Source organism: Oryx dammah, unplaced genomic scaffold, assembly GCF_014754425.2.
Source record: "Oryx dammah isolate SB20612 unplaced genomic scaffold, SCBI_Odam_1.1 HiC_scaffold_6, whole genome shotgun sequence".
NCBI classification, from domain to species: domain Eukaryota; kingdom Metazoa; phylum Chordata; class Mammalia; order Artiodactyla; family Bovidae; genus Oryx; species Oryx dammah.
In genome coordinates this window covers 40885959-40958047 of record NW_024070190.1, presented here as the reverse complement: position 1 = coordinate 40958047, position 72089 = coordinate 40885959, and positions in this window count along the sequence as shown.

The window sequence follows — 72089 nt, the reverse complement described above, 5'->3', positions numbered from 1 at the left end:
AACTAGTTTATGCATTACATTTGTGGCTGACATATTAAATGAGACTATTGAAGAGTTTGAAAAAAAGTCCTTTTCATAAGTAGGTTGTATATATTTAATTTGAAACCAATTTTCACAGAAAGTGGGAAAAAATACATTTCAGCCCAGTCCACTGTCCAAGTTTTCACAAATTATATACCAGAAAGATCCAAATTATAGAATGAATGATATATAGTAAATTACCCTGAATAGAGTGTTGCGTGGGAATTCAAAAATTCTAAGTTCTTGTCTTAGCTCTTGTCCCTGCTGCTGCTGCTGCTAAGTCACTTCAGTTGTGTCTGACTCTGTGCGACCCCATAGACGGAAGCCCACCAGGCTCCCCCGTCCCCGGGATTCTCTGGGAAAGAACACTGGAGTGGGTTGCCATTTCTTTCTCCAATGCATGAAAGTGAAAAGTGAAAGGGAAGTCGCTCAGTCGTGTCCCAATTCTTAGCGACCCCATGGACTGCAGCCCACCAGGCTCCTCCATCCATGGGATTTTCCAGGCAAGAGTACTGGAGTGGGGTGCCACTGCCTTCTCCACTCTTGTCCCTAAATAACTGCAATTACTCTGAGCCTCAGTTTCTTCATCTATAAAATGATAGGGTTTGACTACATAACAACTGCCATTTATTGAGTTATTACTGTCTGCTAGATATTATACTAGGAGCTTCATGGACATTATTATACCATCATTTATTTCTCCCACTAATTCTTTTAATAGATAATACTTTTTAATCTCTTAACTATATAGATAAGGAAACTAAAGTTCAAAGAGATGAAGAAAGTTTCCCAAGACCACTCAGGCAGTAGGTGGTAAAGATTCAAAGTGGATTAGACAAGGTCCAGAGCCTATGTACAATAACTACCATTTGATACTGTTATTTTTGAAAGATCTCAAAGATTCTTCCATCTTTAAAGCGCTTTTCTTCTATTTTTATGTAATAATCTATTTCAGGATTAACAAGGTTTTCTTAAAACATTTGGACAAGATTGTGGCAGTTAATTTCCAGTTAATTCAAATGTAATCAAAATGTGATGGCAGACCTATTTATTCAATTATAACTGGCTCAGAACTAATTTTCAGCAAAACCAAGGCATGCTAATCAAGAAAGAACTGATGGCCATTGGATTCTATAAAAGTCACCAGCTCATTCTGACCACATTGTGTTTTTTAAGCATGAACCCTGTTTAGAAGATTAATTTTATCCCCAAAGGGGAAATTAAGCACTCTTGGCTCTTTCTCAGTTAGTAAAATCCTAAAACAAACACTAATTTTTTTCCTAGTCTCCAATCCCTTTACTCCACCCCAGTCACCACAAACACTGTCTGACCATGTGGTCTGACCGGTTGGTGGTGGTGGTGGCAATTTTAATTCTACTCCACCTTCCCTAAAGGGGAGTTTTGGCTTCCAAGTGAGTCTATTAACAAGTTTATGTTTAGCTCACAGAGTCTAACTCTGTGTGAGGAACTGAGGGATGGAGATGTAAAGAAATGTATCACACAGCCCAAAGCCTTGCAGGTGTTTCAAACAGTGAGGGCACAAATGAGACAGATAGAAATAGAGAACAGTGTAAAATAAAGGGTAAATTATATTAGGAACTGTCATGGTAGAAATAAAGGGGGGAAAATGATGCTCAAGGGCTTGAGTGGGAAAGAGAAAGACATTGAGCCAAGGCATAGGCAAGACTTGGATCTGTTGGAGAGAAGGGCTTTTCACATAGGACAACTTAGACAAAGGTGACAGACGCTCATGAAACTTACTGTGGTAATCATTTAGCAGTATATACGTATGCCAAGGCATTATGCTGTGTACCTTTAAGTCATACAGTGTTATATGTCAATTATATCTCATTAAAACTAGAAGGAAAAATAAATTAAGAAGAAAACCACAGTGAGGCACAAGGTGGGGAATGGATAGGGGAATGATAGGCTATCACACTGAGAAGAGACATTCTGTGGTGAGCAGACTTCTAATCCAAACCTCTAGTTAAAAACTGGAAAATTCCATCAGAAAGGCTCCCTCCATTCCAGAAGTAAATCAGAGTCATTCACGATATTTCACAGAATTTGAAAATGGGAGAGACGTCAGAAAATGCAATTCTATGGCAATTATCAAAAAGACAACAGAGTACAAGTGTTGGTGAAGATGTGGAGAAAAGGGAACATTTGTGCACTGCTGGTGGGATATAAACTGGTACAGCCACTATGGAAAACTGTGGCAGTTCCTCCAAAAATTACAAATAGAATGACCATACAATCTAGGAATTCCATTTCTAGATATTTTTCCAAAGAAAACAAAAACACTAATTCAAAAAGATCCATGCCCCATTACGTTCATTGCAGCATTACTTATAATAGCCAAGATCTGGAAGCAACCTAAGTTTCCATCAATAGATGAATGGATAAAGAAGATACACATACACTCATACAATGGAATATTACTCAGCCATAAAAAAGAATGAAAACTTGCCGCTTGTGACAACATGGATGGACCTAGAAGAGTTATGCTAAGTGAGGAAAGTCAGACAAAGACAAATGCCATATAACTTCATTTATATATGGAATTGAAAAAATGAAACAGAAACAGACTCACAGATACAGAGAACAAACAGGTGGTTGGCAGAAGGGAGAGGACAGGAAAGCGGGATTAATAGGTACAAACTTCCAGTTACACAATAAATGAGTCATGGGGATGAAACGTACAGCATGGGGAATATAGTCAATAACACTGTAATAAATTTGTATAGTAACCGAAGGTAACTAGACCCACTGTGGTAGTTCAGATCATTTGGAAATGTATAGAAATATTAAATCACCATGCTGTGCACCAAAAACAAATACTGTGAAAGTGAAAGTTGCTCAGTCCTGTCCGACTCTTTGCGACCCAGGCCAGAATACTGGAGTGGGTAGCCTTTCCCTTCTCCAGGGGATCTTCCCAACCCAGGGATCGAACCCAGGTCTCCCACATTGCAGACAGATTCTTTACCAGCTGAGCCACAAGGGAAGCCCCAAAACACTGGAGTGGGTAGCCTATCCCTTCTCCAGTGGATCTTCCAGACCCAGGAATTAAACCAGGGCCTCCTGCATTACAGGCAGATTATTTACTAACTAAGCTATCAGGGAAGCTTTAGTTCAATCATATGTCGAATAAATAAAAACAAACATATAAATAAAAAGCAAATGCAATTCTAAATTCTGCATTGAAACTGAGGTGTAAGAAAGTTAAGAGGTTGCCCCCAGCCACACATGAGTAACTAGCAGACCTACGATAAAAACCACATCTATTTCCCACTATGCTTTCCACCATATCTCACTGCCTAGGTCAGATAATCAGGAGTGTCAAGGCATTCCATGACTAAATCCACATCACCTTTCTAGTCATAGGCATCTCTCTAGCAAGTTCCCAGGTAATTGCTAATGCAAATACTTCTAAGTGTATTAGTCACTCACTCTGTCCAACTCTTTGCAACCCCATGGACTGTAGCCCTCCAGGCTCTTCAGCCCATGGAATTCTCCAGGTAAGAATACTGGAGTGTGTTGCAATGCCCTCTCCACCAGGGAATCTTCCCAACCCAGGGATTGAACCTGGGTATCCCGCAATGCGGGCAGATTCTTTACCATCTGAGCCACCAGTAAAACCACAATTCTACTCTAATAAATTATTTTTAGTTTTTAAACACTTTAAGAAGAGGACACACAGTATCAATATAATAAAAAACTGATCTGTAACCTGAAACAAAAACTAGTTCCCCAAACGTTATACCTTAGATTTAAATACCATTGTTATTTGCACTTCTTCCCAGGTTTGCCTTCCTAATGTTTCAGTGATTCTAGTATTTTTATATTTCATCTGACCAAAGGATAAGGACCAGCCTCAGAACCAGCTCTGTTATGGTATTAGGTGCTCAAAGAATTGATATATATATGGTCTGTTATAATATTTAAAAGGTAGCTCTTGCTCTCTGGCCTTCAGTCAAGTTCCTTTAAAAAAAAAAACAAACGTATTTATTTTGTATTGGGGTATAGTGAAAGTGAAGTGAAGTCACTCAGTCGTGTCCGACTCTTTGCGACCCCATGGATTATAGCCTACTAGGCTCCTCCATCCATAGGATTTTCCAGGCAAGAGTACTGGAGTGGGTTGCATTTCCTTCCCCAGGGTATCCTCCCGACTCAGGGATCGAACCTGGCTCTCCTGCATTATAGGCAGACGCTTTACCGGCTGAGACACCAGGGAAGTATTAACCAACAGTGTTGTGATAGTTTCATGTGAATAGTGCAGGGACTCAGCCATACATATACACAGATCCATTTTCCCCAAACTCCCTTCTCCCATCCAGGCTGCCTCATAACATTGAGCAGAATTCCCTATGCTATACAGTAGGTCCTTGTTGGTTATCCATTTTCAATAAAGCAATGTATGTATACATGTCCATCCCAAACCCCTTACCTGTTCCCTCAACAACCAAAAGTTCTTTCTCCAAGTCTGTGAGTCTGTTTCAGTTTTGTGAGTTCCTTTGTATCATTACTTTTTAGATCCAAGTACCTTTTAATAGCTGGTATTTTATTTGTTATCTCATTGGAGTTTTAATTTTATGTCTTTCATCCAGATTTAAGATTTTTCAAACCTCACGTTTCTCTGAAAACACCGTTTTAATTGGGCACGGCTGGTAGTACCTAACACATTGTCTTGCCATTTTGTATACTGATTCTGTCTATTAGCACTACTGAAAGCTAATATAAACCCTATTGGTATTTTATTTAATATATGCCTTATTGGCATTTTATTATAGTCTGAGGGTCATCTAGAGCAGAACTTTGTAACCAGTACACTGTGCCAATCTCTGTTGCTACACACGAATCACAGAGGTGCTGGGACAGTGATCCCATCACCTGAGTCCCTGGGAGCCTCAGTGTTCAGGAGGGCAGGGAGGGGAGGGCAGAGAGGGGACACCAAACACAGCCTTTGATGTGCCAGGAGTTAATGTGCCATTAGATGAATGCTATCACTCTTGACATGCATCACAGAATGAAAAGTTTGGGAAGCACTGGTCAGGACAGACATCTCCACAGAGGGGAGGGACTGAGTCTGTGTGGTCGACACTCTTTTCTAGCCCAGGAGGCTAATTCATCTTTTTGTAACACGCTGTGACACGCCCCTTCCACTTGGTTATTGTGTGTGTCCCCTGTTGCTGATGAACTGTGGGACTCTGTATTGCCAGTTTTGATTGGTCTTATTTTGCTTAAAAGCACCTACTTTCCTTGGAATTACCCTCAATTTTCATGGTTTATTCTTTCCTGCTAATATAGAAAATAGAGGGGACTTAACTATAGATTTTTTCAGAGAAGAAAACAAAATGTTCACTTGTAATTATATTCCCTTAATTTACAAAATCAATACAAAATGAAATACGACCTATTATATTAATCTTCCTTGCATTACAATTATGTTTTCATACACTTTATACTAACTTTCCCTTTTTTGAATCATTAAGAACAGTACTTTTTCCTAGACAGTTGCAACATTATTATTTATTTTATCTATTTTATGGTGTTCAGCTTGGCTAAGGGAAGCCCATTTAAGTGGTTCTTTTGCCCTTTGAACATTGCCTCTGGTATTTTGTAAAAGTATGCACGCTGTCTGCTGTCTGGCAGCACAGGCTGTCCCAGACCCATCCTTGACTTTTCCCTGACCCCGCAGATGGGGAATCAGCTACCTCTCAGAGGATCTAGGTGTCCTTTAGCGGAGAAAAGTAGGGGAGACCCAAGTTAGCATTAACAACGCAGTGAAAACTAGTGGTGGGAGACTGACTGGCAGAACTGGAAAATACAAGTGCATTTTTAAAAGCTATGAGTTTACACAGAACTTTGTACTTTGGTGTAGTGTGTTTCCATATGCTTCTTTTCCTATGGTATGTGGTTTTATTAGCCACTAATACTTCCTATAAAACTCGCAACAACATTCTATGATGCCATTATTACCCGACCACCACCACCAAAACTTAATATCATATTGTAGGCTGTGTGGGGCTTTTTTTTCCCTTTAACAAGTCATTTAGTATTTTCATCATTAAAATAAGATTCTCCTGTTCTCCTAATAGTTGAAAGTGTTAAACATAATGTTGTCAAAGGTCATGAAAATGAAAACTATTTGTGTTACTTACTCCTACCAAATTATACTCATTCATGATCTTCCCTGGCCTCCTGGAACACACCTATATTTTCTCAATTCTGTATTTTGCTCACATTTTGCCCTCTTGCTAAAATGCCCTTTCTCCATTTCTCTGGACTCAGTTTAAATGGTGCCTCATAATGGACCATCCCAAAGCTACTAGGCAGGATGAATTCTTTCTCTTCTGTGCTTCAGGAGCACCTCAATAGTTCTGTTTCTTTTTTTAATCATTGGATTTTGTGATTTGTGAAACGTTCAGCTCCTCTAAAAAGATGAGTCTGTGGAGGTCAGAGATTATATTTTATATATCCAGAGCCTGTGTAAAGTAAAGAGGTGTTTGGTGAACTGAATTGAATGTTGGTTGGGTTAAATCACTAAATCATTCACGATTTTCTATTCTTGTGCGATTAAACAAACCCAAAGAGTTACTGATGAGCAGAATTAATAATTATCTAAAACACTACTTATTCTGATAATACTACAGTCTCCTAAATTGAAGAGGTGTGGGCCTCTTAAGCTGTGGAACAGAATCATCTAGGAGACTTGCTAAACATGCAAATACTCAGGCTCTATCCAAGGCCTAGTGATGGAATCTGATGATGGAGCCAGGCAATCTGCATTTCTGGCATATGCTCAGTTGGTTGTGATGCACATCAGTATTTGAAAATCACTATCTAGAAGAACTTCAGGCTCTCATCTCATCCAAAGCAAGAATCCTACTCAGGAACTCTTGATAACTCTCTTGGCCTCATTCATGCACTTCTAGTAGCAGTTTTTAAGTGTCTTAAAACGGTGCTTCTGATGCTACAGTAGTTTCATCTCCCAGGAAGGGAATCAAGGTGAGTGTGACGAAGTGAGGAAGAAGTTCCTTTTGCATTTGTAATATTATCTCATACTGACTACTGAGATTTTATAATAAGCCCCCAGGGAAGCAGCAGTTCTCTCCATGTGACTGAGGTGTAAATGGATGGGGGATTTTGCACCAGAATAGGTAGATTAAAATATATATATATTGGAGGATGTCAGTTACTGCTTTACAGCAAAGTGAATCAGTTGTATATATACATATACTCACTCTTTTTTAGATTCTTTTCCCATATAGATCATTACAGAGTATTGGGTAGAGTTCCTGGTGCAAATAGTCCTTATTAGTTATCTATTTTATACAGGATAAGTAGATTTGACTCCCAGCATTATTACTATGTGGGCAACAGCAGGTTAATATGGCTCTCTGAGTTTTTGTTTTGTTTTCTGTAAACTGGAGATGTGATAGCCTCTTTCACTCTAAAGAATGTGATGAGGACTCTGTGAGGTACAATCCTATGACATCTGTAAAAATGTTTTATTAAAGCTCAAACTGGTCTTTGTTTATTGTTATGTTCAATTCATGGGTTGATTTAAAAGGTTTACTTCCAGAGCATTTCTCTGACTTCTCCCAACCTCTCTTGGCTGGTAAGGTGGATCCTGAGGGTAGCCTCACTCTAGATACATATGACTTCCATGGTGCACACGCTGATCTAATCCAATACTCAGTTCAGTTCAGGTCAGTCGCTCAGTCATGTCCAACTCTTTGTGACTCCATGGACTGCAGCATACCAGTCCTCCTTGTTCATCACCAACTCCCAGAATTTACTCAAACTCATGTCCATTGAGTCGGTGATGCCATCCAACCATCTCATCCTCTGTTGTCCCCTTCTCCTCCTGCCTTCAATCTTTCCCAGCATCAGGGTCTTTTCAAAGAGTCAGTTCTTCACATCAGCTGGCCAAAGTATTGGAGTTTCAGCTTCAGCATCAGTCCTTCCAATGAATATTCAGGACTGATTTCCTTTAGGATGAACTGGTTGGATCTCCTTGCAGTCCAAGGGACTCTCAAGAGTCTTCTCCAACACCACAGTTCAAAAGCATCAGTTCTTTGGTGCTCAGCATTCTTTATAGTCCAACTCTCACATCCATACAGGACTTCTGGAAAAACCTTGGCTTTGACAAAGTCAACCTTTGTTGACAAAGTAATTTCTCTGCTTTTTAATATGCTGTCTAGGTTAATCATAACTTTTCTTCCAGGGAGTAAGCGTCTTTTAATTTCATGGCTGTAGTCACCACCTGCAGTGATTTCGGAGCCCCCAAAATACTCTGTCACTGTTTCCACTGTTTCCCCATCTATTTGTCATGAAGTGATGGGACCAGATGCCATGATCTTTGTTTTCTGACTGTTGAGTTTTAAGCCAACTTTTTCACTCTCCTCTTTGACTTTCATCAAGAGCCTCTTTAGTTCTTCTTTGCTTTCTGCCATAAGTGTGGCATCATCTGCATATCTGAGGTTATTGATATTTCTCCCAGCAATCTTGATTCCAGCTTGTGCTTCATCCAGCCCAGCATCTCCAATGATGTACAGCCTTGACTTACTCCTTTCCCAATTTGGAACCAGTCTGTTGTTCCATGTCCAGTTCTAACTGTTGCTTCCTGACCTGCATACAGGTTTCTCAAGAGGCAGGTCAGGTGGTCAAGTATTCCCATCTCTTTCAGAATTTTCCACAGTTTGTCATGATCCACACAGTCAAAGGCTTTGGCATAGTCAATAAAGCAGAAATAGATGTTTTTCTGGAACTCTCTTGCTTTTTCCATGATTCAGTGGATGTTGGCAATTTGATCTCTGGTTCCTCTGCCTTTTCTAAATCCAGTTTGAACATCTGGAAGTTCATGGTTCACATACTGTTAGAGCCTGGCTTGTAGAATTTTGAGCATTACTTTACTAGCATGTGAGATGAGTGCAATTGTGCAGTAGTTTGAACATTCTTTGGCATTGCCTTTCTTTGGGATTGGAATGAAAACTGACCTTTTCCAGTCTTGTGGCCACTGCTGAGTTTTCTAAATTTGCTGGCATATTGAGTGCAGCACTTTCACAGCATCATCTTTTAGGATTTGAAATAACTCAACTGGAATTCCATCACCTCCACTAGCTTTCTTCGTAGTGATGCTTCCTAAGGCCCACTTGACTTCACATTCCAGGATGTCTGGCTGTAGGTGAGTGATCACACCATCGTGATTATCTCAGTTGTGAAGATCTGTTTTGTATAGTTCTTCATGTATTCTTGCCACCTCTTCTTAATATATACTGCTTCTATTAGGTCCATACCATTTCTGTCCTTTATTGTGCCCATCTTTGCATGAAATATTCCCTTGGTATCTCTAATTTTCTTGAAGAGATCGCTAGTCTTTCCCATTCTACTATTTTCCTCTATTCTTTGCACAGATCACTGAGGATATTAGTGATGTCAATGTAAATTAGGAGTAACTACTTGGTCCCTCTGGTTTTCAGCCATATAATGGAAATTAAGTTACCCATTTACACAGATGAAAATGCTTTTCACAACCCTTGCCATGGACTGTGTTCCTACTGTTTGCTAACACTGCCCTGCTTTGAAGAGTGTTGAGCTCTGCTTTTTTCCAAATATCTGGCCTAATGCTCAGTTAGATTTAGAAGTCGACTTGGGGTTGGACCATACAGCTCACAACAAGCACTTTAGAAATTAGAGTAAAGGAGGTCATGTCATCTGTGGAATTAGAACCAGCCCTTTGTGATGGCTTAGCTCCTCTCTCTGCTGCAGGAAGCGATTTTCTTCCCTCATACCTGTCAGTCACCTTAGTTACTGCCTTCTATAAGCCCAGAGCCCCCAAATGCCTTGCACTGTTACTCAGTATTTCTTGATTTAAATATACACCTTTTATTCAGAGATAGATCTTGGTATAAGACATGTTGCATTGATGAATGTGATGGGTATCACTTAATACTTTGTAGAATTCAAACTTCCATATCTAGCTGAGGTAGAATCTCTTGTTTGGAATGGTGATTGACAATCCGACATTTTCCAAAATACGTTCCATGTAGCACTAATCCTGTGGGATACTCTTCAAAGAGGATGGAACAGGATTCCATTGTTAACTAACTTTAAGGCTCACTGCCCACCCCTTCTTGGGAAGTCTGAATGCGTGAGGGCATACTGAACACTGAGAGTCCTGTAGTGGTCCCATCTTTTGTTTTGTTGTTTGATAATATACAACAGGATTTGGTAAATTTTGCTCTCCTATTACCTCAGCGTCCTATGCCCTTAGTGGTGTGACATGGGCTATATGTACACTAAGGGGAAAAATCTCTTTTTAGTCTTTTAACTGCCACTCGCTGCCTGTGAAAATTAGTCTCTAGACTAATCCAACTCCTAACTCAGTAATCTTGTGATGATACTGCAGCCTCTGATTACCTTCAAGGTAAAAGTTAAGAGCATCTGTTTTCTTCAATGTTATTTTTGAGTAGTCAATAAGCTCTCACACTACAAACATCAAAAAGTAAGAAAAGGTGCTCAGTGAGAATTTTCCTTCCTACCCCATTCCCATTAGCTCAGTTACCATTTTCCATCACTAGCACCACCAGAGGTAACTGCTGCTTATAATTTCTTATTTACCCTTCCAGGCAATTAATGTTTAAGCGTATCAATGTCAATTCAAATATATGTATGAACCTCTTTTTTAGAAATAGTAACTTATTTAACACATTTTTTGAAGAGCAAAAATTGTTTATCATCATCCTAAAGGGCATGAAAATCACAAAATTGGATTCTTCTTGACTTGAAGCCTTCATTTGCTCATGTGAAAAAGAGACAAGAAATTTTTTCTGCTTATGGAAAAATCTTGGGGTTGGTAAACCAGAGATTTCTACATGGCAGGAGGCCTCATTCAGTGTGTGTCAAGTTCTCAAGCAAACCAGTCTGCAAAGGGTCCTTCCAACTTTGCCATGCCGAGATCCCTTCTGGATGTTTAATTGCTGATATGAAATATGCGTCATGAAAATATAAACAAAAAGGTAAAACAGAAAAGGAGATTTGTCAAATGAAAATTTTAAGTATCACTGAAGACTAGCAATTAGGCCAGGGGGAGGGAAAAAGTAGCCATAGATGACACACTGAAATATTCAGCAGTAACTGTAAGTTCCTTTTCAGTTTTGAAACACTGAGACAGGGGGTTTGTTCAATTATCCAGGCAGTATAACAGAATGGCTAAGGGGATTTAAAGTCAATCAGGACTGCTTTCATGTCCAGCTCTGCTACTTATTTTCTGTGTGATGGTGGACAGATTATCTAACTTCTCTGTGTCTTCATCTCATCATCTGTAAAATGGGCCAGTAAGAGTATCTACCTCTTAGGACTACTGTGAAGGTTATGGGAGATGGTGCCTATAAAGAACTTAACCAAGAGCTTGACTCAGCTGTATTAGTATTTGCTGAACAGAGGTGATTTGTAAGGGCCTTTATTAGTCAATGAACTATTTAGGCTGTATCCTTCCCCATCCAAGTAATGATCTATTCAATAAAAAGTTTAGACCAAGAGCAAGTTGTCGCTGGGTAGATTGCTTAGTTTCTATCTGAAAACTGATCTGTTATTAGTGATGGTTGTGCTTTCTTTCTGCTACTGCCTTAGAAAGTTCTAATGCATCCAACAGATTTGGAGTTAATTGGGTGTATTAACCAGTGAAAGATTTTAGTTCCAATGGAAAACAAAGCCAGATTCTTATACTTTATCTTAGTCCCTGGAAATGAGTTAGTGGACCAGAGATATTTCACTAATTTACAGGAATGACTGAGAGAAAGATTCATTCCAAATCCTATCCATTAATTCAACTGTACTGAATCCATGTTCTTTACATAAAGTAGAAATGATACTCAGAAAGGATCACAGTCTGAAACCCAGCTGTATAATAAGAACCATGTTGCTGATGTCAGCAACAAGGAAGCTGCAGCTTGTTGAAAGCCTTTGGGACTCTAGCATCCACTCATATCTGTAATATTTTTGCTTTTTTTACCCTTGAAATGACACATCATCTTACAATTTCAAAGAGAGTTTCAAATCAGAGAGGGCTGAGCCTATTTTTGAGCTGATGGGAGAATCATGGCAAGGAAGAAACTGTCACTCAACAAATGAGGAATAGAGTCACTTCAGAAACTACAGATCCACAAATTTCTTTAGAACTAAGATCTCCAGACAGTTCTCAGACACGGGAGGAAGTCTTAGTCTTGGAATCCACCACAATATAAGTGAAGGATTATAATTAACATATAGTAGGGGAAATAATGGCTAGCTGCTCTTGACAAAATATCTACACATTTCCAAGAAATATGTAAGCTATGGATCACCAGCTTATTAAATGTAGGTGTACATGTCTCACTGGGGCCCTCAAGATAAATAGTATGAAAAATAGTACTTAATATCGCTCAGTGATTTTGCTCTAGAATCAGCTAAAAAATTGACAGGAAAATTGTTATCTGTTATGGATGAGAATAATAAACTCACAAAGTAATTTTTATCCTGAATTCAGATACCGTCTGCTTCTCCCTCCCCCCACTTTCCACATGCTGTAATGGGATAAATGATGTTTTCAACCAGGGAGGGATGGGAGAAATTAAGAGGCTTTAGGAAAAGTATATCCTGAATTTCCAAAAAGCTGTCTAGGTCCAGAGTCTAGTCAGAAAGTGTATTCATCCTGCCTGGATATTTCCATTGACAGCGGAAGCAAGGCAGGGACAGCTGAAAAGGATTACACTTGTGACCCTTTCCCAGGGAGATCCCAAAGTTGAAGTTACTTGGAGCCTCACAGCTTGTTGCCATTTTGCCTTAATTTCTCTGGGTAAGCAGTCATGCTGAATGAATTTGTGATTCACTTAATAAACACTTGGGGGAATGATTTCTGGCTTCCTTGAGCCATGTTTTTTAAGCTGGTCTACACCACCCTTCAAAATATGAAAGCAAAAAGAAAAAGAAAAAGAAAGCCTTAGAAAACCAAATGACTGGCTTTTCTCAACATGGATGAAGAATGTCTCCATTCTGTTTGTGTTATTACGGAAAAGAGTGTGCAGGAGTGGGATGGGCAACTAAATTAGGTGTCAGCCCTACCTACCAGTGGGGTGACTGAGAGAATTACTACATTTCAAGTGGCTCAGAAAGCATAATAATGTCTAGAACTATAAAGTCATATTATTCTTTTCTGTTTGGTGAGCCTATCAGACTTCAAAATGCTACTTGACTAGTATCCCCAGAACATCACTGCATAGTTAAGAAAATATTTGACAAGGCTATCTAAAGTGTTCACCTTAGATGTGTGTTTTTTTTCCCTCCTTTGAAAATTGTTACACACAATCATGTGGTCTAACCACTGCAGAGTTTCTTTAAAAAAACAAAACAAACAGAAAATATCTATTCTATTTATAATGAACTGAAAGATTTGCTTGGCCCAGTCAGCTGACTTGTTGTACTTAGATGGACCTCAGCCAATTTGATCTGGCTCCTTTTCAGGTGAAACATCCAGATGGCCCAAATAACCAGCTTTTCCTGCATTTGTTCAGCTGTTCTGCATGGAGAGGCTTAGCTTTAGGTAAATCATATAGCATGTTAGTTTTAACATTTTATTAATGTTCAACAGGAGAATAGAGTTCTCTAACAGGAGCTCCAAAACAGCTCCTCCATTTCTTACTGGAGACCTGACTTCTCTTACGAGAACACGTTTTAGTTTATAAAGAAGGGCCATGTGCTGAGTCTTTCAATGCTCTGTGCAGCATAACTTTATAATAGAGATCATTCTGTTGACAGAGCATATAGTATACAGAATGGAGATAGGTTCAAGTTCAGGGGTGCCGCCTTCACTGTATCATTGTCTGTATGTTTATGTATTGGTACATATCACTAATCCTAGAGTAAACCAGTTGTTCAAGGATACTATAGCATTGCCAAATAGCCAAATAATGTTTCACTCTAAGTTATAGCCCTTGAACTTTATGACAGAAATCCATTATACATTTCTTATACCTATTTCACTTAAAACAGTAGGAAAGAAAAATTAGAATGTTTCTCATGTCATGAGATTCCTATGTGAAAAATTTACCTCTGTATATGCAATAAGGTGTTGTGGACATGGCCTTCCTGTACAAGGAACGTTGTTGGCCTGCTTCATATATATCTGTGTTGGTTCTGAAACTACATACGTATGGTGCTGAGAGCATACAACGTGCGTGCTTTGTATGGCTGCTGAAGCATTATTAAACAACCACGGTGAGGTGGTTTCAGTTTGACAACTACAAAATATATTACACATTATTATTAGATCACTTTGTTTTTGAGAGATGCTTAAACAATCCCCTAGAATTCACCAATTCAGACTCTGCTTTAACTTTGCCTTTCATCTACTGCTAAGAGCTCTTTCATTTTATTTTCTCCTGTGTGGGATCCTTTTTCTCCCATCACAGCTTTTTTATGATTTTCACTTTTCCCTGCCTGTCAACCCAGTTGTTCACTGAACATTCTTCCAAGATTTTTGTACTAATTTTATAGTGTAGTTGTAGTGGGGAAAGAGAAGTACTAGTAGTCAATAATATATATGAAATTGTAATAACAGAACAATAGAAGCTATAGTGCAAACACTTTATTTTTGCCTTCTTGGTATTCATTCTTCCTTCTGAAAACAGCCCCTCCATTTCTTGCTGGAGACCTGACTTCTCTTACGCTCAGCCTACACAGACAGAGGAGCTAGGCCTGGCCAGCTGCAGCAGTACACCCTGTGGCCCCAGTGACTAACTCGCTGCTGGACATGTGATCCAACCAGGCCAAAGAAACACCATTCCAGGGATTTCAGGAGACTCTTGGAATCTCTTCTTCCTGTGGTTGCTGAGCCAGGAGGATGTCTCAGCATCCACCCTGCCATCTCATGGGGGACAGTCTGAGGATGAAATCAATCAAAGGAATAGAGAGCCCAGTGACTCAGAGAAAACCCAGAGTGAGGACCTTGGATAAACTCTGAGATCCAGCTTGGGCTTCTGTCACTTAAACTAGAAGAATCCTGACTGGTACAGGAGATAGTACTTATGGAGCACTGCTTGTGTGTCAGGCACAGAGATAAATGCTTTACCAGCTGTCCTCTCATTTAAGCCACACAATAGGTCTGTATTTGTTCTTACTGTACAGATGAGAAAATAGAGATTTAAAGAGGCTAAGTTACTTGTCTGAGGTCATACAGATGTTTAGGAACACCAAAACCTCTGAACTGATAATATTCATAAGGCTGATTTTTAGCAAGATAGCCCTGTGACATCAACTCAGAGAAATACCCAGATTGGAGGGTATTTCTGCTGTTCCCTAGGCATTGGAAGCACTAAATTGAAAGCATCAATTTACACACATTGGGGCTTAGTCTTTACTGAGCTGGTCTTGTCAGAACGGACCCTAGATGAAATGAAAGCCAGACAAAATTCTACTCACTTGACCGTGGGGCTTGTTAGAATTCTCCACAGTGAACAGGAGTGAGGAAGTGAGGACAGTCAGTTCCAAGGCCTCTGTGAAGAGACAGTATGCATGTCAGGCTGTGTGTGTTAGTTACTTAATGCCTAGAAGAACTAAGGTCCTTCCAGAAAAGGGTCTTGGAATAGCCCCAAATGGGGTTAAATGGCTGGTGAGAGGATGAGGTAGTGGTTGACCCCAGAGTCCATTCCAGCCGGCATTTGTGGCTGCAACTGATTTGTCATGGTCTGGCCCAGGACGAGGTGAAGTCATTGTGGTTGAAGGTAAAAAATGATCCAAGCATGTTCCAGGCTGTGGCCTGTTTGCCCCCTAATCCATCCCTTGCCCTTCCCTGCTTCTCAAGGGGACTGGCCCCTGCATGTTACCTTTCCCAGGTCTGTGTGTTAGTTGGCTGCTGCCTGGCTATAGGCAGTAGTAGGCACTGATGAGGTATTGGTGGGCGGAACAAGGGTTAGTGAGGGCGTTTCTTTCCCTCATTCTCTGTCTCAGACTCATTCTCTGGCAACAGCTGGGTCTCCTTCATGGCTCCAGCCCTAAGACAGACCCAGCACGTTCCACTTGTGTTCATCAACCTCTGGAAAGGCTGAGTTAATCCCTTCAGCCCGAGGCTTCTTGCTAGCACTATCCTCTGCTGCTGTCTTAGCTCCTCCATCACCTGTAACCAGAAACCACAGTTCCCTGCTATAAATGCCTGTAGGGCTTCCTGTTTCCCTGGTGAGCCAAATGTTCAAAATACAACTGTTCCTGAGGGCAGTGACCCTGCATTTGTGTACCCTCATGTTCAGTCAGTTCAGTCACTCAGTCGTGTCTGACTCTTTGCGCCCCCATGGACTGCAACACGCCAGGCTTCCCGGTCCATCACCAACTCCTGAAGCTTGCTCAAACTCATATCCATTGAGTTGGTGATGCCATCCAACCATCTCATCCTCTGTCTAGACTCTCATGCAGTATGTGCTTAAAAATGGTTGCTTAATTAGTTTGCTTGGACTCTCTTGCCAGCCCAACCCATCATTTGTACCTTCTGCTTTCACAAGACTGCTTTGCAGAATCAGAGATCTTGTTTCGAGGCCTCATTGTAATGGGCTGGCTGGTCCCGTCGAGTTCCTACTTACTCCTCTGCAGGCTGCTGGGAGCTAAGGAACAGGCGGCTTTCCTAAAAATCTTTTCCATCTTCTCAGTAATCATATTAAATATCTGATTTTGCGTGGGCTAGTCAGAGAAAACATACTTCCCTTTTCACTAAAGACAGACATCTCAGTGTGACTCGCTGCAATTTTTTTTTTTCCTAATTTAAGAGACAAGTTTGATTTCCCTTGAAAACAGTGGTTAATAGACTTAGAATACTAATTCCCGGTTTAATGCAGCAAACTTCAAGAGCAGGCTTTCATGTGAGCGCAGGCAAATCACAGAATTCTTACATCATGGTACTGAAAAAGTCCCATAATTAAATAAAAAACATTTTCTAAAGCCATTTCTTCAAAGTAAAGTCAACTTGAATTCCTTGTTTGTACCTGAGTCTAGAAATTTATCTTCAGCTGCAACTTATAAAAGTCTACCCTCACCTCCAGAATGCCTTACACATTCTGGAGACAAACCTTTTTGTCTGACACAAACCTTTCTTGACCAACCCTTGCCTCAGAAGAAACCTAGGAGGTCCTGCATGGGCAAGTGTGGTCAACGGCACAGCTGACTAGGGCTGACTGAGCCAATGGTGCTGCTTTGGTAGAGTGTTTTGTTGGCTGTATCATCTGCAGTGGGGTTGGCCAGAGTGGGAGGACTTTGGGAGTATCCACAGGAAGTAGATATTTCCTGACCAGCTCATCCCTTTCTTACTCTACAGCATTTTCTTGTCTACAACTAAAACGTTCTGCCTTGTATTTTCCTGCCTAAGGCCTCTTGAGACAGTGGGCGGTTTTTGTGTTTTCTTTCATTTCTCAACTTGTGCCAATGTGTCAGGAGTGAAGTCCATAATGCATAGATCTTGGCCCCAGATCTTTTAAGGATGCGGCCTCTTTGTTTCTGGCTTCACAGTAACCGAATATATTTGCAACGATAACCCTTTAAGAAATTCTGGCTCAGGGCTTCTGTAGAAATGAGAACCCTATTAACAGGAGATTGAGAAGACAAACCTGACAAACTCTCCCCTTTCAATGAACCAAGGAAGAACAGAAGAGAGTGAAAGCCATCTAGAGTGGCTGTCCAAGGAGAGGACTAAGATGAAGCATCCTCAGTCTCTTCCTTAGTAACCAGACCTGGCTCTCACTTCACCTCAGAACTAGGTTTTCTGGGCAGGGCCACCACATCTGGTCAAGAGATCAACTCCATGAAGCACCATCCTCATAAATTCTAAAATTACATAGCATGCAGTCTGCCTCCAACTGTACATGATACCCTATTGTGGAGTAAGACTTCCTAGGTTTTTCTTGCTACACCTAGACCTAAACCGACAAGGTCTGCTCTCTTTTAGGCCCAGCTCTCTCTCTCTGTATAAACTATTCCTGTTAGGCCTCAGTGTCTTTGCCTTAAAAAAGAAGGGGTGATTCCTACTTCAGAAAGCTTTTATGAAACCGAATGAGCTGGCAAAAACAGGGACTTACATTACTTGGGGACAGTATTTCCTAAAGACAATGTAGCAGTATTTTCAAGTTGGCACTAACAAAATTAATCTTTGGGAACAAAAATTTTACTCATATGAGCTAAAGTAACTTGTTCCATGTGCTGGGACAACCACGGAAATTAGCAAGGTCTAATGTGCTCAGGGTCCCCGAGAAACGAGGTGGACCTTAAATCATCCCTGCCTTAGAAAATTATGAATATTATGGGTCATAATGGCCTTGAATTATTATTACCCCTCTGTACTAACACAATCCTTGAGTTGACTGAAACTTTCTTTATTGTTAGAGTCAGCCTCATTAGGAAATGATGTCAGCTACAAGAGAAGGTTATTTTCAAGTACCAGATGGGTTCAGAGAGAAGGGATAGAGAAATAACACAAAGGAAAAGATGTTCATGGAACCAATGAGTTTCTTGGGAAGGAGCAACTGGATTGGCTCTAAAGGGAAGATTCTGAGAACTTAGAAGCAGACAAGACAGATGTGAGAAGATGCATGGCAGAGAAAAAAGTTTGGTATGTTAGTGGAATAAACAGTTGATTGGAATGGGTATCGTGCATTTGGGGAGTGAAAGATACTGGTTAGTAGGGTGGAGTCATCACAGACCACAGATGGCTAGGAAAGGACCATGGGACCTGCTTGGCGCTCAGACACCACTGAATGTGTACTTTCCATGGTCATCAAACCAAGTATGTGGGGAAAAGCCTGTTCCTTCACCTAGGTCACAACCTGAGAGAATCTTAATTTTTTTTTTTTTCCTGCACGGTCTGGTGCTTCTCTCCTTATATAATTTCTCATGCGGGACCACAAACTGCTTTGTCAAATAAACAGTCCCTTCCTCAAGAGGTGTTCAGAGTGGAACTTATTTTCAAAACTGTGTTTGTCTCCCAGCAAAAAAACACAAGTTGACCATCCTCAAACTGGCATCCTTCAACTTAGAAAAACAAAGCAAGTTGCTGCAAAGTATCTGTCACTGATAATTCACAGACATCAAAGTTTGTTTTTTTTTTTTAAACTTAAGCCCTTAAACCCTCTTTTCAAGTGGCATTGAACATTTAGTCAGAACAGAGACCTCCCTGAAATGAGAGCGCTAATTTTCTGATGCAGCATCTGTCTCAGGAACATACCACTGCAAGCTCTGCAGCATGGACTTCCTAGTGACCTTGGTCCAGTCCTCAAGGGTGAGACCACTGAGTCTTTCCAAAGTTCCCTTCTCAAGATAAGTAATATATGGGGTATGAGTTTCAGCCAAAACTTTGCTGGTTGCAAGAGGAGACTCAACCAAGCATACATAAATGTTATAAAGATGTTGAGATGCCATTAAACAAATTTCAGCCAGTCCTCAATGGAACTGAGCTTGAAACTGGAGCCATCAGGGAGAAGGGCACTTCTCTGTCTCTCTGGAGCTGCACAATCCTTCACCTGCTTTCCTCTGTGTTTGCTTCATTCTTTACCCCTAGACATACTTTGATTCTCATTGCTCACAGTGGTTAGGTTCTCTAAAATTGACACAAACATCAAATTAGCAAACAGGGAGCCATGATTCCCAAGGAAAATACAGGACTAGGTTCCTATGAGCCTCTGATCACAACACTTCTGCCAACCAGTCTATAACCATGCTTTATGTGTATTTCTGGTTTAAGGCAACTTATCACTGGTTTATTAACACTGAACTCACAACCAACAGCACTATAACCTGAACGGAAGCTTATCTAATACATGTATTTTTTCTGGGAGGAGCATCACAACCTTCTTGAGCTTAGGAACACAAGACTGCGCCTCAGGACTACACTACACTTGGGGGTCATTTTAAATAGTGATGTCACCAATAAAAAGCACAAAAATGGGAAAAACGTGGCACTAGCTGGGAATGCGGCATTGGGTGATTCAGATTTTTCACTTTGCTCATGTCTGCAGATGACTGGAAAAGCACTACTGGCACTGATTTGGGGGGTTACAAATAAATTTTAGCAAGTAAGCAAACGCACAAATAGGGAACACGCGGATAGTAAGGATCGCCAGACTGCAGCTTCTTCTCTTGGCTCAAAGCTTCCGCTTCCCCCGTACCTTCTGCTTTTTCTGTGGCTTTCAGGCCCCCAGTTCCAGTTTCAATCCAGACCCACAAGGTCTTTCCACTGTTACTACGGCTAAATGTTTCAGTCACATCAGGTCTTTTTGCCAACGCCCCCTCCTCCCCCCACAAATCTGTGTGGCCTAGCCTTACCTTTGAATTAGTTTCATTTGGATTCATTAGTGTCATCTGTGATCCAATCAACTACGGGCAGGTACAGTGGGTGTGTGCTGTTTAAACTCTTTGCAATCCCATGGCTGCAGCCCCCGCCAGGCTCCTCTATCCACAGGATTCCCGGGCAAGAATACTGGAGTGGGTTACCATTTTCTCCTTCCGGGAATCTTCCCGGCCCAGGGATTGAACCCACATCTCCTGCGTTGGCAGACGGATTATCTACCCCTGAGCCACTAGGGAAGCCCAGTGGGCGTGTATTAGGGAAGTCATAGGGTACATAGACCCCTTCAGGCCCCAGTGTGGGGCTTACTAAACTGTCACTGGCAGAGGCCACTAGGGTTCCCGGAGTGTGGGGTGAGGGAGTGAGGGGGTGGGAGGGTGTGGTGTGGGGGTGGTAAAGGAAATAAGATGGAATCTATGTGATAAGAGAAACTCTAACCCCTTCTTTCGTGCTTCATCTAGTTTGACTTGCCTATATGGTGTCTTGTGCAGAAGCCTTGCTCCTGGTGTTTCAGACCATAGTATGTCCAGAGTTCCTCGTGCTGCGAAAGGGCCACGCTGACACCTCACCTCCGCGGGCAGGTGCATGGAGAAGTGCAGCCATACCTGGCACTCAATTCAAGGTGGCGGCAGCAGAGGGCCTTGCGCAGCCTCACTGCGCCCCGCGCTTGGTCGGCAATGCTGCGGGTAGCAGCGCCTGCGCTGACTGCGGGAACTCCGCCCCCTCCCTGCCGAGGAGATCCCTGGAAAGCAGCTCCGCCCCCGGCCCGTGGGGAGGGCGTGGATTCTAGAGCCCCAGCTTGCAGCTCACCACGCTTAACCAAAGAATGAAGCTTTGTTTCTGCATGGAACTTGGTCTCTTTCTGTTGGCATGAGTGACATGGGGCAGGAGGACCCTTCTTGGGGCCTGATTGACTCAAAAGGGTCAGTAACAAAATCAAAAATAGAAGATGGAGATAAAGTGGCAACTTTTCTGATATATTCTAATCTCAGGAGTACCAGGAAATACCACTTTTCACTTTGATTTCGAATTTTCCCCAGATGCTTAAAATTTCCTTCATAGGGACAAGGACTGCTCTTCGTGGTGGCAGATGGGTCTTAAAATGCAAAAATATATTGAAAGTGTTAAGAAAAATAAGGTTGATTCTCACAAAGGTATAAACGGCTAATAATAAGTCATTTTTCTGAAATCAGGAATTGCAGAAGATAGGAAAGGAAGATGCACTTCGGAACAGAAAGCAGCACATAAAGAGTAACCAGAGAGCTCTCAGGGGAAATGGCATCTGAATCCTAATTTTACACCAGTGGGTTGGGCGTTTGCTTGAGTGTTTCGTTTTTGTCTTCTTGCCCCAACGTCCCCCCCCCCCGCCCACCCCCCCGCCCCAGATTGTCTCAGTGAGGGCGAAAAACTGGCGCAGCATTTAGCGGTCCATTACTGTGCCTGTGGGACGCTTTGCATGAAATCTCAGAGCAGTCAGGTCTCAACTTTTCTAAATAGCACCAACTGTCTCAGCAAAAACTCCAAACTCACATATACAGCAATCATGGAGCTGGACAGAAATTCAGTTAACAGGACTCTGCCTCTTTATTTTTTTTGTGGGGGGTGGGGGGTGGGGGTGGGTATAGTTTATTTATTTATTTATTTATTTTTCTTTTCTTTTTTAAAATTATTATTTTTTTTTTTACTTTACAATATTGTATTGGTTTTGCCACACATCAACATGAATCCACCACAGGTGTGCATGTGTTCCCAATCCCGAACCCACTCTTTAAATGCCATTTAACAATTATCATTCTCCTTTTATTTGAGCTTTCTCTTATAATCTTATTCCAATTCCAGTGTATCACAGTATTTCTTCTAAACAAACACAAATACAAATAAACCTAATGACAGATTGTCAGGAAGCATTTAACAGGAGGCTTCCTGTGTGCTGTTTTGGGTCTGTCATGAATCCTCTGTCCCTTATTAATTCCTGAATATTGAGGAATTAAGTGGAATAGCAAGCTACTCCCAGGGGCTGAGGTATGTATGCATTTCCATACAGTGATAAGCAACTATTTACAACCCTCTTCCTTTTTATGAACCATTCGGTAAAAGTTATTATTTACAACCCTCTCTCTTTCATATGGATGACTTCATGTTTCCTTGATAACTTATAAGTCTTGATTTTATCTCTGCTGAAAATAGCTACCTTGTAAGACAGTATAAATACCCACACAATGTTGAATAAAACACCTTTGCTCCATCAGAGCTTTGGTCCCCGTGTCTTCTCTCTCTCTCTCTCTCTCTCCCTGCCCTCTCTCTTTTTCAGGCTAATTCTCTGGAGCACAGAGGCCCTCTGGGTTCACTTTCCTGCCCAGGCTTCTAAGACCCTCTAGAGAAGGCCTTCACCCCATCAAGAGGGCTCCTGAGGCCTTCGTGAACAGAGCAAGCCCCATGTCAGGGACTTTATTGGTTTTCTGCATAAACCAAGGAATATCAGACTCTTTCTCTCTCATTTACTTTCTTATCATTGACTCCGGACCACCAGGTTCTGGTCCATTAAAGGACCTCAACAACAGATCTCTTCCAAAGATACCAAAATTTTCTGCATCTCATGACCCCAGAAAGGGTGGAAGAGAGAACAGCAAGACAGAGAAATCACCCTCATGGAGGCAAGGAGATAGGAATTTAAAGATACAAAGATGTAAATGGCACATGGATGGTCTGGGGTGGAAAAGAGGGCTGCCCACCAGGAAAGGAGGCGATTGGAGCTCAGGGGAGGTGGGTTTGAGGCAAAAGACTGGAGGCTGGAGAAGCAGGTGAATGATTTCTATTCTATTGGGTAGATAAAACTACTGCAGCTTTTGAAAAGAAGAATGATACAGGAGAACCAGTGTCTAAGAAAATTTATTCCTAGAGAAATGGGGCAGTTAAGGCTATGATCTCAAGAACTGGAGAAATATGGAAGCCACTACAACTGGGAATTAACCAAGGGCTTAAATCCAGTGTCTGACAACAGGCCCGGCTCATAACATTATCCAACAGTCTCATAGATTTTAAAGCTAGAACAACCATAGTGAAAAAAACTGTTTCCTGGTATGTCAGTGTTTGGGATTGCTTTACCCAATGTAAGTGATGGGACATTAATGTCAGAAAAGCATATGCCTTCTTCCTATAACACATCATGCCTCCCCACCAAAAACTTTTCTCCCCTATTTTCCTGATGTCATATCCTGGCACCCTAAAAGGGTGGCAGGAGATTATATAACAGTCTGAAGTATTAAAGAACATAAGACAATAAATAAGCTATGTAAATTGTGAAACATGAGTCATAACTCTCTTTGTTCTACATCTTTGTAATTGCATTTTTAAAAATTACATATTTTCCCTTCATGATAGAAATCTAAAACAAAACAAAATTGAAAAAAACCTCTAAGTGTCCTCACAGAAAATCCTGTTTTATCACATCATATTATGCCTTGACAACTGCTGTGAAAATAATAGCCAACATTTTTGAGAGTCTATTGTGTGTCAGGCACTCAAAACCATCTACTTCTACACCTATTTAGAGATGCATGCGTGGGTGCTTAGCCGTGTCTGACTCTGCTGCCCCATGGACTGTAGCCTGCCAGGCTTCTCTGTCCATGGGATTTCCAGGCAAGAATACTGGACTGGGTTATCATTTCATTCTCCAGGAGATCTTCCCGACCCAGGGATTAAACCTGCTTGTCCAGCATCACCTGCACGGCAGGCAGATACTTTACTGCTGAGCCACGGGGAAAACCCATTTTAGAGATGAGGAAACTGAAAGAGTTAAATGACTTATCCATGGTCACCCAGTTACCAAGTGTCAGAGCCAAGACTTGAATTTAAGGGCTACTTCTGTCCAAAGTCCATGCTCTTACCCATTATACCATACATCTCCCGCCTCCCCTGAGAGCAGGATCCTTAAGAGACCAACAAAAGCCAGCCTAGGGTTGGCCATCTGCCTTGCAACAGGCTGCTGTCCTGGATGCCACTTTTATGTTGCAAATGGAAACTTCCTGCTACAAATCTCCAGGCGTTACCAGTATCTTTTTTCTGCTCACATCCTGATCTTTGAAGAACAGACTTTGAAGCTCCTAGGCGAAAGCCACAATCTACTCTTGATAAGGAAAGAGAGATATTAAAATATAAAATAGCAGCAGGTCTTGCGGGAGAGTATTTGTCCTCAAATTAACTCTATAAAAAACATCTATCTCTAAGAACAGGTTTGGAGCAAAATGAATGAAGCCAAAACTTTATAGAGATATAGATGACCAAAGGAGCTGAAGCTAATCTTGAAACTAAGGATTTAAAAGTCTTACCAGAGAAAAGATCTTCTGAGGTTCCAGATAAGAGTTAAGTTTTAGGGACAAATATTCTGTTTAAATCAGACTGGGCTAAGTGATGAGATACAGCGACAAAAAGATGAAGTCTCTGCCTTTTAGGAGGTTACAGATCAATTATAGAAGGAACGCAAAAATATAAAAGGTCAGTTCTGAAGGTTGATTGAAAATAAATATTTTTGGTTAAAAGATAAAATAATATAATGATTTCAATAGATTTAGAAAAAAACATTTAAAAATCTATTATTCATTATTAGAAACAAAAGAAATAACTCTTGGGAAACAAGAATAAAAGGAAACTTCATTTGAAAAAGGATATCTACTAAACCCATCCAAAATCATATTTAATTCTGAAATTTCCTTATTTAGTTTAGTAATAAAGCAAGTAGTCATGTATGGATGTGTGAGCTGGACTATAAAGAAAGCTGAGCAGCAAAGAATTGATGCTTTTGAACTGTGGTGCTGGAAAAGACTCTTGAGAGTCCCTTGGACTGCAAGGATATCCAACCAGTCCATCCTAAAGGAAATCAGTCCTGAATATTCATTGGAAGGACTGATGTTGAGCTGAAACTCCAATACTTTGGCCACCCGATGCAAAGAACTGACTCATTTGAAAAGACTCTGATGCTGGGAAAGATTCAAGGTGGGAGGAGAAGGGGATGACAGAGGATGAAATGGTTGGATGGCATCACCAACTCAGTGGACATGAGTTTGAGTAAACTCCGGGAGTTGGTGATGAACAGGGAGGCCTGGTGTGCTGCAGTCCAGGGGGTCATAAAGAGTCTAACACGACTGAGTGACTGAACTGAACTGAATAAAATAAGAATGTCTTCTACCACAACTACTATTCTACATTGATTTAGCAGTCTTAACCAACTGACTGTAGCATACCAGGCTCCTTGGTCCATGGCATTTTCCAGGCAAGAGTACTGGAGTGGGTTGCCATTTCCTTCTCCAGGGAATCTTCCCAACCTGGGGATTGAACCCAGGTCTCCCACATTGCAGGCAGATGCTTTACTCTTTGAGCCACTAAGGAAGTCTTACTTAGTTTAGTAATAAAACAAGAATGTCTTCTATCACAACTATTATTCTACATTAACTTGGCAGTCTTAACCAATAAAAGAATATAAGAAAAGAAGCTATGAAATGAGAAATAAGACTGCAAAGGAAGAGATTGGCTGTCTATATTGATAATTTATTTCAAAAAGCCAAAAGAATCAATGTACAAACTTTCATAAATAGCAAAAGAGTTTAGCAGGGTAGCTGTAACAAAAGCAAAACAGAAAAATTTAGTAATAATATTTGACAATTCTTTAGCACTTCATGCATTACAAAACACTCAGAAATGTTCTCATTTACAAAAGCTTCCCTAAACCCTGTGTATGATGTATCATCATCACATTATCAACAGAAACAGCTGCATTGTTCCCATTTGACAAATGTTTAACTGAGGCAGAGAAATTGCATTTTCCCTTTCTTTAAAACTGACAAGTAATTTACATATGATGATAGTCACACACTTTGATGTTACCGTTCTACGAGTTTTGATGAACATATAGTCACATAAGACCCACCAAAATCAAATTATAAAATAGATCCATCACCCCAAAATGTTCTCTGATGTTCATTTGTAGTCTAGCCCTTTCCTCATGCCCTGATACTCACTGATCTCTTTTCAATCCTGTAGTCCTTCCTTCCTCCCTTTCTTCCCTCCCTCCTTTCCTTCCTTCCTTGCTTTCCTTCTTTCTTTTCCTTCCGTTTTAGCTTTAACATTTATGTAAAAGAAATTATATAATATGTAGCCTTTTACATCTGAATTCTTTCACTTAACATAGTACATTAGATACTTATTGTTGTGGTTGCAGGTAATAATACTTCCCTTTTATTAGTGAGTAGTAAGTATTCCATTGAGTAGATGCCCCAGAGCTTGTTTATTCATTCACTCACTGAAGGATATTTGATTGTTTTCCAGTTTCTGGTGATTACGAACAAAGCCACTTAAACATTTGTATCCAGGTTTTTACGTGAATTTTAACTTTTCATTTCTCTTAAGTAAGTGCTCAGGAGTTGGATAACTAGGTCAAATGCTAATAGTGCATTTATCTTGATGAAAAGCTGCCAAACCATTCTCCAGATTGACTGTATCATTCCGTATTCCCTCCAACAATGTGTGAGGATTCCAGTTGCTCTGCATCTTTGTCAACACTTGGTATCGTTCAGCTTTTTTTAACGTTAGCCATTCTAATAGCTGTGTAGTAGTATCTCATTATGGTTTTAATTTCCACTTTCCTAAAATCCCATGGGCGGAGGAGCCTGGTCAACTGCAGTCCATGGCATCGCGAAGAGTCGGACATGACTGAGCGACTTCACTTTCAATTTTCACTTTCATGCATTGGAGAAGGAAATGGCCACCCACTCCAGTGTTCTTGCCTGGAGAATCCCAGGGACGGCGGAGCCTGGTGGGGTCACACAGAGTTGGACACAACTGAAGCGACTTAGCAAATGACTAAAGATATTGAGCACCTTTTCATGTGCTTACTTTCCATATGTATATCTTGTTTGGTAAAGAAAGAAAGAGATGATGGGGAAATATCTGTTCAATCTGTTCAATTTTTTTGCCCATTTTTAAAAAGTGGAGTTCTTTTTTAAAATGAGTTGTAAAAGTTCTTTATATATTCTAGATACAAAGCCTTTATCAGATACGTGCTTTACAAATATTTCTCCTAGTCTGGGGCTTGTGTTTTCATTTTGTTAACAACATCTTTTGTAGAGAAGCTTTTGATTTTGATGAAGTTCAATTTGTGATTTTTCTTTTATGAACTGTACTTTTGATGCTGCTTTCAAAGACTTAGTGCCTAATGTCATGAAGGTTTTCCTCTAAGAATTTATAGCTAGTTCCTGATGAAACTAGTCCTAAAAATCAGATTCTCTGTACCTTTATTCATTATTCTATTTCAGCACACCATAATCATAAAAAGACAGTTTTGTAAATTAAGGAATAAAAGGATAATTACACTGTGGCTTTTGAATATATAGCCAGGGCTATGTCATTTAGCAATTAACTTTTCTCTGACTTTCTCATATATGTTGTTTTGCCTCAACTACTCAAGTAAATTTCTCAAGATTAAGGACCAGGCTCTATAATGACTACCATGCCCAGCACTTTTGGCCCAAGGAGAAACATACAGACATATTGTGAAGTGAAAAGTCACTCAGTTGTGTCTGACTCTTTGTGACCCCATGGACTGTAACCCACCAGGCTCCTCTGTTCACAGAACTCTTCAGGCAAGAATACTGGAATGGGTGACCATTCCCTTCTCCAGGGATTAATCCCTCCCGATCCAGGGATCAAACCTGGGTCTCCTGCATTTCAGGCAGATTCTTTACCATCTGAGGCACCAAGAAGCCCCACAGACATATTGTGTACCCGGTAATGGAGCAGACTTCATTCACTGACTAAAGGAAACATTCTGGACTCATTTCATTCTGCTAACCTAGAGATCAAATCAGTCCTTCAGCTGGCTGAGGCACTAGACCAGGAGGTCATTCTACTCTCTGGATGGGACCACCATCTGAGTGATGGCATAGAGGAGTCAGCACCTCCTGGATGACACTAAGCACCCAGTACCCACAGGCTCTCAAATCAATCTATTCTTTGTAGCAGAAGACACACAGGTTTGTTAATAACTTGAAGAATTTTAGATGCTGGGGAAAAAAAAAAAACCATAAATTGTGAGGAATCTGATGAATAGGCCAAGACTGGTAGAAAAAAAAGAAGGTAAATAAGAGTTTCAGTATAAGTATTATGGAAATAAATGGCGAAATTTATTTTAGTCGTGTCCAACTCTTTGCAACCCCTTGGACTGTACAGTCCCGGGAATCCTCCAGGCCAGAATACTGGAGTGGGTACCCGTTCCCTTCTCCAGGGTATCTTCCTAAACCAGGGATTGAATCCAGGTCTCCCACATTGCAGGCATATTCTTTACCAGCTGAACCACCAAGGAAGCCCAAGAATACTGGAATGGGTAGCCTGTATCTCTTCTCCAAGGGATCTTCCTGACACAGGACTTAAAGCAGGGGTCTCCCGCATTGCAGGCGCGTTCTTTACCGCTGAACCACCAGGGAAGCCCCACAAGGATTATGGGAATAAGTGACCAAATTGAAAGTTCAATGAATTATCCTAAAAGCATTCCAAGAGTCACTGTCATAACTTGGATTAGAACTCAAAACTCCTCGTTCTCAGCCTGATGACAAATCGCCAGAGCCGGGAACATCAGCTCTGGGGCTGACAAATCCTTCCATGATGCAATCACTGAGGAAATGAGCTCCAGCATTACACTCCTTTCATGCCTTGGATTGCTATCTCACTCAGAAAAGAAAAGGTAGGTTAACATTATCTTCATTTTCAGCTAGAGAATGATAGCAAAAGGCAAATAGAGCAATAGTGGTATGTGTGGCTGGGGAGAGGCAGTGGGTAGAATGAAGGCCCACATTCCTCTAGAGAAACATAATGTATCACAAAAATTAGCTAGATAAAACCGAAAAGAGCAAACACTTCCATTAAAAAATTAAACCCTGGGAGAAGGCAGAATTGGGAAGCTTATTAAAAAATGGCTTTTCCAATTTCAAATGGCCTTATATTTCATCAATGAGAAAGTATGAGTTCAAAAATGTTTGGAAGAGTAGGGTTTACCGAGAGAGGATTTCTGAGTAGACATACACTTGGAAGAGTGCAGATTTTCTAAAGTGATATACACCTTGTCAGGTACTTCATAGCTGACATTCTATTATTACTAAAAGTGGTATGGTTTGCTATGTGAAAATAAATTTTCAGATGAAGAGGAATTAGAACCATCATGTTGACACATCCAGGAAAGGAAATGAGAGCTATGCAGTCGACTTTCTGGGTGTTACTGTTAGGATGATTCATATGGAAATTGTTTTGTAGTTTAAAAATGACTAAAAATCAGTAATTTTATATCAATTCAGTTCAGTTGCTCAGTCATGTCCGACTCTTTGTGACTCCATGGACTGCAGTAGGCCAGGCTTCCCTGTTCATCACCAACTCCCAGAGCTTGCTCAAATTCATGTCCATCGAGTCAGTGATGTCATCCAACCATCTCATCATCTGTCATCCCCTTCTCCTCCTGCCTTCAATCTTTTCCAGCATCAGGGTCCTTTCCAATGAGTCAGTTCTACACATTAGGTGGCCAAAGTATGGAAATTCAGCTTCAGCAATCAGTCCTTCCAATGAATATTCAGGACTGATTTCCTTTAGGATAGACTGGTTGGATCTCCTTGCAGTCCAAGGGACTCTCAAGAGTCTTCTCTAGCACCACAGTTCGAAAGCATCAATTCTTCGGCGCTCAGCTTTCTTTATAGTCCAACTCTCACATCCATACCTGACTATTGGAAAAACCATAGTTTTGACTATATGCTCCTTTATTGGCAAAGCAATATCTCTGCTTTTTAATAGGCTGTCTAGGTTCATCATAGCTTTTCTTCCAAGGAGTAAGCATCTTTTAATGTCATGGCTTCAGTCACCATCTGCCGTGATTTTGCAGCCCCAAAATAAAGTCTCTCACTGTTTCCATTGTTTCTCCGTCTATTTGCCATGAAGTGATGGGGCTGGATGCCATGATGTTAGTTTTCTCAATGTTGAGTTTTAAGCCAACTTTTTCACTCTCCTCTTTCATTTTCATCAAGAGACTCTTTACTTCTTTGCTTTCTGCCATTAGGGTGGTGTCATCTGCATATATGAGATTATTGATATTTCTCCCGACAATCTTGATTCCGGTTTGTGCTTCATCCAGCCCAGCATTTCGCATGACGTACTCTGCATATAAGTTAAATAAGCAGGATGACAATATACAGCCTTGACATACTCCTTTCCCTATTTGGAACTAGTCTGTTGTTCCACGTCTAGTTCTAACTGTTGCTTCTTGACCTATATACAGATTTCTCAGGAGGCAGGTCAGGTGATCTGGTATTCCCATCTCTTGAAGAATTTTCCACAGTTTGTTGTGATCCACACAGTCAAAGGCTTTGGCATAGTCAATAAAGCAGAAGTAGATGCTTTTCTGAAACTCTCCTGCTTTTTCTATGATCCAACGGATGTTCACAATTGGATCTCTGGTTTCTGTGCCTTTTCTAAATCCAGTTTGAACATCTGGAAGTTCACAGTTCACATACTATTGAAGCCTGGCTTGGAGAATTTTGAGCATTACTTTACTAGCGTGTGAGATGAGTGCAATTGTGTGGTAGTTTGAACATTCTTTGGCATTGCCTTTCTTTGGGATTGGAATGAAAACTGACTTTTTCCAGTGCTGTGGCCACTGCTGAGTTTTCCAAATTTGCTGACACAGTGAGTGCAGCACTTTCACAGCATCATTTTTTAGGATTTGAAATAGCTCAACTAGAATTCCATCACCTCCACTAGCTTCATTTGTAGTGATGCTTCCTAAGGCCCACTTGACTTCACATTTCAGGATGTCTGGCTCTATGTGAATGATCACACCATCGTGGATATCTGGGTCATGGAACTTTTTTTATACAATTCTCTTGTATAATTCTTCTGTGAACTGACCCTTAGTCAGTTTCTCCATCCAGGAAGCTTCCATAAGCCTCTTATTCTTATCCATCAGAGGGCAGACAGAATGAAAACCACAATCACAGAAAACTAAACAAACTGATTGCATGGACCACAGCTTTGTCTAACTCAATGAAACTATGAGCCATGCTGTATAGGACCACCCAAGATGGATGGGTTATGGTGGAGAGTTGTGACAAAACGTGGTCCACTGAAGAAAGCAATGACAAACCACCTCAGTATTCTTGCCTTGGGAACCCCATGAGCAGTATGAAAAGGCAAAATGTTATGACTCTGAAAGATGAATTCCCCTTGAACACCTAGGTCTATAGGTGCCCAATATGCTACTGGAGAAGAAAGGAGAAATAACACAAGAAAGAATGAAGAGATGGAGCCAAAGCAAAAACAATGCCCAGTTGTGGATGGGGTTGGTGATGGAAGTAAAGTCAATGCTGTAAAGAACAATACTGCATACAAACCTGGAATTTTAGGTCCATGAATCAAGGCAAGATAGAAGTGGACAAGCAGGAGATGACAAGAGTGAACATCGATATTTTAGGAATCATAGAATTAAAATGGACCGGAATGGGTGAATTTAACTCAGATGACCATCATATCTACTACTGTGGCCAAGAATCCCTTAGAAGAAATAGCCATCATAGTCAATAAAAGAGTCCAAAATGCAGTACTTGGGTGCAATCTCAAAACTGACCGAATGATCTTGATTCGTTTTTAAGGCAATCCATTCAATATCACAGTAATCCAAGTCTCTGCGCCAAAGTACTGCTGAAGAAGCTGAAGTTGCACGGTTCTATGAAGACCTACAAGACCTTCTAGAACTAACACTCAAAAGAGATGTCCTTTTCATTATTGGGGACTGGAATGCAAAAGTAGGAAGTTAAGAGATACCTGTAGTAATTGGCAAATTTGGCCTTGGAGTACAAAACGAAGCAGGGCAAAGGCTAACAGAGTTTTGCCAAGAGAATGCACTGGTCATAGCAATTTTATATGGCTCAACTTAATTCTAAACCACCATTCAATTCCAATGATCCATTTTCTAGCTATAGTATATTTTTAGTTGCTATTCATTTCCCTGACTGAAGCATTTCCTGGGCCCAATCACAGACCATGATCCATGGACAACTTGAGGCTCCCTTCCTGCCAGCCCAGTTGAGGGACTACACTGGCACCTTCCCCTCTCAACCACCATCACCATCTACATCAAATCCTGACTGCAAAAATCTAACCATGGTGGCATGTGGAATTAGCACCTTGTTTAAGCTGAGATTTTTGGAAATATTCAATTGTATTACTTCTTCTATTCTAAAAAGAACAAGATGTCATGATGGAGCTGCCAAATGTTTTCAGTTTATTAAATAAGACATTTCCTATGGGGCCTCCAAAGAATAGAGACCTCAAAATGCATATGTGTCCTTTTATATAAGCAGAGCCCTCTCTGTTGCCTTTGACTCATTTAATAGAGAATTGAGCAACTGTCACATGCCCAGCACCATCAGGTACACTGTGCAATTCCAAAGCTGCTGAATTCCCCTGTGGGAGAACAGACAAGATATATATCTAACGGGTTAAATCACATGAGTTGAAACTTGTTGTGGTGGATTTTTTTTTTTTTTTTTTGGCCATGCTATGCAGCTTGCATAGGGTTGACCAGGGATCAAACCTGGGCCCTTGACAGTGAAAGTGCAGAATCTTAATCACTAGATGGACAGGAAATTCCCTTTTTATCCCCCCATGGGTTTAAATTTCAGTAGCAAAGCAATGCATTTGGGAATTCGTGGTGTAATAAAGGCACACATGCCAAGAGAGTCCTAAGTTCAAAACAAGCAGATAGTGTTTTGAACTTAGGAGAAGAAGGATAATTCTGTGATTAGGGAAGTCTAGAGGTAGAATTTTAGCAGTGTTTGAAGAAACAATAGCATTTATATGGGAGGAGACAATAGAGAAAAGACAATCTAGATAGAAGCTACAAGATTTTTAAAAAAGCATGGTTCCAGGATAGCTTATGGGGAGGATGAATGACAGTATCCATTATTTATTAAGTGGGCAGCCCGGTGTCATCTACTGCAGAGCAGTCCAGTACAAATGATGAGTACCCTTATCATTTATTAGTGGGAAATCCACAATTTGAGAAAAAGAGCAAAAAGTTTCCTTTGTTCTTTTCCCACCACCCCTGCTCTCGTCTGACTCTCCCTTGGAGCTGAGTCTGGGTGATTAGCATTGAATGGCATTGGGAACTCCTCAATATTTTTGGCAGTGATTCCAGAAGAGAAAGCAGAAGCCACAGCTAATTTTCTTGCTTTTATTGTCTTTTTAAAGCACTAGATTTTAAGCATTAAAAATGTTGCATTCATGACTGATAACTTCTCTGGTGAATTAAACTTATTTGGTCAGTATAAGTGCAAACTACTAAATAGTTTCAGAGAAAATTACAAAAGTCTAAGTTGGTCATTGCTTTCCTGTTTAACTCAGAAGCCATACCCGTAGGTGGTTAGTGACTTCATGGGGAATGCTCCCTAGGGTATTTTTTAAAATATTTATTTATTGGCTGTGCTGCATCTTAGCTCTGGCATACAGGATATTTTAGCTGTGTGGGATCCAATTCTCTAACCAGGGATGGAACCCGGGCCCCCTGCATTGGGAGTAGCCACTTGGCTACTGGGGAAATCCCTCCTCTAGGGTATTTTTACTTTAAGAGAAGTCAAAGAGAAGCGGACAATGCTTACCAAAAAGAATGAATTTCTCATGACAGAATTTTAGGTCCTGGAGCACCTAAGTGGAAAGATAGTTTAGAACAGGAAGTCTTTCAAATACCACTATACTCCAAAAAAACTACTTGAAGGGAGGTTAGCCCTGTTATGCCTTCTCACATGTAAAGGACTAGTCCCAGAACCTCCATTTGATCCTGGACAAGTCTGGGGGCCCTAATGAGAGAGAATTCTGAGACCCAGATCCTCCAAGAGAAAATAATAATTTTGGCAGGTGAGCAAGTTATAGTCACAGTGTAAGCACTGCTTCACAACAGCCAGCATCTGTGAGAAGAGGCTGCTGGGTTGGACTTGGAGAGGCAAGGTGGCCCAAGCCTAACTTTAGTGAGCTGCTGTCCCAGCCTCCCTCACACTGACATGGATTCACCTGGGCATGGAGCATGCTTGCTTGTGCCAGGCCAGGAGTGGCTAGACTGCCATCAGACAATAGGATATTGAGTGGGACTTTTCATGTTGTCCCAGAATTGTCCCAAATAGCAGGCACTCAGTATCCTTCCTTCTAGTGGACAAAATTGGAGTTACACATCCCCCACCAACTTACTAAACGTCTGTAGAACCAGCCCTGTCATCATCAGTGATAGATATTCCCCTCTATAACACCCATCCCGCAGTCCACTCCTCGTAGGCAGACTCCCCCCGCACAACACCCCACCCTGCAGCCCACTACTCATAGGCAGATGCCTTGCAGAGGAGAGGGTGTCAACAAGGGTCTCTGTCGGCCCTGGGAGAACCCAAGGAGCCTGCTACACAGCCTTGTAGGAAGAGTGTGTGAAGCTATTTCCGTGACCCCTTGGGATTCACCTAAGATGTCATTAAAGGTCAGGAAATGGAACTGAAGGAAGTGCAGTTAATTGCAGTGACGGGGGAAATACTGTTGTTCCATGTTAATACGTGATAGTATTTAGATGGTTCAATAAACTGGTTATAGTCATAAATCTACCACTGCACACTTTATTACATCCATATCACATACCACCTAAATAATACGTCTGAAACAACTCAAATGCAATTTCTCCTCAGGGCAGAATGCAGTAATCTCTTTAACAATAATCATTTAGGGCCCTCCTGATCTCTTTCCCCTTAACAAAACCACCTTTGCTCCTTCATTTATACTACAGTATAAAGGACTTTAAAAGTTAATATTAATGCTTTGAGCAATCGGGAGGGTGGGGAGGTAATTACTAGAGCCTTCTAGTTGTCTCTGAATTCTTAATTATAGTCTCTCACTGACATCCTGGTGGTCATTCTCAACCTGAGGGCAGTCAGCAAGTCTAAGTAATGCCTGTCAGAGCCACTGGGTGGCACTGGCAGGCCTGATATGTGGGCAAGAGAAAGGAGGAAAGAAAGGAAAAGAGGCAAGGAGAGAGTCAAGATGGAAGTGTTGGGGTAGAGTGGGGAACAAGAGAGGCACAGGGATGAGAGAGAGAAAAGAGAAAGATAGCAAGAAAAGAAAGACTAGGCCACAAGGCAGCAACTGCCTCGGGGGCTTCTGTAAGCACGCCTGACACACAGAGCAGAGTTGAGCCTGTTTTTAGTCATCTTTACCTTCCCAGGACCTAGCTTGATCCCGGGCCCTCAGCTGATGTGCTGGGTGCATCGACTGGTGGAATGAATACTGCTGCACCCAGGAAAAGGTCCTCAGATGGAGAGGTTGAGGCAGTGCGTGTCTGAAGGCTCCGCTTATTGTTCTGGGATACCTCAGTTGAAAATTTAAGGAGTGGTGCCTCATTTGGGTTCTCAATCAATGGTAAATCTTTGCTTGCAAAGAGACAAAACAAGGATATGGACACACAAGTACCGAGGTAAGATGATCAGGGGTTGAAATTCTGTAAAGGGCTGGAAATAAATATTTCAGCCTTTACAAGCTGTGCAGTGTCTGTCATAGCTACTCAGCTATGCCACTGTAGCAAAAAACAAAACAAAACAAAACAAAAAACAGCCATTGACCAAACATAAATGAATGGGAGTGGCTGTGTGCCAATAAAACTTTATTCATAAAAACAGGCAGTGGGTCAGATTTGGCCCCTGTTTTGCCAACACTTCAGTGCTCTGGGTTCTAAGATAATCTTTCCGATTTCTCCAACCTTGCTCTTGCATCCTATTTGATCCAATACCACTTTCGGTACACAACTGTTCATTGGTTTCTCTTTGAATCTGTGTTGGCTTGTATGATTTTAGATGGTATACACCCTGGGGAAACCTAAGACCCCATAAATATGGCTTTGAGGCACCATTAAATATTCCTGTCTTCTTATGTGATCACATTCAAGGGCTATCTCAGGAAATATTCATACAAAAGACTCAGCTTTGAAATTCTCATGACATGCAGCTTTTGAATATTCTTCAGAGGCATAGATGAAGCAATGTGATTAAAAGTTGCAGAATAGAAGTCTTGGGGAATTATATTGCTTTGGCTACAGTGAATCAGATTCAAACTAGCTTGAGAAAGGTCATTCCCAGCTCAAACTGTGAAGTAAATAGAGTTTGTCTTTGGAAATTTCTAGCCACATATTCTCTACTCCTCCTTTTCCAGTATTCAGTGCCCTAATTTATTTCCTTCCCCACTCTCACTTCCATTGAGAAATTGATCCTTCACTTTACTAAAAGAAAGATAACTAGTTACAGATTAACTTCCTTCCCATTGAGAGATGTTCATGTTTTCAAATGGTTGAGAGTACTACAACTGAGGAACAAAGTACTAATGTACATGCTGATTAAGTTCCGATATCCTTAGAATAACTGCTCCCCAATAGCCTCTCTTCTTTTTTAAGTTGGTCTAAGCCTGTCGTAGCTTTCTTACAAGCAGAAAAACCTAGAGGACCTGGTGCCCCAAACCCTTACCTTCTCCCCTCAAGATCCTGTTTCTTCCCAAGCCAGTAATAATAGGTATCATCCCTCCACACACAGGCACACTCTGTGGGTAGGGCCTTACCCCAGAGGGCTGACACTAAGGCATTAGGGACAGGCAGGCCAGCAAGGGAAAGATTTCAGGGGTGCGAGGACAGTTGCAGTGCCCCTGGGATGACCCTACAGAAGCAGCTGCTCAGATTGTATATGTGTAGCTCCAGGTCTATGATAAGAATTCGGTCCTGGAGAAAATGACAGGGATCTCTTCACATCTGGCAGTTCCTCCACCCTGGAATGTACATTCCACAAACGGCTGAGCTTGTGGCTGCTCAGCAGTCCCGCCAGTGACTAACACCCATGGTACATGGAGTCTACATCCTGAACTTTCTGGGATTGTCCAGATTCAAGCATGCTGTCCTAGGGTTGCTGTAAATCATTGATCTATCCCAGAAGCTCCAGTGTTTGGTAAATAGTTTCAAAATAATTCAAACCAGTGGGCATTCCAATAAGCACGCATATGGATTCAAAAGATGGGATTCATATTATCTGAAGAAATGTTAATTATTCATGGAAACACAGACATATCGTGTCTAAAGCTATCTAATGCAAAGTCTCACTTCAATATCATTTGAGATATATTCAAAGTCACTGAAAACATTAGAGAATTTTATTTTACTGTCAAACTGTATACAAAGAAAAAGAGGAAAAATATACTTTTAAAGAGCTCCTGCTATAGGAATATCCCTTTTGGAAGAAATGTGACAATTCAAATGTAACATTTTGTCCCAATACACTATATTTCATCAATTTTAAGATGCATATTTATTTAGAATTTTACATCTCTGCAATGATTGTACATTTTTTAATTGGTGTTACTGTATATTTTAAATGAAAGCATTTTTTCTTTCTTATTATATGTAAAACAATGGTGCATTTTCTAATTAATGGCATCTTAGATTCAATAATATACAGTGTTGGTGATGTAAATGTCATTCAAAGTGGAAAATTTGATATATTAGATAAACACAAGCTGTCAGTCCTATAGCTTCCAGTGCTATATTGAAGAAATTTATTACAAACATATTTTTGAAAATGCAGTTTACTGCAAATCACATGTCATTCTGTAAGACACACTCATGACTCTGGATATTTAGACTGTATCTCTAATTTTTGCTTTGCTAAGACCAAATTTTTTAATCAATATGAATGATAAAAATGACACTATGTTTCCACGAGTTCAGGGTATTGAGCAAAACACTGTGTCTCACAATTGTGATATATATAGCGTACCATTGGTATTAAAAAGTTGTCCCTATCATAGTAAGTTATGTCTTGAAAGTTAATACTAGAATACTGGCAGAACGATAGGCATATATATCAATGGAAAAGAACTAAGAATTCAGAAACACTTCCTTACATTTTTGTTGAAATGATTTTAAACAAAATTACCAAGGCAATTAAATGAGGAAAGAACAATCTTTTCAATAAATGGTGCTGAGGCAACCAGATATACACATCAATAAAGATGAATTTGAGCTCTAATTTAATACCATATAAAAAAATCAACTCAAAATGGATCATATTACCTAAATGATACAAACTTTATGAGAAAATATAGGAGAAAATCTTTGTGATCTTGATTTAGGCAGAGGGTTTTTAGATACGAACCAAAAGCATAATCCATAAAAGAAAAAGCTAGTAAACTGGGACTTCATCAAAATTAAAATTCTTTGTGCTTCAAAAGGCACCATTAAGAAAATGGAAAAGACAATCCACAGACTGAGGGGGAAAATACTCTGCAAATTATATGTCTGATAAGGAACTTGTACCCAGAATATATAAATATTTCTTACAACTCAATAATAAGACAAACTACCCAAATAAAAAATAGACAAAAGATTTGAATGACATTTCTCCAAAGAAAAGACACATATAATAAAGAAGCAAATGAAAAGATGCTCACATATTCAGTCATTTGGGAAATGAAATTTAAAACCACAATGAGATACTGCTGCTGCTGCTGCTGCTAAGTCACTTCAGTCGTGTCCGACTCTGTGCGACCCCATAGACGGCAGCCCACCAGGCTCCCCCGTCCCTGGGATACTCCAGGCAAGAACACTGGAGTGGGTTGCCATTTCCTTCTCCAATGCATGAAAGTAAAAAGTGAAAGTGAAGTCGCTCAGTCGTGTCCAACTCTTCGTGACCCCATGGACTGCAGCCTACCAGGCTCCTCCATCCATGGGATTTTCCAGGCAAGAGTACTGGAGTGGGGTGCCATTGCCTTCTCCGGAGATACTACTACATACCTAATAAACTAGTTTTTTAAAAGGCCCTGAAAATATGAAGTGCTTCTAAGGATGTCAAACAACTGGAACTCTTATCATTTATAGTACAGCCTATTTGGAAGACAATTTGGCCATTTTTTGTATGAAGTTAAACATATACTTACCATTCAGCACAACAAACCTACTTTAATGTGTTTACCCCAAAGAAATGAACACTTATGTTCACACAAAAATCTGTACACAAAGATTTACAGTGGCTCTGTTCATAATAAACAAAACCAGAAAAAAATCCAAATGCTCGTCAGCTGATGAGTGAATAAGCAAATTCTGATGCATCATACAATGAAATACTACTCAGCAACAAAAAGGAAATACTATTACATACTACAGCATGGATGAATCGCCAAAACTTTATACTAACAAATTTATAAATACAGAAAGTAGATTGGTGGTTGCCTGAGGCTGGGGGTAAGAATGGAGGCTGATGGCAAACAAAAATGAAGGATAATTTTGGGGTGATAGAAATGTTCTAAAATTGGATAATGGAGATGGTTGAACAACTCTGCAAATTTACTAAAGATCACTTACACTTTAATACTGTACACTTATGATGGATGAATTTGTGGATATTTCATATAAATGGAATTATACAATTATACTTTAATGAAGCTTTTTAAAAAAGCTACCACTGGAGTTAATATGGAAATTTTTGACCTTGACATTCTGCCAAATTAAGCAAATAACTAATGCTTTGCTTTTGTCTTCTATTGTTATTCATACGACACTTTAAGATAAGATTATTGGTATAGTCATGTACCAGTGTAATACTAATTTTGGAGGTGCAAAACATGTAACTCTTATCTAAGGATTTTTTTTGGAAACTATCAAACAACTGTAGCATAACATTGGTGAGAACAGATGCCAATAGCATAAGCTTGAAAGAATTACATGAATAACACATCTGAAGTTCTTCCAGTTGATGCGGAAGTTGATATGATAAAATATTAAAATGTTTTTTTATACACTATAACTAGATACACTGAACCATTTTGTGATTTTATGCAACTACCTTGCAAATAAACTCAATTATTTTTTACTATAAGATTTTCAAGACTAATGCTTATCCTTGAAGGATTTGTTGTTCAGTCACTGAGTTGTGTCCGGCTCTTTGCAACCGCATGGACTACAGCATGCTAAGCTTCCCTGTCCTTCACCATCTCCCAGAGTTTGCTCAAACTCATGTCCATTGAGTCAGTGATGCCATCCAACCATCTCATCCTCTGTCATCCCCTTCTGCTCTTGCCTTCACTCTTTCCCAGCATCAGAGTCTTTTCTAATGAGTCGGCTCTTTGCACTAGGTGGCCAAATATTGGAGCTTCAGCTTCAGCATCAGTCCCTGTAGTGAATATTCAGGATTGATTTCCTTTAGGATTGACTGGTTTGATCTCCTTGCAGTCCAAGGGACTGTCAAGAGTCTTCTCCAACACCACAGCTCAAAAGCATCAATTCTTTGGCATTCAGCCTTCTCTATGGTCCAACTCTCACAACCCATCCATGACTACTGGAAAAACCATAGCTTTGACTATATGGACCTTTGTCCTTGAAGGACAGCAGTATTTCAACTTCCTTAAGGTTAACTTTATCAGTTAAAAATAATGAATGGGTTGTAAGAAATTTTTCAGAGATCCTGAGTCATAACTTTTGGATTTGTTGCATTGATTAGATCAAGCTAAGTGTTGTAACGATCTCCAAATCTCAATGGCTAAAGACAACAAAGGGGCTTCCTAGGTGGCACAGTGGTAAAGAATCCACCGGTCATTACAGGAGATGAAAGAGACATGGGTTTGATCCCTGGGTGGGGAAGATCCCTGGAGTAGGAAATGGCAACCCACTCTAGTATTCTTGCCTGGAAAATCGCATGGATGGAAGATCAGGCTACAGTCCAGGGGGTTGCTAAGAGATGGACATGACTGAGCACACACACAAAGACAATAAAAGTTTCTCACTCGTGTCATGGTTCAGGGGAGGTCACTTCTTTGAGAAAAAATTAACATTCCATGAAATTTATCCTTTTAGAGTGTACAGTTCAGTGTTTTTTGTTTTTAGTATATCCACAAAGTTATACAATCATCATCACTATCTAGTTTCAAAGCCCCCAAGAAATCCCATATCCATTACCCCTCAGCCCCTGGCAACCACTAATATATTCTCTGTTTCTACAGATCTGACTATTTTGGATGTTTCATATAAATGGAATTATACAATGTATAGCTTTTTATAACTGACTTCTTTCACTTATTACCATGTTTTTTAAGTTCATCCATGTTGTAGCTGTAATATGTGTACTTGGATATTTCTTTATTATTTTTGTTGCAAAATAATATTCTATTATATGGATATACCACATTTTGTTTATCCGGTCCTCAGTTTATGGACATTTGGATTGTTTTTACTTTTCAACCATTATTAATTACATTGCTATGGATGTTCTTGTACAAGCTTTTGAGTGGACATTTGTTTTCAAGTCTGTTGGATATATATCAAAGAATGGAATTGCTGGGTCATATGGTAACTCTATTTTCCCAGTTTGAGAAGAAACTGCAAATTGTTTTCCAAAGTGGTTGCACCATTTTACAATCACACCTGCAATGTATGAAGATTCTAAAACTTCCATATCCATACCAACATTTATTATCCTTTTTAAATTTCAGCCACTCTAGTGGATGTAAGTGGTATCTTGTTGTGGTATTGATTTACATTTCACTGATGCTAATGATGTTGAGAGTCACTTCATGTACTAATTGTTCATTTGTTTATCTTCTTTGGAAAAAATGGCTATTCAAATCTTTTGCCTACTTTTGAATTGGGTTATTTTTCTTTGTATTGTTGACTTGTAAGATCTTACATATTCTGAAAATAAGTTACGTATCAACTTCTCTGACTTGTAGATATTTTCTTCCATTCTGTAACAGTCTTTTCACTTTCTTGACGGTGTCTTTTTTAAAAGTTTATTTTATTTATTTATTTTAATTGGACTATAATTGCTTTACAATGTTATGTTAGTTTCTGCTCTACAACAATGTGAATCAGCTATATGTTACACATACATCACCTCCCTCTTGAGCCTCCCCCCCATTTCCCCTCATCCCACTCCTCTAGGCCATCATAGAGCACTGAGCTGAGCTCCCTGTGCTGTACAGCAGCTTCCCACTAGCTATTTTATACATGGTAGTGTGTATATATATAGCAATGCCACTCTCTCAATTTGTCCCACCCTCTGCATCCCCCTACCTTGTCCACAAGTCCATTCTCTACATCTGTATCTCTATTCCTGTCCTAATTGGCTCATCAGTACCAATCTCTTAGATTCCATCAGTTCAGTTCAGTTCAGTTTAGTCGCTCAGTCGTGTCCGACTCTTTGCGACCCCACGAATGGCAGCACGCCAGGCCTCCCTGTCCATCACCAACTCGCGGAGTTCACTCAGACTCACGTCCATCGAGTCAGTGATTCCATACATATGTGTTAATATATGATATTTGTTTTTCTCTTTTTGACATACTTCATTCTGTATGACAGACTCTGGGTTCATCCACATCACTACAAATGACCCAATTTTATTCCTTCTTATGGCTGAGTAATATTCCATTATATATATATATATATATATATATATCCATTGTCTATCTTCTTTATCTATTCACCTGTTGGTGATGGACATTTAGGTTGTTTCTGTGTCCTCGCTATTATAAATAGTGCTGCAATGAACATTGGGGTACATGTGTCTTTTTGAATTATGGTTTTCTCAGAGTATATGTCCAGTAGTGGTATTGCTGAGTCATATGCTAGTTTTATTTTTAGTGTTTTAAGGAACCTCCATACTATTCTCCATTGTGATTGTATCAATTTACATTCCCCCAACAGTACAAAAGGTTTCCTCTTTCTCCACATTCTCTCCAGCACTTATAGTTTGTAGATGGTGTCTTTTGAAGGACAAAAATTCTAATTTTATTAAAGTGCAATTTATTTATTTTTGTCCTTTGTGCTTTTAAAAACCAGTGCCTAAATCCAAGGTCACAAATATTAACTATTATGTTTTCTTCTAGGAATTTTATAGTTTTAGCTTTTACATTTAGGTGTATGATCCACTTTGATTTAATTTTCATATAAGCATGAGTTAGGAGTCCAACTTAATTATTTTGCAGGTAGTTATCCCAGCATGATTTACTGAAAAGGTTATTCTTTCTCCATTAAATGTTCACGGTATTCTTGTCAAAAATTATGTGGCCATAAATGTAAGGGTTTATTTGTAGACCCTCAGTCCCATTCTCTTGATCTCTGTGTCTGTATCTATCTCAGTAGCACACTGTCTTGATGATTACAGTTTTACTGTAGGTTTTGAGACTGGGAAGTGGGAGTCCTCCCAATTTGTACTTTTTCAACATCGTTTTGTGAGTCTGCATCTTTGCTGTTCATCTTGACAGTCCAGCTCACAAAATTAAGGAGGGTAAAGGGCAGTAAGACAATGTTCAGACGGAAACCAGAAAATGTTGACACTGGAAGCTCAATATGAGTATGTATGCTGGTACAAGAAGTTTGAAGAGAGAAGCTTGTTTTTGTTTTACAAAGTAAAAATTCTCTAAGAAAAAATTTTTTTTAATTTTGAAAAGCATTTTTGTTAGTACATAGTATGAACTGCGATCTATAGGAGGCGATAGAAATACAGAGATGAATTGTGAAAAGGTAATTAATACACAGCTCCTTAAATACGTCACTCTGTCTCTTTGATGTCTTTGCTTCGAATGTTCTCCCCCATAACAATCCATACTCATTTCAAGTGCTTCCTCCTCTGAGAGGCTTTCTTTAACAGCAGGACCTAGTTGGATGGAGTTTATTTTTTAATTATATAAATATATATATGTGTGTGTGTGTGTGTATTTAATTGGAGGATAATTACTTTACAATGTTGTATTGGTTTCTGTAAATATCCTTGAAAAGAGCTGTAAAATTCCAGATTTCATGGTGATTACTCTCAATAACAATCTCCTCAAGAAAGAGGGGATATATGTATACTTAAGAAAATTGTTACTGATAATAACCACCATGATCTGGAATTTTACAGCTCTTTTCAAAGATATTTTATATTAATAGTTTTAATTATGAAGACCTTGAGGCCATAAAACTTACTAATCTTCATCAATTATCCTTGTTTTATTTGGATGCAAAAATCCTTGAATGGAATAATCTAAAGGAAAAAAAAATTTTTTTTCTTGCAAATCTTAAACTGCTTTATTGTAAAAATCCTACTGTTAAAAGACTTTGTGTCCTTAATATAAGGCAACATGGTAGCCAATTCGCACAAGATAACATTATCAACAGATCAGAAGATTTTAGCACCTAAAATACTGGCATTCCAATATTCCTGAATGCTAAATCAGGTAATGTACACACTTGTTGTTTCAGTTCTGAACAGAGAGTTAGATAACTCCCTGGTGACCTTTGAAGTGATAAAATATCACGTTGGTTTTCCTAATGATTACTCAGAGATGTGCCCAAAGGTGATTGCAAAGAACTATGAGCAAATAATATTGGGCAAGTGGAGAGGTTGCACCAAGTGGTAGGGAAAATACAAATGGGCTTTAGGATTAGACAGCTGTGGATCTCAAATGTGAACTTCTTACTGGCTCTATGAACTTTGGAAAGATATTAAGCTTTGATTTTGCTATCTTTAAAAGTTGATAAATAGCTCTTGCAGGATTGCTCCGAAGAGTAAGTGATTAAGTGAAGCAAGAGATGAAAATGAATGTGCCCAGAAAAATCCCTGTCACAGAACAGGCCCTCAATCTTAGTCTCTTTGTTTCAAATACAAACAAGTGGATGAAAGATGAAAAAGACCATACAAATAATATGTTAACTGAATGATTACAATAAATTTTTAATTTCTTCCTGTGAAATATTATTCTTTTAAATTAAAAAAAATCTGTCAAGTAAGATTCACAAAACATGATACTATTTTTATATATTTCAGAAGAATTTTCCTATAAATAAACAAGCCATTTTTACAAAGCTTCTTTTGTCAGCTCAATTTCCCTAATTCCTGATTAGGAAAATTACATTCCTTTAACACTTTGGGAGTCTTTGGACACCATATATTTAACAATTAGGCTTCAAGTTCTTACAAGGAAATGAGACTACCAGAAAACAGGAAGTTAAATATGTATGAAAGTATACATCGCAGTTGCCCATCTGAAGATGAAGATATGGTCTCTGTGTCCACAGCCAAGTCTATGGTGGAAGGTTGAATGCCCCTGATATTAAATTATAGCTTATACAACAAAGAAATCTGTTTTGTTTGTTACTTGTTAATTTTTGGCCATCCCACATGGCTTGTGGGATCTTAGTTCCTCAATCAAGGATGGAACTCAGGGCCCAGCAGTGAGAGCACCAGGTCCTAACCACTGGACCTCCAGGGAATTCCCAGGAAATGTTTTTCCTTTTCTGCACTACTGTTTTCTTGACAATACCTGGCACATAGCAAATGGTCAGCAAATATTGTAGATGATATAGCCAGTATCATCTGGCCCAGTAGTTTTTAAACATGTTTTTAGCTGTGGGCTCTTTGTTCAGACAAAATATTCAGTGGACACCCAATATGATACACATATGTAAGAGAAGCCTTGCTGGTCCATGAGACAGACTGAGAGGATCTCATCCCAAGATCCTCTAGATTCTGCAGGGCATTCCTAAGAAGCCCTAATCTTGCAAATTTCTCATTTCAGAAATGGAAAGAGTGAGACTACGGAGGAGCAGGATTTTCCCAGTGCTACACAGCGGAGCCCCAGAGTTTACCCTCAACTTCAGGAATCCCTATGCTGTGGGGAAAAGGGCACATTCCACTGAGATTCAGACTTACGGGAAGCACATGTGGACACCCTTAGGCCATCCAGGTAGCCTCAAGGTAGGAGCTAGTACTGACTGCATATTCAATATTTGGAAGTATGACTCATTATATGGTGCAATCAAGGGCTTCAAGCTCTATCACTTGAGGGACCTCTGACAGTAAAACTCTGCTTTTTGGCTATAACTGTATAACCTCCCACCTCTCCACATAGGAAGGAAAGTGGTCCCCAACACATACATACTAAAGTTATCCCTACAACAAACAGAATATGAATTATTGGGAGACTGCTTGGTCTCAGATGAGTGGATGAAAATTTAGGAGCTGAACTAGGAACTGGATTTGGTAACTCATAAGAGATTTCATGCACATTCAGCCAGTGATATTAATTAAAGTGTGAATGGGATATCTCAACTTGTGCTTTTCCCCTTGGGTCTCATATTTGCTCAGGTCATGCCATATTGCTCCTCCACCCTCTCACCCCTCCCCTTCCAGTCCTGTTCCTTATATGCAGCAGAGGGTCTGCCCTACAGAGAGCCCACACCCAACCACTTCTCTTCTTTCTCTGTTTGGTCAGCAGTGGGCCAACCTGCCCCAGTCTGCTCCTTCCCTTTAGTCTGACACTGACTCCCTCCCTCTACAATCATCTCCTGCTCCTCCTTCTTATTCTCCATTACCTTGGAGAAAGAGAAAAAGAGATGCAATCTTATTCCCTCACGTGTGGGCATTACAATGTCACTGAGCTGATATTAACGTGTGACTTAATCCTAGCCAGCAAAGTCAGTTTTCGATTGCACAGTCCTAAGTAATATATGACCTTTTAATGGACACACAACAACACCCTAAGTCAGGCTGTTTGAAGATATCCACAAGGTACCTGGGAGAGTTTTACCATACCTGCTGTAGTTGGAGCTTGGGGGTCTGTGAGTCCCTGCTGTTCCTCCTGTTGGCCTAAAGGAGGAGCTGTTTCCTTAGAATGCCTGAGGCAGAGGCTTGGCCAGCCAGCCTGAGGGTTTACAGGACCAAAGCAGCTGGGGCCATTCCTAAACTTTCTATGTCACCAAACAAACTCCATCTGAGGTTTTCTTATCTTTTTCTTAAAAAAAAAAAAAAATTGTGTCCACTAAACTGACAGCAGTTCTAGTAAATCTAGTAGATTGCTAAGAGTCAGGAGACACAGATCAGGAGATCTGGAGTCCTGTCCCAAGTTCTGATACCACTCAGGCTCAGTGTCCTCCTTTGTGAAGTAGGAACATGGGAACAAGCCCAGCCTATTTTACTGAGTAATTAAGAGGACTGATTGTGCTTAGAAAGAGTGTCATGTTTTAATTAAGAGGGTGAGCACTAGAGGCTGAAAGATCAATCTTGAAGCAATTACTAGCCGCATGGCTTTGGTCTGTTTTCTAGCATTTTCACCTCAGGTTTTGCATTTGTAAATCTGCTGCTAAGTCACTTTAGTCGTGTCCGACTCTGCGACCCCACAGATGGCAGCCCACCCGGCTCCCCCGTCCATGGGATTTTCCAGGCAAGAGTACTGGAGTGGGTTGCCATTGCCTTCTCCGCTAACTTGCACTAAACTCTTAGGATTGCTTCATAAGGAATAGACAAAAAAAATGCACGTGACAGGTTAATAGAGCTGGTACTTAGTAACCGTTTGATAAATGGTAACTTTTTTTTTTCAAAAGGAAAAAATTCTCCATACATCAGTGACAAAAACAGGTGAATTATACCTCTGCTTGCTTTAGCTCTTATGTTTTTAAAAAACTTTTATTTTTAATTGGAAGATAATTGCTTTACAATATTGTGTTGGTTTCTGCCATATATACACATGAATCAGCCATAGGTGGAAGGGAGTTTCAAGAGGGAGAGGACATATATGAGCCAATAAATGGTAACTTTAAAAGTACACAACTATTGGAGCAAAAATGTTTTCTAATCCTGTTAACTAATGCACAGATGAGGTACATTTTCTACTCCCTGATTTGGTTCTCCCACAAAATCTCTGAAGGAAAGAGCTGTTTGCTATCCAAATGGAAACATACCACTTGGACATATTACTTCAGGGCGTTTCACTGAAGGAACGTCACCTGGGCCACATGTGTTTGAAAGGGGGAAACTGAGATTCCAGTCACTACATCTTGAAGAGAGTCACTATCAATGTGTTTTCTCTACCAGCACTGATCTTTTCTCTAATTTATAACGAAGTATTAATTTATTCATTCAGTAAACATCCATAGAGCAATGACCAAACGTACACTATTAGAGTCTGTAGAAATAGAAAGTTGAATAAGGCTCAGTCTTTGCCCTCAGAAATTTGGTCTACCTGAGGAAGATGAAAAAGCAAATAAAAATAGTCATAATACAGAGAGATAACAAACATGGGGTGCTATGAGGACACAAAGAAGGGGTCCCTGGGCCTTATAGAAGGGGTGTCCCAACCCTTGCTAGAAGAGATGATGGGCTGAATTTTAACAGGGAAAACCTACATTTGCTATTTGAAGTGGAAAGGGAAGGTGTTTAAGATACAAGTCCTCCAATTCCCTCATCTATAAAATGGAGTTCATCCAGATGGTTTCTAAGATGGTTTCCTGGAGAAGGGGTAGTGGGAAATAGTGAACAAGGAGTCTCCCTGCAACGAATCCTGCTTATGGAATCCTCATGGCTCACGAGGACATGAAGGAACATTAACACTTCAGGGAGCTGCTGGGTTATAAGAACAGGCCTAAAAACAAAGATGAAACTGGACTGTGATGTGGTCGTAAGTACTTCTGGGCTTCCCAGGTGGCTCAGTGGTAAAGAATCCGCCTGCCAAGCAGGAGACACAGAAGATACCGTTTTGATCCCTGGGTTGGGAAGGTCCCCTGGAGAAGGGAAGGGCAACCCACTTTAGTATTCTTCCCTGGGAAATCCCATGGACAGAGGAGCCTGGCAGGCTACAGTCCCTGGAGTCACAAAGACTCGGACCTGACTTAGCAACTGAACAATGACGACAACATAGGTATTTAGAAACATCAGTCTGGGGTGGCGTGGAGAATGGGTTGAGGGATAGAAGAAAAGAAATGGGTGGCAAAGCAGTCAGTCGAGGGAAATGATGAAGACACAACAAAGACAGGGTCAGAAGCAGATGAAAAGGTGATTTAGAAGAGGAGGCTGACTGCAAAGGTGTTTAGAAGGTCAGGCACATTTGCAGTCAAACACGTTGACAGGATTCGGTAACCTGATGGAGAACAGAGAGATGTCAAGAATAACCCCCAGGATCATAGCTAGGTTCACAGAACCATCTCAGAGTTCCCTCATCAAGCATTTAATGAATGCTTCCTTTATGCCCACAGAATCTGCGTTTCCTATTCTTTGCAGAGTGAAACTTAAAATTAAGTAGGGGAACCAAGACACATTCGCATCAGATGGCCTCTATCTTTGTTTTCAGTTGGGAGTTGTTCTGCTGTTGTTCTGGAAAGGAGGACAGGCTAGGCCCTTGGAATGACTGGCTCACAACTGAAACCTTCAGAAGGAGAGAGCACACACCACTGGAAAGATAGTAGGCTTTTTTGTTTGCGACTGATGGAGGCATAGAGCAACATGCCTTTCTGACAGTTAGACAACACTCAGGAAACCTTAAGGATGAGCAGAGCCTTACAGCTAGCACTTCTACTTTTTGGAATTTAGACTAAGGGAATAATAATTAGGATGCAAAGGATGAACCCAAAGATGCATTTCAATGAGGTTCATTGCAAAGTTGCTCATAATTATGGAAAGCTTGATAGCATGAGCATGACATTCAGGAATAGTATGTGTGTGCTATGTCACTTCAGTAGTGTCTGACTCTTTGCGAGGCTTTGCCAGGCTCCTCTGTCCATGGGATTCTCCAGGCAAGAATACTGGAGTAGGTTGCCAATGAGCTCCTCCAGGGTAGCTTCCCAACCCAGGGATCGAACACACATGTCTTACTTCTACCTGCATTGGTAGGCAGTTCTTTACTACTAGCACCACCTGGGAAGCCCACAGAAATAGTACCTGGCCTTAAAGGAAGCAAGACTGAGTCTAGCCTTGTGCCTGAGGATTCTCAGTTGGAAAAGCAGATAGAGATGTCCCAGGAACCTGGTGATACTTTTGAAGTGTAGTGACCAATGTGCTCTTTTTGAGTTGGGAAGGGGTCCCAAGGACAACGTACACGCCAAGAAGGACCCTATTATCCCTTCTTCTTAGCTCCGAGGCATTGCTATGCTGAGAGTTGCCGGTTGGACAGTAAGCATCTGTCTGAGATCCCTCCGGTCACTTCTCCCTCTGTCATTCCTTCGCACACCCAGGAAGCCTTGCTTCATGTCTGAAACGTCAAAGATGTGCCAAGTCATACTGGGAAAACATCATTGGTTAAGGGGTCAGAAAATTTCCTTTCTTTCTTAGACTTTTATTTACTGAGTATCTACTATGAGCCATTCCCTATGCTAAGCCCCAGAAAGAATGCTAAGTGAAACATAATCTCTGTGTATGGTTAAACAATGATACTTGTCTACTTAATATTAATTCTCCCCCTTCTGCCTAACTAACCAAGCCCCAATTATATTGTGAGTTTCAATATGTCCAATTAAACAAATGTCTCCCATTCTTTTTTGCCACTATGGGTTATCCTTAAAATATCATTCTGACCAAGGAGATAAACGAGTCACTAAGTGTGGCTTCTAGAAATGCTCTGTAAAACGAGCAGACTTGATTAGTGAATACATCACTATCCTTTACCTCTACTTTTTTTTCAGCCTGGAATATAGACACAGTGAAACAGCAGCCATTTTGTGACCACTGGGTGACAAGCATGAGGGAAAAAGCCACAGTAAAGATAGGAAAACCGGGTCCCTAGTGGTATCATGGAGTTCTCATGGCAAAAATAATAATAATAATAATAATAATTCTCTAATTTGTCTAAGCTATGAATTAACTGTGCTTTTTGTTACTTGCGACTGAACATAGCCCTTACTGATGCTTGACTCCATGGCCTATGAAAGCAAATAACAGACTTCTAACAAATGATGTAATCCCAGTCACTGGGAGTGATGGGAGTCCAGCGCAAGCAGCGCAGAGAACAAAGTGAACAGCTCTGCTCTGATGAGGCAGGGGGCATGCTGAGGTGTAACAACTGGTTGGGAAGGCTTTGTGAACGGACAGGACGCTTGAGCTGGACCTTGTAGAGTGACCTGTCAACTACCCTGGAGGAGCAGAAACAGCATTTCATGGCGAGGGGACACATGTGCAAAGGCAAGAGAAGTGAAGTAACATCGTGCACTCAAGGAGCTATTGTGACTTGATTTGACTGGGAAAGAGGATACATGTGGGACGAGGTGGGGGATAAGTTAGGAGAAGGCAGGAGCCAGGAACTTCATGAAAAGCTCGTGAGACCATGTGCAAGTCACTGTACCAGCTCACCCTCCATTCCCTCAGCTATAAAGAGAGGGATTTACCTAGGAGATGGTGTAACTGTGAACAGGGAGCTGTCTGCAACCATCCTTTGCCGACCCCTGGCTGAGACTCTGGCTCCCTTGGAGGACATGGATGTTTCCATGGGAAGTGCATCCCACCCAGTCCCAGCTCCTCTGGTTTCACACTGCATGGTGTATTCCAAGGACCTGCACTGGCATTTCAGCTTGAACACTAAGTGGTGACTCAGAATGAACAGAAGTGTGGACAACTGTTTACTAAGAAGGCAGCCTCTGGTGTGACAAATCAGAGTGGGCTGCTGGATTGTGCAGTACTCATGAGCTAGGCAGCTTAGAAATAGCACATACCATTTCACTGGGCAATTGATTCATTTCTTGTCCTGTCTTGCCAGGCAGGGTGTCACATGCCAAGCCAGTCAGAGCCGCAGTCCATCCAAGCCAAGGAAAATGTCTGTCCTTCCGGACAGTACCCCCAAATACCCCGGAATGTCCCCCCAGCATCCCTTGAAGCTTATAATTCTATCATGCAGGAATACACTTCCTTGAGATTATTCATCCTTTGAGTTTACTTAACCTCTCGGAGCCAAGAGACTGCAGTCTGTAGAGAATACCATAACGTTTTACAGTCAGAAAATGAGCTTCCAGATCAAAAGCCCCCAGTACTGTTTTTTTTAATAGGATGTTAAAAAACCAACAAATGTCTTGATGTCTGTTGAGGACAAAGAAGCAAGGGACTAGATTCTGTTAAAGACACAGATAAGTAAAATGTCCTTCCTGTCTAAAATATTAGAATTCATAGAAACAGAGAGTAGAATGGTGGTTGCCAGGGGCTGAGGGCAGGAGGAAATGTGGAAATTTTGGTCAAGGGTACATACAGTTTCAGTTATGCAAGATGAGTAAGTTCTGGAGATCTAATGGCATGGTGACTACAGATAACAGTGCTGTATTGTTACTTGAAATTTGGTTAGAGGGTAGATCTTAAATGTTCTTACCACAAAAAAAGAGAAAGAAAAAAAGAAAGTTGTAACTATGTTAAGTGATGGATCTGTTAACTAGTTTGATTGTGCTGATCATTTCCCCATCCATACATGTAGAAAACCATCAAGTTGCATACTATATATATATGTATGTATGTATGTATGTATGCAGAGAAGGCAATGGCACCCCACTCCAGTACTCTTGCCTGGAAAATCCCATGGACGGAGGAGTCTGGTAGGCTGCAGTCCATGGGGTCGCTAAGAGTTGGACACGACTGAGAGACTTCACTTTCACTGTTCACTTTCATACATTGGAGAAGGAAATGGCAACCCACTCCAGTGTTCTTGCCTAGAGAATCCCAGGGACGGGGGAGCCTGGTGGGCTGCCGTCTATGGGGTCGCACAGAGTCGGACACGACTGAAGCGACTTAGCAGCAGTAGCAGCAGCAGCATATATATATGATTGCTAGTTGTCAATACACCCCAAGAAAGCTGAAAATAAAACAAGAGAAATAAAACATAGCAAAACCTTAAAAAAGTGTGATTCCTGGCCTTGGGTTGAGCATAATCTTAACAGCATAGCCTAAACTTTGCTGGAGGCTAGGAGGCCAGCAAAGCCGCGTGGCAGACAAATCAGGATTCAATTTGTGTTTTTGACAAAAGAAGCATCCCAAATGGTAGTGCAAGATACTTGCTGAATTCATGGTTTAAAGTGTCAGGGACTTCCATGCCTATATACTTTTCCTGTGGTCCTCAGTACAAACCTGGAAGGAATATTTCCATTTGCAGACAAGAAAACTGAGAGTGGAAAGAGACTGAGTGACTTGGAAACGTGATAAAAGGCAGAGCCAAGATTTCATTCTGTGTGCTTTCCATAGTGCGAAAGCCTCCTGCCAGGTCACTAAGGGCTTCAGTTCAGAGGAGAAATCACAAAGCTGAGCTGGGCTGGAAGGCTTCAGAGGGCAAGCCCATCATTGGGTCTACCCATAATTATTAAGCACCCACTCTTTGCAAAGTACTATTCTGAGCAAGACAGCGAAGATCCCTGTCCAGGTGGGGCTTGTGGAGGAAGATTTAAAGAAACAGGGGGAGAGGAAGAAGGGAGAGGATGCTGCAGGAGTGTAACTTGTTCTCTTAAGTGACCTTGTCTCATCCTCATGAACCTGCCTGAAATGCCCTCACCTCTCTGTCTCCTGTCCCACCTGGGACAGCTTTCCATTTGCTGTCCCGCCACTCCTTGCTCTGCTGCCCCACCTTCCACCCTACCCTACGGCACTTTCCTCTCCTCAGCCTCTCAGACGGTTGCCTCACTTGGCTCTGCTGTGCGCCTTCTGACCACATTCCATTACTGCGCCTGCAAGTAAGAGGCCTTGGGGCAGTGCACTCCCTAAGAGCCTCGTGGGAATCACACCTCACCCCCGCACCGCCACCAGCTAAGCTGGCTCCACTCACTCGCCATCTCACAGGGGAAGAGCAGTTAGATGAAGAAAATGCCAGAAGGATTTGTTGAGAATGACTGAACTTACATGCTGGAGTGAGAATGACAGAGTGACCTGTTAATTTACACACACACATGCACACAAAAGTGAAAGTGAAAGTGAAGTCGCTCAGTTGTGTCCGACTCTTTGTGACCCCGTGGACTGTAGCCCACCAGGCTCCTTCATCCATGGGATTCTCCAGGCAAGAATACTGGAGTGGGTTGCCACTTCCTTCTCCAGGGGATCTTCCAGACCCAGGGATCGAACCGAGGTCTCCTGCACTGCAGGCAGACGCTTTACCCTCTGAGCCATCAGGGAAGCCATGCACACAAATCAGTCACCAAATACGTGTGTGCACATGTGTGTATCACATAAAACTTTATTTTCCCTTATTAGAATGGAAGCCCTAAGAGCAGAGATTTTTATCTGTTTTGTTTTCCAGAAGAGGGTCCTAGCACACGGAAGGCCCTCAACAAGCATGCTCTGAATGATGGAATCTGTGTAGCCTGAGAAAGCCTTTCACAGGGAGAGCTGCCTGCAGAGACCTGCTTTGATGAACTTATTTTGGAGCAGAAGAGAGCCTCCTGGGCTGGGCACCAGGCTGGTACCCCAACTCATGAAGTAGTGGGGAGCTGCTCTTCAAAATAAGGGGAGGGGAGGATTTGGATGTTACAGGGAAAAAAAAAATTATCCAGGAGAGAAGGGAGGAAGTATAAGTTGCGCTGAGAACTGCTTTAGGGAAGAATCACAGGAAAAGAAGGGCTCATAGAGGGCCCTGAAGGAAAGGGGTTAAGAGGAGAAGACATTTGTCTAACACATTTTATGAAGCAGATTTCTAGTTTTGTGTGGTGTAAACCCCTTCTTGTGACTCCCTTGGACCACGAGGCATGCCTCCCTCTGCTTCCTGCTCTTGTGCAGGTGGAGTTGTCATCACTGGAGAGTGGAGACAAGCTCAGAGCAGAAGGCAGTGACAGCTGACAGTGCGGTCCCATCATAGCTCTGGGCTCTGCTATAAACTCACAGGTGCTCCCCTCAGGGCCTGGCAGGGACCACGAGTCAACGTTTACAGAGCAGACTCCGTCAGGGCCCAGCTTGACCCTCTTCTTCCACACTCTTCTCTAGGTTCCATACTGTTCTTGTTCAGTGCTGTTAGACTGAGGTGGATACTGGTCTCGTGTCAGGACCCTTGCTGCTGCTGCTGCTGCTGCTGCTGCTAAGTCGTTTCAGTCATGTCCGACTCTGTGCGACCCCAGAGAAGGCAGCCCACCAGGCTCCCCCATCCCTGGGATTCTCCAGGTAAGAACCCTGGAGTGGGTTGCCATTTCCTTCTCCAGTGTATGAAAGTGAAAGGTGAAAGTGAAGTCGCTCAGTCCTGACTCTTAGTGACCCCATGGACTGCAGCCCACTAGGCTTCTCCGTCCATGGGAGTTTCCAGGCAAGAGTAGTGGACCCTTATGAATATTAAAATTCATTAATGCAGTCTCTGTTAATGTGGTTGGGGCTTCCCTGGTGGCTCAGTGGTAAAGAATCTGCCTGCTGATGCAGGATACAAGGGTTCAATCCCTGGGTTGGCAAGATCCCCTGGAAAAGGAAGTGGCAACCCTCTCCAGTACTCTTGCCTGGGAAATCCCATGGACAGGGGAACCTGGCAGGATACAATCCACAGGGTCGCAAAAGAGTCAGACATGACTTAGCAACTAAACAACAATAACAAGGTGGTTACTCTCAGGAACCAAGTGTTTATCGACTGGATTTGAGGTTTAGATGGTTCTTCAAATCTATTCTGAAAGACACTGGCTGGTGGTCTGTTATATAACCCAGGAATGGTTTCTCTCTCTAAGAGGACTTCCCTGTGTCTTTTCATTGCCTGCTGTCTTGCAGTGGTTAGAGAGAAGATACTGTCTTCTTTTGGTGGAAAGAGTCCTTTCCAGATCAGAGTCCAGTGGAAATGTGGACCTCCACGAAACAGCTCTCTAACTCTTCCTGCTTAAGCTCGGAAATGTATTGGGTTGGCCAAAAGATTCATTGAAAAGTTTGGAAAAATCCGAACGAATCTTTTGACTAACCCAGGATGTCCCCAGAGCACAAGCCAAGGGGAGTTATCCTAACCATTGCAGGCTCAATAAGGAGTGGGGCCTTCAGAACCTGCTTCAAGAAATACCTGAAGATTCACCAATTTACTTTGGCGCACTTCTGTGACTGAACACCAAATGATAACTGAGTAGGCCAACTCAAGTTATAAACTTAAGTTTTAAAAAGGAGTAAATGTTGATTTAATAGGTAACTTGGATTAGAAGTTCTACTGTTCTTGCACTGGCCTTCATTTTCCCTGTGAGCGTGGGGTGTCATGGTCTGAAAGGTTACTGAATAGGTGTCCCACACCACTAGTCTCTGGATCTAGACCCGAGCCAGCATGCCTAACCCGCCAAGCAGAGCCTTCTCAGAATGCATACTCCAGTCTCTTCAACATGATAAAACCCTGCAGTAAGAAGAATGGAACCCCAGAGGAAGCCACTTGACTTTCCAAGTGTGGCTAAGGCAAGTTCCAGGCCAGAAAAAATGGGGTCTCTTCCACAGAAAGATAATGGATGAGGTCTCTGCATTTATGCTTCCTATGTTCTAACTTGTAGAAATTCCTCTTTTTTTCTTCCTTCTGGGAGTTACTTAAATGAACTTCATTTTCCAAGTAGGCAGAGTCTGGCTGCCTCTTTTATTAGGCCAGATTATTTCATTGCCAGGACTCTGAATAGCCAGGGCAAAAGGTCAGCTTTCGCCTTCAGAGTCTTAGTAATATGTTGGCAGCTGGCAGAGATGCTTCACATACATGGGGATCTCAAAGCGTCATCTTGCGATGAATTCAGACAGTGGGTTAGTCTTCATTCCGAAGTGGCTGGAGACTCCTTGCCTTACAAAGCTTCAGGTACATTGTCCATTATAGCTAGTGGCCTTCAGTTGAAGTCTGTCTAACCCCCAGGGAGTCTGTGTGTGTGAGGAGCATTTAAGAAGCTCCCAGTAAGCTCCCTTAACTACTATGGAAACCAGGACTCTCATTAGACTGGCTTCTGACTATTCTGTCTGAAGAAACCAATCAGACCAACTCTTCTCTGCTGTTGAGAAACAGCTCTTGGTTTTGGGTCCTTTAGGTCCATCCTTTCTCCTCCCTTGTCTTAGGTTAGGTAACATTTTCATTCATGAGGACTTGAGAACCACAGTTTAGGATGACAATACTGAATCATTACAAGACAACCACTGTCATGGGTAGACAGCCCTTCCAAAGAACCCAGGAAATGCTTTCACGATAGTAATAACTAACATGCATTCAGCACTTACTGTATGTCAGGTATAAATGCTCTATTGGAGTTATCTCATTTAATTCTCACAAGTCATACAAGTTGAGCTGTTGCCTGAGACCAAGAAAGATTGAGTAGCATTCCCACAGTCACAATGCTAGTCACTGGAACTCCAACACCCAATTTCTTTTATTCTAGATTCTGCATTCCTTTTTTTAAAAAAACTTTTTATTTTGTATTGGGGTAAAGCCAATTGACAAGCAAGTTCATTGTGATACAACTAAGAGCTGTGATAGTTTCAGGTGAACAAGGAAGAGATTCAGGCATACATATGCATGTATCTATTCTTCCCCCAAACTCCCCTCTCATACAGGCTTCCACATAACATTGAGCAGAGTCCCATGTGCTATACAGTAGGTTCTTGTTGGTTATCCATTTTAAACATAGCAGTGTGTATATGTCAAGCTGGGCAACCATAAGTTGGTTCTCTACGTTTGTGAGCCTCTTTTTGTTTTGTAAGTAAGTTCATTTGCATCATTTATTTTCAGATTCCACATATAAGGGGTGTCATGATATTTCTCCTTCTCTGTCTGACTTACTTCACCCAGTGTGACAATCTCTAGGTCCATCCACGTTGTTGCAAATGGCATTATTTCATTCTTTTTAATGGCTGAGCAATATTCCATTGTACATATGTACCATGTCTTCTTTATCTATTCCTCTGTCGATGGATATTTAGGTTGCTTCCATGTCTTAGCTATTGTAAACAGTGCTTCAGTGAGCATTGGGGGTGTATGTATCCCTTTGGATCATGTTTTTCTTTAGCTGTATGCCCAGGAGTGAGATTGTACGGTCATATGGTAGCTCTAATTTTAGTTTTGGTGTTCTTTTTTTTTTTTTTAAGGAACTTCTACACTGTTCTCTGCTTCCCTGATAGCTCAGTTGGTAAAGAATCTGCCTGCAATGCAGGAGACCCTGGTTCAATTCCTGGGTCAGGAAGATCCGCTGGAGAAGGGATGGGCTACCTGCTCATATTCTTGGGCTTCCCTTGTGGCTCAGCTGGTAAAGAATCTGCCTGCAATGCGGGAGACCTAGATTTGATCCCTGGGGTGGGAAGATCCCCTGGAGAAGGGAAAGGTTACCCACTCCAGTATTCTGGCCTGGTTAATTCCATGGACTGTATAGTCCTGCTGCTGCTAAGTCACTTCAGTCGTGTCTGACTCTGTGTGACCCCATAGATGGCAGCCTACCAGGCTCCCCCGTCCCTGGGATTCTCCAGGCAAGAACACTGGAGTGGGTTGCCATTTCCTTCTCCAATACATGAAAGTGAAAAGTGAAAGTGAAGTCGCTCAGTCGTGTCTGACTCTTCACAACCCCATGGACCGCACCCTACCAGGCTCCTCTGTCCATGGGATTTTCCAGGCAAGAGTACTAGAGTGGGGTGCCATTTCCCTCTCCAACTGTATAGTCCATGGGGTCACAAAGAGTTGGACACAAGTGAGCGATTTTCACTTTCACTTTCATACCGTTCTCCATAGTGGCTGTACCAATGAACATTCCCATCAACAGTGTAGGAGGGTTCCCTTCTCTCCACATCTCACCAGCATTTATTTTTTGTGGATTTTTAAAATTATTATTATGGCCATTCTGGGTGATGTGAGGTGATAGCTCATTGTGGTTTGCATTTATCTAATAATTAACAATGTTAAACATCTTTTCCTGTGCCTCTTGGCCATCTGTATGTCTTTTTTTGAGAAACAAATTGGAACTACTTAAACTCAAAAGTTTTTTGTACAGCAAAGTAAACAATAAACAAAATGAAGAGACAACCCACATGTCGGGAGAAAATATTTACAAACAATATGATTGACAAGGGATTAGTATCCAAAACTTACAAAGAACTCATGATGCTTAACAGCATCAAAACAAACAATACCGTTAAAAAATGGGCAGAACCTCTATAGATCCTGTATTCTTGCTCTCATTTCTGGGAGATGGGCTGCTGCCACCATGAAATCTCTTTTATAGATAAGGGAACTCGGGGTAAATGACCAGACTGACAGATAAGATCAATCTTGGTTGCTCATTAGAATCAACTGGAGAGTTAAAAACACAGCAACAAAAAAAATGTCCAGGCTGCATTCTTAACAAATCTGATTTGCATCTGGGAAGGGGCCTCAATATTTGTATTTTTAGAACGTTTCCCATGGCAGTATAAATAATGCAGTCAGATTTGAGAATCTCTGACAGATCCACCAACTCTCAGTGCAGAGTTTAACCAACCAAGAAGCTTCACTGATCTCACACCCCCACCAGTCCAGCTGGAATGTGCCTAGGGGGTGCAGTTAGGTCACCTGACATACCTCTGAGAGAGCTGAGAACATTTACTGCTCAGTGAATGACAGTGGGGTGAAGACAGTTGTAACTGTCTTAGGGTCAGTGGTTTCTCAGCCTAGTCCAGATCTCACAGCCCAGGCACAGAAAGAACCTCATCAGCCATAGGCACTTGGAACAAATGCTATCACTTCTGTCAAACACTAACTGCTTCAAGTCAGTCCTGGAAACACACACACTCTCACATCCCAGCATCTTCACACCTACGTATGTGTCCAGGAAGTGGCCCCCTCAGCAACGTTCTGTGTGGATAAGCCATGATGACAGATAAGTGAGGCATCCTGGGGTTATCAGTGCAATTATCGCAATTTGCACTGTAGGTCTGAGTGTGCAGAGGTCCATGGCAGAACCTCCCAATACAGAGGAAACACAGAGAGGAATCTCTTACTACCCGCTTGCCTAATCATTTCCACTTAACACACAGTGAAAGCAGAACTTTGTGACACACTTGCTCTGTCTGGGTGAAGGTTCTGCTTTTTCTGGAAGATCTTGGAAAAATAAAAAGCCCCAAAAACTTGGCCATGAGGGAGGGAGAGAGTCTCAACCTTTCATCCACTCAATGAGCACCCATGGGCAGTTTCCTCTCCTGTGTGCCAGTCGTCCGTGTGCCTGGCACTGTCCTTGGGAGCAAGACCCAAGCACAAGTTAGAGATGTCTCTGCCCTGGAGTTACCAATGGTCCTGGGGAGAAAACAGGTGAAGAGGCAACCCCAAGGCTAGCAATTAGGGTCCCTTTTTCTGGATAACAAAAAATTTTCCATTTTGTCAATGAGCACCCTGTTTCAGGAAGCTTGTGGCAATGTTGATATTCAGCCAGTATGCCAGAATGCTTACTGAACTATATTTGACATTTAACTATTGTCCTGACCACTTCCATAGCCCACCTGCCGCCATCCCCTTGAGAGTGCAACACTGAAAGAGTTAACTCCTGACACAAGCGCTCTCCAGGACATTGCTCCAGCTCCGCCCCGACCAAGGCTCCTTATTCCTTATTGGTTACTGTCTGTGACGCAGGTGTTGTTCTATAGTCAGAGCCTGACCCCTGGCTCTTGGGATGGGGCAGCTCTAGAGTTCTTATAGAGAGAATTTTAAGGGCTGTAATTTACTTGCAGGTTAGAGATTAGGGACCTGTCTTGAAGCTGCACATGCACAGCAAGTTCAAGGATTTGATTGTATGTTTATTTGGGATAGCTTAGGGTTGCTGATGGCTATTTTAAGGGACTAAAGTCCTTATCTCTATAAACCACTTCTGGGGAATGCTTTCATTCTAAATTAAAAATTGTAGGATGCCGATATAGTTCCAGGAAGAGCCTCTCCCCCCGCCCCCAACCAGCCTCCAAAGACAAAGAAAACTAACTTAATATATGGAAATCCAAACAAATATACTAAGAAAATGTTTGCCATTTAGAAAGATTGACAATGGGTTTCTATTAAGTATGAACTATTCTCTGACTGGAAAACTGATCAGGAATTAGCAAACTATGACACAGCCCCAATAGCTTGCACATGAGAGGCAGCTCCGATGGCTGCCTCCAAAGAGTACTATGTCCTACCAGGACAGTGCCGTTGCCCAGGGGAGTGCCCAGGAGATGACTGTTTGATGACGGGTGGTGTGGTCCTCCTGTGTGAACTCTCAGGCCCACTCCTTACTCTTTCTCTGCTCTGCTCTGTGTCACATCCCCTCTGCCTAGAGTGTCTCCCGGCTTGCTACTGGGCCTAACCCATGGGAAGTCAGCTGAAGGTACTTAAGAGAGCAGAGTAAGGGATACGCCATGGTATTTCTCTCCTTCCTCTCTGCCTCAGGCAATACCATAGGCTACAATCTATAACAGGGGAGGTACCAGCTCCCACAGGACAAGGCTGCCACTTTCTACCAGGAGAAGGGTGGCAAGGTTCTTGCAGTTCTACGTCCCCCGCCTTGTCCTTTTTGGCTTTCTGCTGTTGGTAATCTTGGGGTGCCTCACTGGCTCGTTCCTGCTGACTTTTCTGCATATCCATCATATGTCCAGTCAATTCCCTGAATAAAATTCCCTCTATTCCCTTCTGTGTGGTTTCTCTTTCCAGTTGGACTCTCACTGATACATCGACTAGCTGGGCTCTTGAGTGTTCCTTCCCCTCCCTAGTCCTCAGTTTCCTTGTTTCTAAATGAGACTGGAGGAAATACTTAGCAAGCTTTGTTTCAGCCCCCTGGTTTCAATGTGGGGCCTTAGCAATGTCGGGCCCTGAAACCCTGGGGGACCTCCAAGACTGAAATGCCCTTCGAAGTTTAGAATGGCCTAGAAACAGGTACCTCATTTCCTTTTGCCTTAAATAGTTTTCATTTTGAACTGCAGCTTTAAATCTTTTCTCTGGAAAAAGGCTGAGAATACTAAAGAATATATTTTGAATTACACCATTTTAAAAGCAATAGATTCATTGTCCCTTTCTTATGCATTTGTCATTTGGTATTTCCTTATCTTTTCTTTAAGTGCTGGAGGTTTAAGTGGTTTTCCTCTAGTCTTCATACTCTGTCATTTGGTGATGTGACATGCTGTGGTTATGTTTCCAAATTTTCTTTTTGCTTAAAAATGTTTTTTTTTACAATTTTAGGTTTTGGCCATATAAGATATCATCTTTCTGGATTAAGAGATTCTCATCATTTAGTTTTGCCTCAAGTCCTCCTTTGTGTCCTGGATCATTTTAACTGCCTTTCTCTACATCCTGGAAAATTCTTAGAAGTCCTCTGAGGCTGCTGTACAGGTGAACACTCAGAAGATATGCAAGGCCATGTGGTCTAGGTGGAAAGCACTTCTGCTGGTTTCCCATTTTCCTTCTCTAAACACCACGTTGTATGCAGCCCCTCACCTCTACAAGGACCCCATTCCCCAGGTGAGGTCCCACTAAGCCTGGAGTGGAACAGCCCCTGTGGTCCTTGTTGGACCCTCTTGAGCAATCTTGGTGGCAAGGCCTGTGGACTTCCTCAGCTGCCTTCCAAGTTTCTGGAGAGGCAAGACTGAAGCAACCAGACAGCAAGAAGCACATGTTGTTCACAGCAGATCCCTATAGGGAGTGATTCAGCAGGCAGTGACGCATCGGCTTCTTAGAACTGTATTCTAAGAGGAAGGTTGGAGGGCTGCACATGTGGCCTCATAGAAGCATCCCCAAGGGCTTTGGAATCAAATATGGTTCCAATGAATATCCTATGGGAAAACTTCTGCAGTGATAATGGTTCATAGTATTTATTAAGCTCTGACTATGTGACATGAACTGTACAAAGTTTTCCTGCATACGTTATCTTATTTAATTTGAATGGTCATTGGCATTAATTTTATAGATGTGCAAATAGGCTGAGAACAATTAAGCAACTTGACCAATATCATATAACTAGAAAGTGATGAGGCAGGAAATCCCCCAAGTCTATCTGCTTTGGCTGTCTCTCGGCCACACTGCAAGTGAATTACATTTTCCAAGTATCACCTTGTTATCTTATCTTTCATATTAGAATATTAATATGACTATCTTACAGTATTATTTCCCATTCCCACCCACTTCCTCTCCCCTTTCACATTTATTGAGTTTCTATTTTACCTATGCATCAAGTTACATCTGGGTAACAAGAAGATTCACTAGCCAAAAAACTGAGAAACAAACAAAATCAGTATAGCTTCAAATAATTCAATAAGTGTGCAAAATTTCCCAGCTGGGTGAAAACTGTTTTGGAAGTCTGTCTTAGGTGGTATGTGGGCCTGGACTCAAACAGGTCCTCAAAATACACATAAAGAATTAAAAACAGGTTCATATGGTAGGTCTATTGTTAGTTTTTTAAGGAACCTCCATATTGTTCTCCATAGTGGCTATACTAATTTACATTCCCACCAACAGTGCAGGAGGGTTCCCTTTTCTCCTCACCTTCTCCAGTGTATTTTTTGCAATCTTCTTGAGGATGGCCATTCTGACCAGTGTAAGATGATACCTCAGTGTAGTTTTGATTTGCATTTCTCTAATAATTAATGATGTTGAGCATCTTTTCATGTGCTTTTTGGCCATCATGTGCTATTTCTTCTTTGGAGAAATGTCTATTTAGATCTTCCACCCATTTTTTGGATTGGGTTGTTTTTCTTTCATTTTGAGTTGTATGAGCTATTTGTATATTTCTGAGACTAATTTCTTGTCCGTCACTTCATTTGCAAATATTTTCCCCCATTCTGTAGGCTGTCTTTTTGTTTAGGTGATGGTTTCCTGTGCTGTGCAAAAGCATTGAAGTTTACATAGGTCCCATTTGCTTACATTTGTTTTTCTTTTCATTACTCTAGGAGGAAGATCAAAAAAGATCTTGCTGCAATTTATGTCAGAGAGTTATGCCTATGTTTTCCTCTTCACTTGTGCCTCTTGTATATATGTACTTCTAAGTGGTACATACATACAATGGAATATTACTTAGCCATAAAAAACACAAAATAATGTCATTTGCAGCAACATGGATGGCCCTAGCAATTGTCATATTGAATGAGGTAAGTCAGACAGAGAAAGACAAATATCATATGGCAACACTTATATGTGGAATCTAAAAAAATGGTACTAACGAACCTATTTACAAAACAGAAATAGAGTCACAGATGTAGAAAGCAAACTTATGATTACCAGTGGGGGAAGCCGGGGTGGGTGGGAGGGATAAACTGGGAGACAGGAATTGATATATACATACTACTATATATAAAATAAACTAGTAAAGACCTACTATACACAGGGAACACTTCTTAATACTCTGTAATGACCTGTATGGGCAAAGAATCTAAAAGAGTTGATATATGGATATGTATGACTGATATACTTTGCTGTACAGGAGAAACTAATGCATTGTAAATCAGCTGTATTCTAATAAAAAAAAATTAAAGAATTCAAAACACTGTAAAACAATGGAGGTGGAAACAATGTCCCCTTCTCAGACACACATTGTTTGCACCAGTGGAATAGGAGAGTAGCTTCAGGAAGGGGTCCTGGTCAGCAACTCACAAGTGAAGGCATCTTGTCTATGTCTTATTCAATCCAAAGCTTGATGGCGAAATAAGTTAGGAGCAGGTCCTGAGGAAGCAGGCTGGCACCAGTAAGTTATCTGGAGGTGGTTGGGACCAGGCCAACTGTAGAAAGACAATCCTCCCTTTCCAGTTGAGGATTTATCACTCAAGATCTTGAGAGTTCAGGGGCATGCTGAGGGGTCTCGAGGGAGAGACGGATGGGAGGCTGGGCAGAGTTTGCTAGCAGTATTTTCAAGGCCATCATTTGACTCACTCTCACTTGAACATAAGTGCATCTCCTGGTTGTCTATGCAGAGGAAACCTTTAAATATGTAAAACCAAACTTGCTTGGTGGGGAAAACCCATTGAGGAAAGAGATATAACCTGAATGAGGGAACTTGAAACAGAAGTTGACAAGGGGGGGTTAATGGATCCAATGGGACATGAGCCTGACAGTGACTGGGGCTACAGCAGAGGCCAATGAAACATTTCTGTACTCAACTCTCTAGGCTTGGCTGCCTTATCTAATTATCTGGGTGAAGTTCCACTACTCTGCAGGAGAATGAGGGACATCTAGTTGCTTTCAGGATAGATGTGTCCCAGTGGGAGGTCACAGCTCTAGAACACAGACTGTAAATCCCTCTAAGCCCAAACCAAAGAAAAAGCATATTCAGTTTCTCTTTTCTGATCTTTGGAGATGGAGGTCTTCAAAGGGAAAGGGCAATCAATTCACAGCTTTGGGAGCACAGTCAATGATATACTAACATGTGATGGTTTGACATTCACCTTATGGTGAACAGCATCACCACTTGGATTTCTTAAGCATTTTGTCTTATTTGCTTTGCATCCAGCTCATAGAAGACAGAAATTGGAAGGAGAAGGCTTTTAAAAACAACCACGGCCACCACCACAGCAAAAACTGAATAGGCTCTAGAAAGAATAGAAGCTAGGAAAAACAACATTTTAGGCAGGCTTTAACAATGTTTAGGCTATTGTCCACCAGTCTTCAAAGTAAACCCACCTTTCCACAACAGAAAATAGGAGTCTTTGGGAGAGCAGTGGGGCTGAGAAAAGTGGGGACTCACTGAAGCAGAAGATAAGAAGCATTATTTAGGGAAATATTCCTAGATTAGCAAACACATTCCTATTCATACTAGGTCCCCTAAATGCCTCCTTCTCTGAGGAAACTTCCTGGTGTCTCTGGGGTCACTACTGCTTTCTTTAAAGGCCCTTAGCCCTCTCTCCAGTCCTCTATTCTATACTGAATTAAAGCAGCTGATTCCAACTTCTGTCCACATCTTTAGAGTCTGAACTTTCCAAGAACAGAGAAACACACTCTCCGTGTGCCTGCACCCATCACTGTGCCTGACACTAGGAAGGGCTCCCAGGTTGCCTGTTGGGTGTGCTCTTGCCGTGTGCGAATGACAAGACTGTAATGTGTCAGTATGGAACAGGAAGGGCCACTGTCCTAGCTAAGTGAATACTCTCACCCAGTGAGATCTTTTATTTTTCTCTGGAGTTCTTATCTTTGCAGTTTTAACTTCTTCATTAACACCAGCTACAGGTGTCCAACATCATTTTTACATTTTAAGGATCAATACAAAGGTATTAGAAAGTGTGCTTAAAGCCTGAGGGCTGTTTTCATCCTAATACTATGCAAAACACAAAGGCAGACCCCCACTTTGTACCCACAGAAGCATCATGTGTACACACTCACACCTGCTGAAAACTCCCCAAATTAAACCAGTTGATGAGTTAGGAGAGATCAGTTGCAGTTTTTCTCTTTAAGAAAAATTGCCTTTATGATGTTTGTTTGTTATCAAGTTAAATGAATAACTATACAAAGAAATAGAAAATAGATCAGGAGAGAGGGGAAAACAAAAATCTCATCTAAATGTCCAAACTTCTGTTACTGAAAGAGCAAGCAATGGTCTCCTAGTTGCACAGAAAAAAAATGGATTGTTTAGAATAACACGGCGCTTGGGTGTGAGAGGTTTCAAGAGAAAGCGTCTGAAATTCACACTACCCCACCCACTGGGGTTGTGAACTAGGGCTTGTTCTTGCCCTTCTAGTGCTTTGACTACAATGGTCAACTCGATATTAAGGGCAAGAATTTTTTGTCCATATCTGGTTGATAACGTACCCATTAGTCATCTCGTCTCTCTACATAGCAAATGTGTTGTGTCGCACAACGTCCCTGGGAACCTTGGCAGGGCAACCGTTTACTGTTAGCTGGCCTGAGTCAGGGTGTGAATCTTAGATGAACTCAATGAAACTCCGTGGTTGCTAAGAGACATAGTATCTTTAAATGTCGATTACAATTTCCCTCAACAGAGCTTAAATATCATCTCTTGTTTGAGCTTTAAAAGTTGCATTATATGCTAGATTTAACACAATGTGGATGAAAATCTTGACTTCATCATTTACCAGCTGGGGAATAACAGTCTGGTTCCAAATAGGAAAAGGAGTACATCAAGGCTTTATATTGTCACCCTGCTTATTTAACTTGTATGCAGAGTACATCATGAGAAACGCTGGACTGGAAGAAACACAAGCTGGAATCAAGATTGCCGGGAGAAATATCAATAACCTCAGATACGCAGATGACACCACCCTTATGGCAGAAAGAGAAGAGGAACTAAAAAGCCTCTTGATGAAAGTGAAAGTGGAGAGGGAAAAAGTTGGTTTAAAGCTCAACATTCAGAAAACGAAGATCATGGCATCCGGTCCCATCACTTCATGGGAAACAGATGGGGAAACAGTGTCAGACTTTATTTTTGGGGGATCCAAAATCACTGCAGATGGTGATTGCAGCCATGAAATTAAAAGACGCTTACTCCTTGGAAGAAAAGTTATGACCAACCTAGATAGTATATTCAAAAGCAGAGACATTACTTTGCCAACAAAGGTCCGTCTAGTCAAGGCTATGGTTTTTCCCGTGGTCATGTATGGATATGAGAGTTGGACTGTGAAGAAAGCTGAGCACTGAAGAATTGATGCTTTTGAACTGTGGTATTGGAGAAGACTCTTGAGAGTCCCTTGGACTGCAAGGAGATCCAACCAGTCCATTCTGAAGGAGATCAGCCCTGGGATTTCTTTGGAGGGAATGATGCTAAAGCTGAAACTCCAGTACTTTGGCCACCTCATGCGAAGAGTTGACTCATTGGAAAAAACTCTGATGCTGGGAGGGACGAGGAGAAGGGGACGACAGAGGATGAGATGGCTGGATGGCATCACGGACTCGATGGACATGAGTCTGAGTGAACTCCAGGAGTTGGTGATGGACAGGGAGGCCTGGCGTGCTGCGATTCAAGGGGTCGCAAAGAATCAGACACAACTGAGTGACTGAACTGAACTGAACTGAATGATACTAAGTCACTTCTCTCAGCTTCATTTTTCTTTCTCTGCTAACAAGAAGTGGTGATAGAAAACAATTTCATAAACTGCAAAACACTCTACCTGTATTAATTTGAACTACTTAATTCACATCAGATGTGAGAACGTATGTGAAAGAGACTGAACATTAAAAAGACATCAGAGTATAAGTGATTATCACAGGAGTTCCTGTGCCTCTTTGATTGTATATTATTTTTTACTATGTTTGAAGTAGATACTAAGATCTATGTGAAGTGAATGTGAGGTTATCTGACAATCAAAATTCATATTTAGCTCTTAAAAATGAATTTGGGGATAGTATATAAAATTATTAACAATGGTTTATTTATAGTATCATGTAATATTATAATAAATATTATTAAAGACCCAGATATCCTAGTTCATTTTAAGTGTGATTTAATTCACAAAATGTTCTGAGTCCAATTTGTTAAGGTAAAGTATCACACATCATGTGTATGCTAAACTTTCTGGTGAGGACTAGCAATTGAGACTTAAAACTTCCTTCAGATAAGAAGGAATTGGACAATACTTTGGCCACCTGACGTGAAGAACTGACTCATTGGAAAAGATCTTGATGCTGAGAAAGACTGAAGGCAGGAGAAGGGGATGACAGAGGATGAGAAGGTTGGATGGCATCACCGATTTGATGGACATGAGTTTGAGCAAACTCCTGGAGTTGGTGAGGGACAGGGAAGCCTGGCGTGCTGCAGTCCATGGTGTTGCAAAGAGTCAGACATGACTGAGCAACTGAACAAAAACAACAAAGAAGGAATTGCGATTGACCCCTCCATGGTCTGTAAATGGATGCTTCCAGTATGTATATGTTGACAGTAACAGTGGAGCCCGGCCATGGGTGTGTGTAACTATATGCTGTGGGTAAGTAGAAAAATCCCTTCCTTTAGGGTTCCTTTTCTCACTGAGCCCTCACTGGATTCATCCTCTGGGCTGAGCCCCTCACACCTCGTGGTCCTGGGCTCTGCCCCTGGTACTTTTGTTCTGGTTCCTGCTGGGCATGGTAATGACACACTCTTTGAATCCATGCGTTAGTGAATTTTTGCAGTATTCCTGTTTTTCCTGTCTGAGCCTTCCTGACTTTAAATAACCAAACAGCAGCTGCCTGGAATCCAAGTGCTTGGATTTTGGGATTAGACAAGCATGGCTAAAATCCTGACACTGACAATGGCCGGTTATTCACCCTGGGACCCTGGGCAAGATTACTTCAACATTCAATGACCTGATTTTGCTCATCTGTAAATGAGGATAATAGCATCTAACATGTAATTTTTTATATTAAAAAGATAAGAGCTTTTAGTATGGTGCATAAGGGAAAGCTCTCAGAAAGTTATAGAGTGTCATTGGTGCTTCTGAAGTTTGATGGGCCATCATAAAGAGGAAAGAGTTTGTTCTTTTTTGTTCCCAAGGGATAAACTTAACCAATAAATAAGAATGAGAGAGAGAGAGCTAGTTGAGTTCAACAGAAGGAAGAAATTCGGAACCATTTCTGTGGCCCCAAGAACAGGATAGATTGCTGCTGGGTCCTGGAGTCTTGATGGGCTCAAATAGGAGACAAGTGCCAACATCTCAGGGATGCTGAAGACAATATTTTGTTGGTGAGGTGGCAATGGTGGTGGGGAGACTGGTAGCAGTGAGCTCTCTGATTCTCTGTAAGATTTAATGAAATTTTACCAAGATATAGAATTCCTATGCTTTGTTTTCTGAACATTAAAACATATATAATGTCATTTGCTAATCTCATCAAATGGACTGCTCCTTATTAAAGTGTGCAAAGAGATGGAATTTGCAACTATGCTATATAAATAAATATTATCTTTGAATATTGCAAATATATGAATATAGAGCAAATATTATTTTCAACTTTCTGAAATAGCTTTGTAGGAGCTATGTAGGAGACGAATCTCTAAAAATATCCTTCAATTCTTTAAAGTTTTTTTTTTTTTTAATAATATGGCCATCTCAGAAACATGAGAGAATTACCCATTGTGAGTTATATGGGACAAATCCTTCAGAAATCCTGATTTATAATAGTATATTAGGAACAATGAAAAAACTCCCATTTGGGGGATCTATATGCTATATGTGATTCTAACATCTCCCTATGAGGAAGATATTTTCAGTACTCCCATTTTACAGAGGAGAAAACTGAGATTTGGAGAGATCTAGAAATTTGTTCAAGGACACCCAGCTAAACGTGGAACTGTCTGACTCCCAGCCCCTGCTTTTTCCACTGTGTCATACTTCTTCTCGACCACTTCCTGTCTTGACTGAACAAACACAGTTTAGGTCAAACGTCCAAACAACGATGACGTGCCCTCGTCACGCCTTCCAATTACACCCTATAATTTCCAAGTCTGAGCTGGAAATCCTTTGGCTCTGTGTTCTTGTCTGGCCTGCCCAGGAAAATGTTTATTTTGAGATATACCTCTCTCAGAATGGCTGGATGTTTTTGATGATCATTCATACATGGACAGTGTTGAACTGGAGGTACAAGAGTAGCTACTTTTTCTCACAACTGAGACTGTCCCTTTGTCCCCTGCTCCTAATTTGGGTTATGTTTCAAGGAGGGTGTTAAGGTTATTAGTGGGTCCATAGAGACTATAAATAGAACCCTGGGCTTTGGCCAACTCATCGTGTTTATGGGTTGCGTTGCAACCGTTGTTGGTAATTATAGACGCGTGGGTGAGGATGGGTACTGATGAATAGTTCCTCCTCTTAGTTTCCTCTTTGCACAAGCCCAACACTGAGAGTGTCCAAACTCACAGCCTCATCATAAGGCCCCTCGTGTCTAGCCACTGCTGTATTTCCTGGCTAACTGAAGTAACCAGGGAGGATGAAAGATTTTAAGGTATTCCATATTACCAGCCAAGTTACAATCTGTGTAGTCGATGCCTTCTTTAAAAGAAATAATGTTACTTCAAGCTCAGGTGGTAAAGAATCTGCCTGCAATGCAGAAGACCTGGGTTTGATCCCTGGGTCAGGAAGATCCCCTGAAGAAGGAAATGGCAACCCACTCCAGTATTCTTGCCTGGAGAATTCCATGGTCAGATCATGGGGTTGCAAAGAGTCGGACATGACTGAGCGACTAACACTTTAAATTTCAAAAGAAAGTTGCTTCTCATCCTACCTGTAGACATTGCACCTACAAGAAAGATTTCCTCCTGTTTGTGATGACAGAGCATTTCCCACAGTCTTTGCAGATAAATGGGTAGAGAGGATTCATGGGTCTAGTTGAAATGAAGATCCCCAGGAGAACTCTGTGAAACAAGACATATGCTGCGTCCAGTAAATTGTTGTAGTCTGTAATATAAGCTTTTTCAATACTCCACATATAAAAGAGGGCAGTAAAGGGAGGTGGGGAGTGGTCACCTTTTCCAGCTTTTCTCTTTATTCTCTCATGTGTCAAGGGGAAGTGTTGGTCACAGACCAAGGATGCTCCCTGAGCTGACCATGCAGCTACCAGAACAGTCAGCCACATCTGATTATAACCAGTCAACTGAACTCAGACTGTGTGAAAGAATGGAGTATAAATAGCTGAGAGAAATAAAAGAAAAACTGCTGTCATCTTCAAGGTGGAAGACATTCTTTCCCACTCACCAATCTCAGTCCATGCCTTTGGGTAACAGCAGCAGAAAATCAACTAGTGGGAAAGAGAAAATGGGGCCGTCTAGGGGGATCCATCTAATTCCCTGTTATATGCCCTTGCCTTGTCCTACCTTTGCCCCGGCTTGTCTAGTTGATGTACTCTGATGCATGCTAAGTAGGTAGTTCTCAAGCTGCCTAGGGGATCTGGCCAGGGTTGGTATAACATGGTGCAGGAAGCCAAGAGGAATACCCATTTAGTATCCAGGGACAAGATACTGAGCTCATATAAGTATGTGACAGTTCATTTAAGCAAAAGGTAAGGAGCAAAAGAAGCGATTCACAAAGGATGACATATTGTGTAATTCCATTTATACAAAATGTCTAGAATAGGCAAATCTAT